Below are 72,089 nucleotides of genomic sequence, written 5' to 3'. Positions count from 1 at the left end.
CTTTTTTGCTCGGTCATTTGCTCGGTCAAAGGTTGTTTGACCGATAAGCTTGGTTCAGTGTACATCATACAATGATAGTGCAAGGTGCATGTGCATCGCATATGGGGTCCACCCTGATGATTGTATTAAATCTACTTTGTCCAATCATCTCGGGGGCTCCACTTGGACATCCTGGCCCATTTTGGGCTAATGATGAGGTCCAGGTGGGCCGTTACACACCTCTTAGGTCTATATTTAGCCCACATGTCATGATACGACGGTCAGATGGGTCTGATGTTTCTTTTCAATGGTTAAATATGGATTTAAGATGCAGTGGTACTCCGTTGGCTACTCGTTGACCTACATGGATCGGGTCTTAGAATGCTGTTATAACTAGTTGACTTAGAAACTGATCTGGCTTAAGATGTTTGATTGATGTTACCTTCTTAACTGTTGTGAAGTGAAAATCGAGTTTCTAGGGGCCGTGGTGGATGGTCTCAACATTGACGGGAAGTTCCATCCTGCACATGTTGAGTTTAAGTTATCTAGCTATTTGAAACCTGGTTTCCGTTGATGTAGGTTTAAGAGGTTACACCCATGTTCATATCTCTCATCCTAAGCCTCTAAACCAATGAGTTTCAAGTCATGTTCTTTGAGATTAACACTAATAAGGATTCCAACCCCCAACTTGAATATATGCTTGAATTCCACCATTATTTAGAGATTAGATCCAAAATTATTGGTATATCATTTGTCTAAATTCTTTAGAAGGCCCATCTAGGTGAATCTCCTATGATTATAACCTTCTATTAGTTGTAGGATATTTCATCATCATCCCATCACTTTGGTCACCTCAATAGAGCATTACATGCAATATGTTTGATCTTGAAGTTGAAGCATTAACCAACATCGACATCAATAATCAATGGAGAACAAGGGGAGCTGATTGAAGCACGAGAGAGCATTGATAAGTAATTCGAGAAGACACTATAAAAGGGGCTCAATCTGACAAGTAAGTTGTCAATTATAAGAGTTCACACACTCCTTTTTTGTGTAGAATTAAGTGTAGAGTTTGTAACCCAAATTTGAATAATTCTCGTGTAGGACTGTATTGCCATCGACACAAGTAAGTATGTAAGTCCTTGTGTAGGCCACCGATACAGGTGTGTATGCGAGTAAATCCTCATATACGCCACTAACACGGGTGTGTATGTAGGTAAATCCTTATATAGGCCACTGACACAGGTGTGTATGTAGCAAGTCTTTGCGTAGGTTACCAATACGCGCAAGTATGTGGGTAAGTCCTTGTGTAGGCCTTCCGTGGGAGTGTACACTTATATAGATTAGAGGTTAACCCGATTTAAAACTTGTAGTAGTGAATACCAATATGCTTAGGGAAAGTGCGTTCGCTGAGAGTGGAGTAGGGAAACCAAACCACTATATCATCCATTCAACCAATTCACAAGGTACATATACCTGAATAACGGTAAAACAAAAAAAATCAGCTTATCAAGAACTTCTGGCTCCAGGTAGTTTTTTAATTAGGAGTGTTTAAAGGCATGTTTCGAACATGAGATTAGATGGGATGGAATTGCATCTGGTCTCCTTAAATTCTATCGAGAATGATTGAATTAATCTATGTATCATATCATCCGGTCCCAATAGTAGATATCGTGGGATTTGTGGTGATTTTGAAATTTAATACATATGTGGACCTAATGGTGATTCACATGTTTTGTCCATCCATGCGCGCTCTTGCCACGAGACATTTAAGTTGCATACGTGTACAAGTGATTGCCATTAGTTGTGAAATTTGGTTTGTTGATTGCAATTATATTGTCCACCAAACGCAAGATTCATTTAATATCGTGTGTTTTTTCAAATGAAAAATTTAACCATAAACATGGGATTGGATGGTCAAAATACTAGTATTTTCGAACATGTATTCATTGTGAAATAATAATGTTAATTCCATCATATGCAGTTCCATACCATTTAATCTCTCATTCCAAATAGCCCCTAAATGCCATTGTGTGGTCCACCTAAGCCTTGGATATGCCTAATTTTTGGTCTTATATCCTAAAATGATGTGGAAAAATGGATGGATCATGTTGATAAACTCATACATCACAATGGGTCCCTCGGAGCTATTCTGAGCTCGAGAGAGGTGGGAGTGCAACTTGGTTGCAACCCAAAACCAATGGTGTGAGTGAGACCCTAACCGTAGGAGCCTACCATACATGGTATATCCACACTGTTTATATTTTTCTAAAGCTCATTTTACCCCACGGTCCCAAAACTAAACTAGGTTCAAATTTCAGCTGGACTACAGCACAGTAAACAATGGTTATTGATCATTAGAAACCTTTTATGGGCCAACTAAGTTTTAGATCAAGATGGTGTGAACTGTGAACTTATCAACAGGTCGGATGTTCAATAACCATTGTGGTGGATGCTCGGAAAATTTTAATGGTGAGCATTCAATGAGTGCTGTTTCTGGTGGTGTGGTCCACTTCTTATATGCTTCATTTTTAGATTGTATGCTGAAATAAGCTTTAAAAATAGATGGAAGGTGTGGATATACGATGAACTATTTTTTAAAATGACAAAACTACCCTCCTTCAATTACCACTTTTTTCCTATGATGTGTTCCACAAGCAACTTTGATCTCCCTTATTTTTAGATGATCTTGAAACATGAATGTACCTTGTGGATAAAAGTATAGATCATGGAGGAGCACACAGAGCACCACCCCACTAGCAAAGTGTCAGAAGCGGATTGGCTAATGTACCTCACACAGCTATATAGCTGCTGTACTGATGTTAGCAAGTTTTGTGGGTCCGATTATAAGTTTTGTGTTATATCCAAACCGTCCATCCATTTGACGAGCTTGTATTAAAGCTTGAGATTGAAAATAAGACAGATCTAACTATCAAGTAGACCACACTGCAAAAAGCAGTGGGGGATCGAACATCTACCATTGAAACCCTTTTTGGTGTCACAAAAGTTTTGGATCAATATGAAATTTGTTTTTCCACTTCATTTAGGTTGTTGTGACCTTATGTGTAGATTGGATAGAAAGTAAACATTACGGTGGGCCTTATGAATTTTTTAATGGTGAAAATCATTATCTCGGCTCCTATTCGTGGTGTTGTCCAAATGATCTTTGGATATGATTAGTTTTTTTAGATAATGCCCTACAATGATCTCTAAAAATAGATGAACAGTGTAGATATAATAAATACATAACTGTGGGCAATGTAACTTTGATCTCCTTTGAACCGTTGTACAACTCGGAGCCCGAGGAGCGTCAGTGATCATATGACGACGACACGTACCTACAGCCAGGCTGATGTGTGGTACACTAGCCAATCCGCTCCCCAAAGTGTCAACTTGAGGAAGCAGATTACGTGGTGTAATGCACACCTCCGTGGTGTGTTGACGTCACAAAGATATGTGGGCCGACCGTGATGAAAATGCTATATTTACATTGTCTATTCATTTTGTGAGATCATTTTAAAACACCCCTAAAATTGAGGCTGATACAAACCCCAAGTGGACCGCACTACAAAAAGTAGTGGGAGAACTATGCCTACCCTTAAAACCTTCCTAAGGGCCATCATGATGTTTATTTCCCATCCAACTTGAATATATGGAAAAAAAAAAAAATGCTTGATGAATGGAAAAATAAATATCAGTTTGTTCCATGACTTCCGTGGCAACTAGCAAGTTTTCAAGGGTAGGTATTCTCTCCCCACTGCTTTTTATGATGCGGTCCAAGTTTGGATCTACCTCGTTTTTGGTCTCATTCACTGAAATAAGCCCGTAGAGTAGAAAGAATTTTAATATAGCACATAGGCACCTATGCATGTGTGTACTTTTGTACACGTGTCATGCATGTTTAATTTAAATAGCTCATGTGATGCGCAGTCCTGTAAAATCCTAGGGGACAAATTTTCTCCTTCATCTAATATTTCGGCCGAAGTGGCATGCTGCTAAGCATTCGGATATATATACACACACACACACACACACGGAAACGCTCACCTGCGAACCAGTTCGTACGTACTGCGTACGAACTTTTTTGAGAACCCATCATACGTGATGTGGATCCAAAATCTGAACCGTTCATGTGAAGCACCAGCTCCGGAAACCTCCCAGGCCCAAGTTTTACTTTGATCTAAAATTTTGATGGGCCATGAAAAATGAAAACAATTTCCTCCCTTGATTTGCATTTCTCTTTTCTATGGCCCACTAGAATATTAGATCCTGGTGAAAATTTGTAACATGGGGTTTTATGGGATTCCGCATCACATGGACCGTTCAGATTAGACACCCATGGCACGTGTGCAAAGGTGCGGACGTGCGTAGGTGAGCAGGGGAGCATGACTCTCTCTCTCTCTCTCTCTCTCTCTCTCTCTCTCTCTATATATATATATATATATATATATATATATGGTACTACCACGTTCGATTTCTCATGGGGTTGAGTTGTGTGGGCCCAACTGTGATGTGTATAAAACATTTATCCCATCAGTTAGATGCACCATTTCATGGTGGGCCATGGGCTTAAAAATCAAGTCAATCCATGTTTTGAGTGAGCCACACGGTTGAGAGGGGTTACCTTCCCATTAAAAATTCATAATCATTTATTGAGCTCACCAAGATGTGTTTGACAAATCCAGCCCAGCCGGTGTCATACTTAGATGAGGGGTTAGACTAAGTTTAAGCCACATCCAAAACTTAGGTGGGCCCCACTAAGTAATTTGAATTGTTTTGGACATATTTTCACATGATTTTAGATGATATGGCCCACCTTAGTTCCGTATAAGGCTGATTTTTTGATATCCCATAAATTATAAGAGACCTACATCAAATCCACGGTGCTGATTTTCAACACATTTCACAGTGGGGCCGCACAATTGGACCTTCCCACACACACATATATAGTCCAGCTGTGTGGGTCCATCATGATGCGTGTCAAACATCTACCCCATTGGTCAGATGCACCATTCCATGGTGGGCCTCGGGCTTAAAAATCAAGTCAATCCGTGACTTGTGTGGGCCACACCACATACAAAGGTTGAGAGGGGTTACCCTCCATTAAAACATTCATAATCATTTTTTGGGCCAACTGAGGTATCGTTCACAAATCCAACACATCCATTATGTGTGTCCCAATTGGATGAAGGGTCAGACCAATTTTCAGACGCATCCAAATTTCAGGTGTGCCCCACCAAGTGCTTTTATATGTTTTTAGCATGTCTTCACATGATTTTAGATGGTGTGGCCCACCTGAGTTCCGCATACGGCTGAGTTTTGAGACATACAATAATTTAAAGGGGACTCATCAAATACACGGTGTTGATGTTCGACACACGTCATGGTGGGGCCCACATAGCTCAGGTCGACCGCATGGAACCATTTCCTATATATATATATGAACCCGTGTTTAGGGCTTCATTCTCTCCTCTCATATAAGAGAGAGGTTTAGGGTTTCAGGGTTTCATTTCTCGGCCTCACAGGAGAACAGAAGAGAGAGGGGAGAGGAGGTGAGAGAGATGAAGACTATCTTAGCGTCACAGACGATGGATGTTCCAGATGGAGTGAAGATCAAGGTAAAAGCGAAGATGATCGAGGTGGAGGGTCCCCGCGGCAAACTCACGAGGAACTTTAAACATCTGAATCTGGATTTCCAGCTGATCGAAGGTGGTAAGAAAATGAAGGTCGAAGCGTGGTTTGGATCGAGGAAGACGATGGCCGCCATCCGTACCGCTATCAGCCACGTACAGAATCTCATCACCGGCGTCACCAAAGGCTACCGTTACAAGATGAGATTCGTCTACGCTCACTTCCCCATCAACGCCAGCATCACCAACGGCAACAAGAGTATTGAGATCCGCAACTTTCTCGGCGAGAAGAAGGTATCTCAATCCCTCCTCCTTATCCTCCTTTATCGACTTCCCTATTTCGATGCCGATCTGATCCATTGATTCCGTCGGACTCGCCATGGATCCGCCATATGCGGAAAACCGCACTGGATCGACAATTCTAACCATTCATGTGGAGTTTTTCTTTTTCTTGTTCTTTTTTTTTTTTTCAATTGCATTCCTGAACAAATAATGTTCCTAGTGAATGATTGGGATTGTCTGATTCTTGTGATCTCGGGTGATCGGCTTTGATGCTGTGCTCTAAATGCAGGTTTTACAAAATCCAGCTACCGATATATATTAGATTTGTGTTTTTAAGACTATAATCTGCCTTTGATTGAGCTCCATCCTCTGCACCTAAATCATAGATGCGGGACAATGGTTTGTGATCTGGAAGGTTGTATGTTGGTCCCACCTTGGATGAAACTAAAGTCTTTGAATTTGGATGATCAATGGGATTTTTATGTTGCATCTGGTCCATGATCCATGGTTGGATGGACCCAATTAACGTCCTGGTTCATGTACATTGAGCCGCATTTCCAATTTAAGTGCAGCATGCCAGGGCTAGGGTCACAGCCTGAATTGCTGTGAGTGTTGTGGCCTTTTATGGATCTCTGTCATTTATGTGGCAACGACATTTCTGTGTTGATTTGATTTGGTTTCTGGTCATCTTTATCTGTATATTTTTCAGATGTCTACCAGTATGTGTGATAAATCTCATGTACGATTGGGTTCTTCATTGTTTATTTATTTATGTTGATCCATGTTATACACTTTAATTGTAAAATGATATAAAAATTTTGTTTGGATATTTTGTATTATGGTTTTTATCTAGGTGTATCTGGAAGATGTATTTGCAGTGAGCAGAATGGCTGTTTTTCACAATTCAGCAAATTGTGGTATAAGCTTGTTTTTTTCTCTCTACTCTGCTCCATGCAGAATGGGGTTTCCACACATTTCAAACAGAAACCTATTTCAAAGCACCCTTTCCAAACTTGGCCTAATTGAATGAGTATGATGGGAAAAACTGTCTAGCAGACAGCGATTGCTTCATGAGTTTTCTTTGCTGTCAATTTTTGTGGTTCTGTTATTTTTTATGCAGTCATTTTTTGGTTTCATTGAGCATTTCAGTCCCACAGTCCTGTGTTATTCATGGCTTTTACAGTCTAGAGCATTTATATATGTACTTGGTTTCATGAACCTTTAAAAAAAATAAAAATGTAGGATGGATAGGATGTTGATTAAGGATGGGAGTCTAATGACATGGTTAAATTCCTTTTATTTATTTATTTATTTTTAAAGATTCCAGATCACAATGGGTATTTTCTTTTTTTGGATCTTATTGAAAAATAATGAAAGTGATATAACTCTGCCGAGGGAGCCAATTTCTCACCTTAATAGGGCGTTTTCCATCATGTTCTTAGCTTGCTTTGGCGGTACACACTAAGAGCAACTGGGATTGTCTCTTTGTCCTTGTGCTCATCCCTCATTGGCTTGAGAGTAATGCACTTACCCTTATATGTGAACATATGGGTGCTTTTAGGGTCGGAATGCCTGATCATTGTGTCCTGTTGCCATATTTATCCCAAACAAGACATGGACTTTCATGGCGATGATGTCACACCATAGGGATTCCTTGTATGGGCACAATTAGAATTGCAGCAAGCATCGCTTTATCGCTAGGATGGAGGTAATTTCTTGCCACATGACTTTGTAAGGTTTGGGTGCTTCTCATTCTTGAGTTTAAGTTTGTTGATTGTCCTCCACGAGGCTTCATACATGCTGCAACCTCTATCTACTATGATCTTCTTTTGCGTGGCTTGCTGGAAGAAACCAGATTCTTACAGTCGATAACCTTAGAAAAGGGGGCATGGTTCTCCCTAACGTGTCTTCTATGCCTCTGTGATGAAGAAACTGTTGATCATCTCTTTGTTCACTGTCCCTTCGTGACGGAGATCTGGAGTTGTCTTTTAGATGGCCTCGGTATCCTGGGTGATGCTGGCTAGTATTGAGGACTGATATGGCTCTCTGGGCAGGAGAAAATGGCATATTCTGTTCTTAGCAGCTCTCTGGGGTATTTGGTTGGAGAGAGAATCGCTGCTTCTGCAGCATGTCTACATCTTCTGGTGGGGTTTTTAACCAGGTCTTGGGTTTATTCAGGGATTGGGCCCCGTAGTTCCCTTGGGCCTTTTCCAGTTGGGGGACTGATTCGTTGTATTCTTTTATTGTTTTTCTTTCTTGGTTTGTTTTCTGTTTGTCTGTCTGCTTTTCCTGCTGATTGAAGAAAATATTCACCTTAAAAAAACTATGATGATCTTCATACCTTGTCCACTACAGCTCACATGTGGAATATATCGGTGCATTAGCAATCTTCAGAATCTTTCCATTTCTCACAGATTTGAAAATTTTTGTCGGACTCATGACACAAATGGCCTCAGCCTCCACAGTTGATGCACATATTGTTGTCTCCTCCTTTATTTGAGACCTTTGTCTTACCTTTAACCTCGGAATTCCACTGTGGCAGTGGTGGTCATTGGCTGTGGCAGTGGTAGTTATTGGTTGCTATTTTTTTTTTTCTTCCTGTAGACATGTTCACAGGATGAGTGTAGCTGAAATGAAGATGTTAAGATGACAAGACGAGGAAGGATAGGATTAGAAATGATCGCATTCAAGGGAACTTAGGAGTAGTACTAATAGGTAATAGGATGAGGGAAGTAGGCTACATGGTTTGGTCATGTGTAATGGAGACCAAGAATCGTGCCTGTTATGCTTGAGTTGGTACAAGTTGAAGGCTCTAAAAGGGCAAGGGGAAGGTCTAAAAGGTCATGGATGTAGTAAGAAAAGACATGAGGACCTATAGTCTAACTGAAGGGTGGCCCTTGATAGAGCGCAACAGTGGAACAGGATTCATGCAGCTGACTCCAATTAATTTGGATGAGGCTTAGATTATGATGATGATGATGACTATGGCAAACTCTTGGATGTGATGCTGAGGTTTGTGAAACAAATGTGCTCATCATAGCATGATATGAGGACTGGCCCTCTGCTTAAAAGTCTAGTGATTCATACTTAAAAAAAGAGTCTAGTGATTCTCTTAAGATTTTCCGGACTGGGCTCCACCGTTTCTTGCTGAATATCCATGCTAAAACTCGTGTGATCTGAGGTACCTCTGTTTCAATCAGATCATATCCCATGCCCTAGTCAGATCATAGCACTTCTAGAGTGTACGCTCCTTGACGGATATATTTTCATGCTGCAGGCCAAGAAATTCTCGGAACACATTAGCTGTGTGTCCTATCTTTGCTCTTATTTCTTCCCTAGTTGAGATGGGTGGAAGGCCATCCTCAAAAACCCTTAATTGATGTATCAATTGCTGTATAGATGTCAACACATAGCTTTTTCCTCACTTGCTATCATAGGACTATAGGAAGTCCTGCTCCTAATGGGTGTAAAAAAATTCCTATTTTTAAGAATACAACGGGGAAAGTTGGGTTGGAGAGTTGTTGGTCTGGGTGAAGTTGTTTTAGGAAATGGGGCTGATTTATAACATGCCAGGGGCTTTGAAAAGGGGCTGATTCCAGGATTTACTTTAGGGGGTTGAGTGTTGACAAAACGTGAACCTAATTTGGGACTGTTAGGGGCTGAATTGGAAGGTGCTGATGGGTTCAAGATCAAGGGACTTGAGATCAGGGTTGGAATATTTGGGTATGACCTGATCTGAGATTTCAAAGCGAAAATATGAACATTCTAGCAAGGATGTGAAGCAGACCACAGACCACTCAATCAGCGGCACCAGGGTGATTGGTTGCTGCCACAGATCAAAGGTTCAACACCATGGCCTTCTTTGAAAGGAAATAATCAGCAGTCAATCATGGTCGTAGATAGTTGGCCCAACATGTTGATCACCCTCAGAGGTATGTTTGATGAAACATGGTCTAAAAATGGAACTTTAAGGGCCTGATTTGTGTTTTGGAACATCTAATGGAGGCTTTGGGATGATATGGTTTAAGGGTCGAAAATGTAATGGGTGGGTTTAGTTGTCGGAATGTAGATCAAGGGATTAAGGTTTGTAGTACTGAGATGCAAGGGGTTGGTTGATTTGAAATTGGGAATGTAGATTAGGGTGTTGAGCTTGTATGATTGGGATGGAAGGGTCTGTTTTGGTTTTGGGGAGTTAATCAAGGGGTTTAGGTTTGTACGTTTGGGTTGTAAGGGGTTAATTTCAGTTCAGGAATAGATCCAAGGTCTGAAGGTTGTGTGATTGTGATTAGGTGGGGTGTATCAACAGAATTTATTATTTTGGAATATATATTAAGGCCTAAAGGTTGTATAATTGTGTTTCGGTGTATGAATTTGGATTTTCTGTGAGGAGAGAGTGGCAGCCCCTAAGGCTTAGGGTGGGAAGAGAGGGTGTTGAATTGCAGCGTGAAATTTGATGTTTGAATATGGAAGTAAGTTTACGGTGAATCTGTGATATGGATGTATTTCAAATGATTATTCATACGAAAATGATGCTGATATAATCAATTTATCATTGGACAAGCTCTAAGATTGGAACGTGATCCATTTTTTCCCCTGAAGATGAACACGGAATTTGCCCAAAGATTACAAGTGAAAGAAAAAAGAAAACGAAAAAGAAATTACATTCTTACATAGGCGCCTTCAAAAAGACCACCTCCACCTTGAAAGCTTCACTGCAAAAGCATCACCCATTTCTTTCTCCCCATATAGCCCATAGGGAGGCTAGAAGAGCCAATCTCCACAATACTAGGGTGATTCTTCATAGCCCCACCCTATGCCGTCACGAACAAGTGCCCCATTTTGACATAACCCAAGACATTTAAAAAATTCTGAAGAAGCTACTCCATATCTGCCATGCACACATCATGCATACATTAGGTAACACCATTGAGCATCTTTGGAGATTGTCAATGATGAAAACTCTTCATCTTCCAGCTAGCCCTCGGAATGTTTCCTAATGTACTTGATCAATTTTTGTTATTTGATATGTCTTAAATTGGTAAATACAATCTTATCCATTTCTGTTGTGAGATTCAATAGCCGGAAAGATAATTAGAAACCCAGCTGACTTTTAATGGGCCACCGAAGCTTCACTGAATCTTTGGGAATCAAATCGACATATTTTCTAGTGTTCTAAGATTGTCTTTAGCTACTGCCTGCACGCATGTTCAACCAATCTACAGGTGTGTTTAATGTGCTAGATTTGTGCATGGCTGGAATATGACATGAGAAAGGTGATCTCAGAGACTTAGGCTTACATCTCTCTAGCAGTATCTTGTGCTCCTTAGTTTTTACAAATGGAGACAGCTTTTGCTTGTGCATGATGATTTGTCCCATGTGTATTTTCTAGATGATAAAATGTTTATCATATATAATTTGTGGGCATACCCTTTTTGAAGTAATTTGTGGCCGCTTTTTATAATTTTATACACTGAGAAGTCATCTTGACAATTAACAAGATGTGAAGTAGGATGGGGTATAGATTGGGAAACCAGAAAATTTTCTTCTAAAGGTGGAATAACTATTTGATGGACAGAGTTGTGAGATGGGAAAATCTAAAGGCCTGTTTGGGTGCCTCTTAAAAATGAGTTCATCCCATTTTAGTTAGAAGTTATTTTATGTATTAGAGATTTTTAGGGATTAAAGTAATCTTGATAACCAAATATTTATATAAACTATTGTTTCTAATCCACGGGTACTGTTATTAAAATGAGAGGAACTCATTTCTAACTTGCACCCAAACAAGCCCTATACTGTTTTTTTTTTTCTACGCACTCACACCCCACACACACTCGTGCACTCACACTACAGTGGGATTTCACCACAGTGGGTACTCGAACACATGACCTTGTGAGTCTACCAACAGGCATGAGTAAGGACCCAAAAACAGGCCCTAAACTTTAAACCATATTTTCATTAAAAAAGGTTGGTTATCATTTTGTTGACATGGTTTTCTATGCGTTCTTAGTGAAAATTGAAGGCCAACCCTAGCCCTTTGATTTACCTGGAAAAGACTACTTACCAAGAAATACCATAAAATCCATAATGGAAGAAGGGAACAAATATATTTGATGGCGAGGATCCTCCAATCAGAAAGATTATTTGGGCACGGTCCACCCAAACACCACAATGGGCCATCACATCTGCAGATTGCTTTATCACCGTCATTATTGTTATTATTCATGTCTTGGAACATCTTCCTTTGCATCAGGTGCGGAAGGTTGATATGCTTGATGGCGTATCTATTCTCCGGTCTGAGAAGGTCAAGGACGAACTTGTTTTAGATGGGAATGATGTTGAGCTTGTTTCGCGCTCAGCAGCCCTGATAAACCAGGTAGAACTTTTCTTGCTTTTCTAGTGTTGTCTTATCCAGCATCGTTCAATCAATCCTCATATAAAACTTAGCCTAAAACTGATTTCTTGCATGCAGAAATGCCATGTGAAAAACAAGGACATAAGGAAGTTTCTTGACGGTATTTATGTCAGTGAAAGGGCAACCATTACTGAAGAGGATAACTGAAGTAGGTAGGTATCGTTGGTAGATGCTGTGGAGAGATTTTGTTTTGGTAGTAGGCTGGCATTTTTCCAGACTGTTTGGAGATATATATGATAGTGGTTGAAAACATTGTGGTTCATGTATTTTGAGTATGGGATCTCTTTGGAGATTAAAGATTTTTTCTTGGTTTTTTTATCTTTATTTGATCCATTAATAATGCATGCTTTGATTTATGAAGGAAATATCGACAATGGTTGACCCGATTATATGCACCATGTTCAAGTGCAGCCTTCGGGTTCAGTTTTCCTGATCGATGGTACAGATGATCGGTGGGTCATGCCCCAAACTCAAAAATCTATTTTTAAATTTACCTTCCACATGATTCGTTTTGGCTCTACTAATTATAAAACTTATAAATTTGAAAACATTTATCAGAAGTCGTAGCTGTGTTTTAACTCTTTTGTCATCTGCAAACAACACGCCATGAAACATTCTTAGCTTTTGTAGAAATGTGTTACCCAAATTCGTGTTGCTCAATTTGATAATAGGGCTGTCATTGGGTCCTCTGGAATTTCGGACCCAAGGTGGTCTGGATCTTTTTTTTTTTTTTTTTTTGAAGACATGGAACTGGTTTTGATCAGGTTCAGGTGGCCTTATTCAGTATCCATTGTGTCTTAAGACCTTGGTTTTTGAGTTGGGTCCACCTCACATGAGAGGCCATTCAGTGCCCCATTTGGCGATTGAAGTGGAGGCACCCCTTTGGACCACTTGAACGCACTTTGCTGTGATTCCCTTTGGGAAAAACACACTTTTGAGCCCCCAGATGGTTTGTCCATTATCAATGGATGGATTAGATCACACGTTTGTCATTTTGACACTTCTGTGGCGCGAATTGGCTATATCGTACTTGTCTATGGCTTAACAGGAAGCGGATTGGCTGGCCACAGGTGTACCACACACGATCGACGTGGCTGTTGTGTGAACTTGTCGTGCTGACGCGCCTCGAGCTCGAGTTGTACGAACGGTTCAAAGGAGATCAAAGATATATGGGCCCCATAATCATGTATTTATTATATTCACACCGTTCATCCATTTGGCCAGATGGTTTGAGACGATGAGCCAAAAAATGAGTCTTATCAAAAAGATCAGATGAGCCATACCACTAATAGGGGTGTACACGAACCGAGCTAGCTCAGTTAGCTCGCTCGGGTTTCGAAAAAGCTCCATTCGGCTACGTTCGAACTGAGTCGAGCTGATTTTTTGAGCTTGAAAATGAGTTCGAGCCGAGTTTGAGCAGGGCCCAGCTCGACTCGGATCAAATCCAGCTCGAATCCAACTCGGATTTTGAAGATCCCTATAAATAGCACTGGCTGCATTTTGATCTAGTCTTCTTGAACAAGTTCTGATCCCATTTCAACACCTCCGACCAAAAGAAAAGAGAAGCAAAGAGATGGAATGGCAGAACAGTAGACGGAAGAGCAGATCTCTGAAATCAAGGAAGCTTTCAGTCTCTTCGACAAAGACGGAGATGGTAGATCCTGGCCAAACATTAAACAAATACTTTTTTTTTTTTTTAATGTTACTTAGGAGGTGTTTGATAAAACACCTGTAAAACCATTGTCTCGGTTTGTAAAACAGTGGGATTTTGAAGTTGCAGTTCAAGTGTTGGTGGAAATGTCTCAATGGCGAACCCGGCCCGAGCTGCTGACCGAGCCGTGCTGGCCAGTCAGGCTCGAGGACTGAGCCGAGTTCAAGCTGAGGTCAGCCAGTATTCGAGCCGAGTCGAGCTGGCCTCAGCTCAACTCAGTTCGACTCGATGTACATCCCTAACCACAAATAACAGTGGGGACAATGATTATCATGTTAAAACATTTGTTAGGCTCATAACGTTTATTTTCCATCCAATCTGTTCATAAGGTCACATAGACCCGATGAAGAGAATAAACAAATATCATATTGATCGAAAACTTTTGTGAGCCCAAAATTGTTTCAATGGTAGACGTTTAATCCTAGTCTTTTTTGTAGACGTTCGATTCCCGTGATATTTTTCGTACACTTTGAAAATGGCGGCGGCTCACCCTCCTCATATACCACTCATGTGCAGCTATCCAGACCATTCAAATTGTGGGGGCACATTGGATAGAGCCAATCTCTAAAATTAAACCGATCAAACAATCCAAACCATCCAATCTATGTCTACCAAATGGTAACCATCCCATCAATGTCTATCAAATGGATGATTAAAAGCAAAAGGGTGAGCGGTCCACATTATCAGATCTTTCCAGGATTTGGATTATGCTCCGTCACCTGATCAGATGGTTTGATGGTCGAGATTGTTGTACAACTATCCCAAGCATACGGTTGAACAGCCACTGCTGTCATTAAAACAGTGGTCCACTATCATAAAATTCCTAAAATTAAAAATTAGAAAAAGGGATATTTAGGATTCATGAAAAATAAAGGTTCTCTAAGAAAGAAGATGATACAGTACGACCATAAACAATGACAGTTGTGTCATGAAAATATTTTATTTTAAAAATGTATATGTTGAATAAATTAATATATATCTAATATCTGCTAAATATAATAAACTGATATTGTAAGAGATTTGACAAGACATTAAATGAAATGAAACTTAAAAAATTTGACGGATTAGCCACTGATAGGTTGAATATCAGCTTGATCGAAATCTTTTGTGGCCCTGGGAAGTTTTTAATGGTGGGCATCATTCTCCCCGCTGGTTTTTCTGTGGTGGGGTCCACTGGAGAAATGATATCTCCAAATGAATGGACAATGTGGATACAAAACATACATTATGGTGGGGGCTGGCATAACTTGGTGATGTCTTGCTACTCAACCTGTGAGTAGCTAGCTAATCCGCGTCCGCTTCTTCCCAGCTATGTTTTGCGCACGTGGCATCCTTTTTCCTCACTTTTCCTCTCAACATGCCACTTCACTTGGTCTTGGTATCGATCCCTAGTGGGGGGTGGCTAACATGGAGTGTGTGTACTGACAAGGGTGTGTACTAGCAAGCTAACCCAAAAATAAAAAATAAGAAAAATAAAAAAATGCCACTTCACTTGGTATATAGAATATTAACTAATAAGATTTAACTTTGCCCCACCTGATCTTAACTAGGTCCAAAGATGGTAGGCCCAACCCAGACTTTGTAACCACGTCTAAGAATGGCAGATCCCAGCCTTATCCGGTTTCTAATCCTATCCAAGGACTTTGTTAAAATCGAGTGGGGCTTGTATTGGCTGGTCTCTTTCTCATAGAGTAGTTGATCCTCTTTGGTTGTTAAATGTCATCACCACCTCTTTGGTTCTTTAGTAACCTAGGCGAAAAGGTGGACATTTTGCCTTTGTTCCTTAGTAACTGAGGCGAAAATGCTAAACTGATCATAACCTTCACTTCTATATATAGAACATTCGAGCCATGCAAATGGTTGATCCCACCATAAAGATAACCCAATACAAGCGTTAGGTGAGTTGGCATGTCAGGTGGGCTACATCATCGAAATAATTGGATGGACGACGTCTGACTCAATGTCTAAGTGTAGTCACCTTGGTTTCCTAAGGTAGATTTTTAACCTCAATTTTTTTACCAACTGAGGCGAAGAAGTACAGGTTCGTTGGTTCTCCCAACGAACACATGGAAATGGTGTAGAACCGACTTCAACCATCTTCAATGTAATACAGTGAGGAGACGAGACCAGACTCTGAATAGCCGTCCGCATTTACTCTACAATCGATGACGTAAAGTGGTTCGACGCCGTATTCGCGCGCGTGGAATGCGTCGGACGGTCGTTTGTTTCCAAACGAGGGACATGTCCCATCAACCCCACTAATACGATACTATACACTCCAAACCGTGAATCCAAACACGCCCCTAACAACTTGACCCCAAGCGCGCAGATATGCGAATACGATCGTATGTGATTGAGATAGTAGAATATAGGTCCCCTGTTCAACCACTGACAAGATAGTTGTTCATCGTGACCATATGTACACATATCCATGGCGCACTTGAAGATTTGAATTTTTTAAAATCAGTGAGAACTTATCAAAGTGTGCCCACGTAATTGTTTAGAGAATCATGGATGGAAGAATAATTTTTAAGTAGCAATTACAAGACATAGCAAAAGAAGAAACAGAGGGAGGATGACATATGGTAAAAGAAGAAACAGAGGGAGTCAAGTAGCGCTGAATTGTTACACCAATAATTAGAACATAGAGAAGATACAAATGACTGAATCAAAGCTATAAATAGAAGAAGAATGCAAGAGAAAAATTTTATCTTATACCAACTCAATCAAATCAAACATTATCTTTCAATTATCCTTTCAATTACTAGTCAATTTATATTCCATAGCGTAATCCTTTACCTTTCCTGTCAAGCAAATTACATTTCTTAATGTAATATTTTGCTTTCAGCCTACTGTTTATATTCCGTAGTGGTAATCAAGTAGCTGGTAATTTTAGATATAATTTGAGTCTACGCTCGCACGCTGAGTTCAGGTTTTCACTCGGAAAGGTGTTTTGTAGCTGTTATCCGCCACCGATTGTAAGAATCCGTTTTCTCATTTTACTTTATCCGTATTGAAAAGTCCTTCGTACGGAAGGCAAATGTGCAACCATCATCAGAGGACAAACCCCACCCTTTGAATATCGCCTGATCCTATTTACACATTGAGCGAGTGACTGAATAGGCGACCGATCTTATTAGATCTCAATTGTATACTATGTGTCTGCCTATCTTGGCGCTTGGGGTCATAGTTGTTCGATTTGAATTAAGCCACAATTTCAATTCTGGCATGCCTGAGCACATACAACTAAAAACCCACCCCAATAGTTTTTGGCACGCCTGATGGGACCTTGTCTCTAATTTACTAGCATAATATTGCCAATTATGAATAAAAGTACTCATATTGTTGGGATCGATCTCTTTACGCCAACCGTGCCACCTCTAGTCGAGAACGTACCGGTTCAAGTGACACCTGATGCGTTAAATCTAAACAATAGTTCAACGCCTGGTACTGGAGATCAGGAAGGAGCATCGACCTCTTAGAATGTTCCTCCCGACGAGATAGCATTCGTAATTAGAGATGTACAACTGAGTATTCAGCATGTATAAGAATTTGAAAGGGCCCAAGTAGAGCAATTCCGTATTCAAACTGAAAACGCTAACTGGTATATGGCCATGCAGACTGAGGCCATGCATCGATTAATGGCTATGATGGCCGAGCGGATGCCATCGGTAATGTAATATAATGCCGATGGAAGTTTTATCGACAATGTAGCCCCCTTGTCATCCATGCTGCCTTCGCAATGGAATCCACCACCAGTCCCAGTTCAGGAGATGCGAAATGTTTTGCCTCCTGTGGAACTTAGGTGATCAGAGCGAGAAGCTAAAAACTTTATACTTGAAAATCGGAAGCAGGGATTGACAAGAGGATTTAACCCTCAACAATTCCCCAAAAATCCTTTATTTCAAGACAATTTGAACCAATTCGGCCTTGACCCAATGTTGGTCTTTGAACCTTAGCGGATGGATCATGACTAGATTGTCCAGATTGTCCAAATTCTTCAAGAAGTTGTTGGTCTAAGTACTTGGCCGCAACACTATCCCAGTGTATCATAAATCATACCCTGAATGTATATATCAGCAACACCCATTACCAAGGAACTATCGACCAGATTTTTGCTTATTTTCATGCGAGCCCGGTCAGTCGACTATCGAACATGTCGGCCAATTTTTTATGCAATGCAGAGAATTGGCAAATAATGACTATCATAAATTGCAATTGTTTGGTCATTCACTAATAACAACAACCTTCATGTGGTATTCAAACCTGTTGTCATATTTGGTACACACTTGGCAAGAGATGGAGAAAAAGTTTCATGCTCAGTTCTTCTGTAAGAACAGAGAGATAACTATATATAGCTGATCTCGCCCGCTTTTGACAATTACTTGGAGAAACATGCGAGAGTTATATCAATCGGTTCCAAAGGGCGAAGAGCCACTGCAAGATCGTCATAACTGAAACTGAATTTGTGTAACTTCACAAGATGGCCTTAAATACAAACTCGATCCGTAAGAAGTTCATAAGCACGGAGTTCATAGATTTATATGACCTAACCAAGAAGGTCTCTAGGTATGAAGAACTCCTGCAACAAGGAACCACGTAAAAGAACTCATCATTAGGGATGTATTACCACGATCCAAATTACGAAGTTGCAATTGCTGAAGTGGTGGCTAAGAATTCACTGGTATGTTCGAAATTGGTTAAAGCGGAATCAACCGCATCGACTGCACAAAAAGCTCAAAAGATTTATACCTTTAACATCACAAGAGCTTATGAAATATTGATATTCTGTTGGCCGGAAAGTTTATTAAAATTTCTATGAATCATAAGATCCCTTGGTCGATGAGTTGTAAAAGACTGAATATTGCAAATGGCATGAAACTCGGTTTCATTTGACTAATAAATGTGTTGTATTCAGGAACGTCGTCCAAGATCACGTCGACTACAGATTGCTGAAGTTTCTTTAAAAATGTGAAGAAGTCATGCTGATCGATATAGATCCATTTCCATCTAACCTTGAGGTCAATATGGTCATGGTTAATTTGAGAAATCAGCCACAATTAAGGGTCGATCTCATCCCGAACAATCGAGGAGAGGTATCACAACGACTAGTACGGGGGCGACATTGGCCATTCAATTCGAGCGACAATCGGTCGAACACCGTTTGTCAAGGTGGTCAAAGCTCGTGACTATGTGACCGATGTGCTCGAAGGACTATTCCTGGATGGGTAAATCCTCCTGAGTTTAGGTGGTAGGATCATTACAAGGCCCCTAGGCCAGTCAAAGGGAATGGCCAACATCGATGACAACAGATGGTTCTCGACTACCACTAGCAAGCTGAACTACCAAGCCAAAGAATGGTTAAACCTCCAGCAACCTGTGAAGGAATATGGAAGTGGGTTACGCATTCAAAATTTTCAGCGGCACCAGAGGCATTGACCTGAACTCAAAAGTGTCGATCAAAAAGGCGTCGGGCTGTAACAAGAAGAGAATAAGAAGAAGCCGCAAGGCTGCCTCGACCAGAGGTAACTCGAACTAGACCTTTCTGGAGGGTCCCAGTGTCCGAAGGACAGGTGGCTATAAACACGGTAGGGGCAGTATTGTTTCTTGTGTTACAAAACCAGGATTTTGATGTCTCAACTGACCTAATCAGTCGGCAAGTCCTAAGGAGGAGGACAGTTGCGGTAACTAATTATCAGATTACCTTAGTGATGAGTGCTTCCCAATGGATAAATGGTTGGCTAATGAACTAATGTCGACCGCTGAAGCACTGAAAATTGTCTCCCTAGCAAACGCTTCAGCCAGCCTTGCGATTGATGAAAGTGTTGATTAGATAAAAGATCTCGTAATGAAAGCAGACCCAGGGACACTAGGGGAAGACATTGGCACTAGGCGTTTTCCATTGCAACATGATGGGATCACTCACCAATATTTTGGTGATGTAGATTCCGACACCTTATCCCAAAATCAATCAAGTGACAACCACCTAAATACATAACATCAAATATATTTATGTTTTCAGTAATTTATATAATCTGTCTCAGTTGGTTGATCATCTAATTTAGGACACACATGAGGAATCTAACCATTGATTTGAATCATTTTAACTTCAATTCTTAACATGTGATGATGGAAGGTCATTCTTCACTGTGGGGCCCACTTGATTAACTTAAGGTGATATAACCACACTAACGTTTTAAGATGATCGAGGGTTATCATTACTTTATAATTTACAAATCAAATAAAATGTTCTAACGGATTATCGATCGATCGAACCGTACCATCAATTGATCGAACTGACCTGTTGATCAGTCGATTTCATTTTGATTTTCAAAATTTGGTCATTGAACATAATTTACTGTATTCGATCAATCGAACCGTCCTGTTAATCGATCGAACTGACCTGTTGATCAGTCGATTTCATTTTGATTTTCAAAATTTGGTCATTGAACATAATTTACCGTATTCGATCAATCGAACCGTCCTGTTAATCGATCGACAAGTGCTACAAAAACTAAGTTTATGATGATCCGATTTATAACTTTGAGTGTTTTTCTTTATTTTTCCTACTTTTAATATTTATTGGTCATATGGTCAGATCTGAACTATTCATCAGCTCCCACATGATTGATTAAGGGGACAACTGATGAATTTCTAAATCTAAACCATCTAAGATCCAGATTTCTTTTAATAACAATCATTCTTACAATTAGTGTGGCCCATCGGACAATTAAACCCATCTAAAATTCCAAATGAGGTTTTAGATTTATTCTATAATTCACATAGATGACATAAATTAGATCTGATACATCCAATGATCCATTGTAAGATTAAATATGCAATCGAATGACCATGATTAGATCCTATGATTATAGCCCCTTAAATGGTCAGATCCATCCATATTCTCCGGATAACAATTTAGATCTATTCAAGAATGAGCATACATAGTGGGGATCCGATATGATCTGTCTGATCACAATTTTAGAATTTAAGGTATAATTGATTCTTATGGTTAAATCTAATAAAAATGTCCCATCCACTGATCGAATTGATATGAAATTTAAGGCATTGATATCTTTTGGCACTTATGATCAAATGACCCGTTTATATCTATCTTAACACAGTTGGATGCAAGCAATTAAATCTTTTCTTAAAATAATATTGCCAGATATGAAATTATAAATCATGTCTTTGTCAAAATTTCTCTATGCACCTAGGGCTGTACATGAACCGGGCTAGCCCAGTTTACTCGCTCGACTCGGCCCGACCCGGAACTGAGTTCGGTCCGGGACGGGCTATTTTCTTCGGCACGAAACTGGGTTCGGGCCGAGTTCGAACAGGTCCCAGTTCGACCCGATTCGGTCCAAAACCCGACTCGACCTGGCTTGACTCAGCCCGACCCGGCTCGACTCGGCCATTTACATACATACATACATACATACATACATACATACATACATATATATATATATATATATATATATATATATATATATATATATATATATATATATATATATATATATATATGGGAAAAGGTACTATGCGCTCAACCTCACGATAAGCTCTCGTGAGGTCGAGCTGTGTGGGCTCCACCGTGATGCGTGTCGACCATCAACACCGTGCATTTGATGGGTCCCCTCTAAATTATGGGATATCCCAAAAATCAGCCGTATACAGAACTAGGTGGGCCATACCATCTAAAATCATGTGAAGACACCGTTAAAACATATAAAAGCACTTGTTGGGGCCCACCTGAGTTTTTAATGCTGCTGAAACTTGGTCTGAACCCTCATCCAAGTGGGACACACATAATGGATGGGCTAGATTAGCGAACCACATCTCGGTGGGCCCAAAAAACTGATTATGAATGTTTTAATGGTGCACGGCCCCTCCCCACAAAAGTCATGGATTGACTTGATTTTTGAGACCTAGGCCCACGATGGAATGGTGCATCTGACTGATGGGGTAAATGTTTGAAACGCATCACGGTGAGGACCACATAGCTCGACCTCATGGGACAGACTCATGAGGTCGAGCGCATAGTACCTTTTCCCTACACACACACACACACACACACACACACACACACACACACACACACACACACACACACACACACACACACACACACTGATGGGGTAGATGTTCGAAACGCATCAAGGTGGGGCCCACACAACTCGACCTCATGGGACGGACTCGTGAGGTCGAGCGCATAGTACCTTTTCCCATATATATATATATATATTCCTAAATCCTTACCCTAACCATTTGAGACAGAGAAGTGAGAACGTCGCCCGACCCATGAACTTTCTGTAAGGTCTGAACTTGGCCCAAACTTGCCTGATTACTGACCAGGCTGAGTTCGGGCTGGACATGTTAGCCTGGTGACCGGGCCGGGCCGGGTTCGGGCTGGGTTTGGCTGGTGACTGGGCCAGGCTGAGTTGAGATTATCCACACCATCCATTGCATAGATTGAGAAGAAATTAACAAAATAACAAAAAATAAAAATAAAAAGATCCAAATGCTAAAATTTACCTGTTCAAGCCCTCCTAGAATCTCCATCCTCCCTTATAAAATAAAATAAAATAAAATAAAAAGAGATCAAAGTACTGAAATTTACCTACTTAAGCCCCTCTTAGAAGGAGTGGCAAGAGTTTTTCCCTCAACCTCTCTTAACTAATAATGTCTTTACCAACTCAACTATTAACTTATTTTTATTTTTAATTAAAAATAAAAATATTTAACTATTTATTTTAGTTTTAAGTGCACTAAAATTTAGGGTCGTTATATTTTATCCCCTTGAAATAAAATCTCGTTCTCGAGATTTGAAAACTAGCATCTCAAAAGTTTTCTGGTTCTAATGCCGCTGGTCGTGCTGATGTTATGGATAACTCCAGAAACTAGATTAGTCTTTTAGTTCTTCTGGTAATGAATTTATAAGTATGTAAATTTTTTATCAAAAACTAGGGTTTATAGAAGATTAAAAAATTCGGACAGTGAGGATTGTTTAGAAACTAACGATTTTTTTTCGGTAAAAAAAAACTAAATTCGGTATTAAAAATTTATGAATTTCTATTTTTTAAATTATTTTTATTTTAAACTCGATTTATCAATATACGATGTGGCCTTTGAATCACCTCAGTTGAACCGGTTACTTAATCAGTTATGAGTTTTTGAAATTAGGTGATTTCCATTATAAAACAAAACGTGGGGGGCAAAAATTCTTAAAAGTATTATGGGTCAAGATTCGCGTATCTAATAAGTCCAAATTGTATTTTAACAAAATTACAAAGGAAAACCAGTAAAAAAAATTTCACTAACTATGGGCTTATGATCCTATAAGAAAGAAATTTAGTAGAGATTACGGTGTTTTTTTTAAAACTTTACACATAAGGTTTTTTTTTTCTTTTAATAAAGTACTTTAAATAAAAATATTAATTTAACTAAAGGGAATTATCAAAATGAAAAATTCCATTAGTTAAACCAACAAGACACCAGTTTAGGCAAATTGATTATCGATTTGATGATTGTTGTTTCTATCACATTTTCTTGTACTTTGAGAATTCAAATTATGTTCAAATTTTTTTAGAGATCCTATTTTAAGTTCACTGTGTTTCTGTAAAATTTTATCTCAATATTCCAACTACAAAAACTTTTAAAATTCCAGCAGTTAAGCTACCTGTATAGAATTTGATAAATTTTGACCAGCCTATATTTTCTTCTTCCTCTTTACCATCAAACCTGTGTATAGTACATTTGGTGGATGGTGAGCGTCATTCTTAGTTATTACTAGAGGATACACAGCTGTCTTTTAACCTCTCTTATCTAAAATAGCTGAAGAAAGACATCTTCCATTAGAAGATCTCACCTCTCTTATCTAAAATAGCTCAAGAAAGACTTCTTTCATTAGAAGATCCACAAATTTTTTTAAATTTTATTTAATTTTTTTTTCCATAGAAATCACAAGTTATTGCCACGGATTCCTGGGCATTGGATTTATGCATAACGGTTTTTTAAAATCTTCCTTTCCATTGAAGTTACATAGAATCAATCCAACAGGCTTTCCATGTCCCTATTTTGGATTCTCCCCATAAAAAGAAGTTATTCTCAACACTCCTGTCCAAGGCCCTTTATTTGTTAAAGATGCAGGATTCATCCTGCCGTGCTTCTCCATCTTTTAAGTACAGTCTCTTGTTACGGTTTTCCAGTAAAATATGAAATTAATACCAACAACATGAAAAACCCAAATTAGTCCAAACAAGGAAAGAAACATGCCGAAACACAAGCTTTCTTGAAGAAATTACAAACAAAAATACACAATTCTGTGGACTTTTGGCAGTGGACAAAATTTCATGCCCATGTATAAATCTGTTCCATATATCTACATGCTACATGAAGGGAAGAAACCTCTCTCTACATATATCTAATCTCTTCTAAAATCTACCTCTCATTTGCAAGGATACGAAGATATGAAGTGATGAGGAATACAAGGGGAGTTCTTCCAAGCCCTTGAATGCAAAATCAGTATCTCTTTCGCCTTATCCTTGGCCTTCACAGTAGAATCTCCCTGAACTACGAGACACAGCTTGTAAACCACCCCAACTTGCAGCATCTCTTGAAGAACATTCGGAGTTGCAGAGAATCTAGCAATAGAAGACAATATCCTCAGACCCTTTTCGCTTGCGAAGTTTGAAACCCTAAGTATCTTCTTTGATACAATGGCGATTCCAGCAGAGTGGTTCAGTAGCTCGGCCCGTCCTTCTGCACATGCACACAGATTATCTAAAACTGCCAACGCCATCTCGCAAGCCCTCCTCTCTGAATTCTCGATGATGTGCTCGACTAATGCTGGAACTGCACCTGCTTCGGAAGCTTTGACACGGTTCCTCCCCCACGGGCACAACTCAACGAGAATTTGCAAAGCGGCCTTAGTAGCTTGGTAAGAGATCTGATCTTGAAGAACCTGCACGATTTCTTTGAATATATCTCCTTTCAAACTAATCAAATGGACTGGATCGACCACCTCAAATATAGATTTCAAAAGCAACGTTGCATATGCCCGCGACTGATAATTCCCTTTTTGTAAGACTCGTGTCAGCGAGCCGATGAAATCGCTGTTTCTCGTTATTAGGTGTTGGAGAGCTTCATCAGATATTTGAAGATGATGGAGAATGGTTAGTGCTTCGTCGCTCGCTCTTGCAGAATCGATGAAATCATCAAATGATTCTTCTATTAATGGAGAACTGTTGTTTATGATGGCAGCCAAGACAGTAGCTGCGCCGGCGGATTCGATACATCGCTTGTTTCTCTCACTTTCGGAAATAAGAGATTTGAGCTTTTGAAGAGAATTCAGCTGCGATTGTGGAATCTGGACCTCGTTGAGCAGTTTGGCGATTTGGGTCTTGTCGACGGGTGGTTTCGGTGTCGGAATCCGCTCGATACCGTTCGCAGCGTTGATGGTGCACCAAGCTTGAATTAGTCGCCGTAATGTGTGGTTGGGAGTTACTTCGGTATCTGGCAAAGGTTGTTTTGTAACTGGGCATGTCATGTTCTTGCTGGAGAATATCCACCGTTCGATGCTTTCTCGATCGTATGTTATTCCAGTGCAGAGCGTGACTGGATCTCTCATAATTTCAAGAGAAATGGGGCAGAGAAAGTAACGAGGAATGTCGATGTCTTCCATGGAAAGTGAAGAAGATCTTGATCAGAATACTTGAAGATGGAAAAAACCCAGATGGTGGAATCAAAATTTAAGGAAAATAGAGAAAGTTGATGGAATCTGACAGGAGAGAGGATGAATTTTGGGTAAGAATCTGACCCAGATGAGGAGAAGAGACGAGAGGGGAAAGAGAAGGTGTTTTAGATTGGTTTGGAGATGAAAGGAAGGAGAGGACCTAGAACTCTTATATGGAGATTCAAAAAGCGAAAAAGTCAGTGTAGACTTTTTTCTTAAGTTCTATATGGTTTGCGAAATCCTCAAAGCTGACAGCCACATTTAATAGGGAAAACCGAGTCCTTTCCGTGGGCCGTGGCTGGCTCGTTGATGGCAAGCGAAATAGTTTAGCCATAGTTTCTTAACTACTGAGATTAAAAAATGAAACTTTTAACCTTGGTTTCTTACTATGGCAAAATAGTAAACTTTTAACCTCATTTTCTCCCTAACTGAGGCAAATTGGTAGACCTTTAGCCTTGACTTTCACCAACCGAGATGAAATGAGTAGAATTTTAGTCTCGATTTCTCACCAACTGAGGTAAAATAATAGACCTTTAGTCTCAATTACTTAGCAACCGAGGTAAAATATTAGACTTTTAGCTTTGATTTCTTACCAACCGAGGTAAGATGGTAAATTTTTAGCCTCAATTTCTCACCAACTGAAACAAAAGAATGAACTTTTAGCCTCGATTTTTCACCAAATGGTGTGAAACGATAAACTTTTGGCCTCATTTTCTCCGATGTAAAAATTAGACTTTTGGCCTTGATTTCTTACTAAATGAGACCAAATAATAGGCTTTTAACATCAATTTCTTACCAATTAAAGAGAAGTAATAGACTTTTAGCATCAATTTTTCACTAACTAATGTGAAATAGCAAACTTTTAGCTCCGATTTTTCACTAACTAATGTGAAATTACAAACTTTTAGCTCCGATTTCTTTACAACTAAGGCAAGGTTAAAAAAAAAAAAAAACTTCTAGCCTTATTTCCTTTACGACCAAGGCTAAAAAGCATATTTAGCCTTCGTCTTTTCACCCTATGTTAAAAATTTATGGCTAACTGCTCGTTTTTTGCAGTCAGGTTGGACGCGCATGACTTGAACCAAAACTCAGACCGGTCAACTCATCCATTGAGTCATATTTGTTCACCAGAAATGAACAAAAAATAATAATAAATAAATGGTCCGTATGCAACATACCGTTGCGGCCTCTGTAACCTAGTGGGGGCAGAATTTGTTGCAAAAAAGATAACGTTGGTTTTACATGCCTGATGGACGGCCCATGTCTCACACACGTATACAATGTTAGCATATGTAACGTTAAGGCTCCCGTCCATTTCATTAGAGTGAATAAACTCAACTTTACTCGGCCCATCCACACCAAACAAAACGCAAACAATTAGAGTGCTCTTAAGTCATAGTGCTTCATGTTGTATAGTAACACTTTGATAGTCCAACCCACCCATGATGACCGTCCAACAGAACAGATCCAGACCATACGTCGTAGTTCTCCCTGTTAAAATTCTCACAGCCTAAAAAATTGATGGTCAAGATCATTCATGAAAAATATAGGCCTAATCAACAACTTGTGCCATCTATCTGATGGGACCCATTATAAATCCCTTATGCTTTTAAACAATCACTTTTATCAGATAATGCAAACGATCCCATCCATGGGTTGGAATACATAATGGCTATACAAAAGAAGTGCAACATATGGATGGATCAGATCATCCGATCCTCGAATGAATTTCACCTCGTGGTTAAAAAACTATTCTAAACCTAGTAGACGGTCTGGATAGATTGAATAGACTTTTCAACAGTCCGGATTCAACCAGAAGCACTACAACTTTACAGTGCTCTTGAAACACTGAATAATATCTCCAAACAAAAACCTTTCAAATCCTAAAACGTTAGTAGTAATTAGCCGTCCATTGCCAAATAATTATCGGGTTTTATAACGGACGCGGATTAGCTACAGTAGCGAGTCGGCTACTGAAGTGACGTCACCATATTTTTTGGGCCCCACCATGATGTATGTGTTGTATCCACACCATCCATCCATTTGGAGAGATCATTTTAGGGCATTATACAAAGAATGAGACAGATCCAAACTTCAAGTGGATCCCACCACAGAAAACAGTGGGGACAGTGACGCCCACCATTGAAACCTTTCTATGGCCCACCATGATGTTTATTTGAGATCCAACCTGTTTATAAGTTAAAAAAAATACATGTAATAAGGGGAAAAACAAATACCATCTTGATCGAAAACTTCTGTGGCCCAAAGAAAATTTTAATGGTAGGTGTTCAATCCCCAGTTTTTTCTGTGGTGGGGTTCACTTGAGTTTTGGATCTGCCTCATTCTTTGGATTATGTCCTAAAATGATCTGTCCAAATGTATGGACGGTGTAGATACAAGACATACTTCATGGTGGAGCCCACAGAACGTGGTGACGTCACTTCAGCAGCGAGACTCGCTACTGTCAAGTTCAAGGGCTAATCCGTGCCAGCCACTAGCCCGGTGGCTCGTGGTCGGTGCTCTGTGGGACCCACCATGATGTATGTATTTTATCCATTCTTTTCATCCATTTTTTACATATCATTTTAGGGGCTTGAACCCAAAAATGAGAGGGATATAAATCTCAGGTGGACCACACAACAGGAAAACAATAGTGATTGAATATCCACCATTAAAATCCTCCTAAGGCCCACTGTACTGTTTATTTGACATCAAATCTGTTGATTAGGTCATACAGACATAGATAGAGGGAAAAAACAAAGATCTTCTTGATCCAAAACTTTTATGGCCCCAAAAAGTTTTTAATGGTCGACGTTCATTCAACACTGTTTCCTGTAATGTGGTCCATTTGAGATTGAGATATACCTGATTTTTTGATTTGTTCCTAAAATGATCTTAAAAAATTGATGGACGGTATGGATGAAACACATACATCATGGTGGGTCCCACAGAGCACCTGCCATGAGCCATTGGCCGGCGGCAGGGGGAGTAGCCGATCCGTTTCCCTAATCCGCGTCCTTTCACAACCCCCAGCTCTCCCGAATCTCTATATAATACAACTACATCCTCCTACAGCTACTCATCTCTCTCTCTCTCTCTCAGTAGTCCAATGGCTCTTCAGAGGCTCGCTCTCCTCGTCGCAGTCTCATTTCTTATGGCGCAGGCACAGGCGCGCCATACTCCCTTTGAAACCCGCAACGACCTCCTGACTCGGCTCGAAAGCGGCACTGGAAGCTTGTTCGATTGCTGGAATGCACTTCTGGAGCTGCGATCCTGCACTAACGAGATCGTCCTCTTCTTCCTCAATGGCGAATCCTACCTGGGCCCCAATTGCTGTCAGGCCATTCATGTGATTACGCGTCAGTGCTGGCCTGCCATGCTCGCTTCTATAGGTTTCACAACAGAGGAAGGTGATATACTCAGAGGCTACTGCGATGCATCGACCACTGTGCCGCCTCCATCGCCCGTGAGCTTAGGTCCAGTTGCGGTTGGGCCGGTTGCTTCTGGGGTTGTTGGTTTGGAGGATTAGATGAAGTAGAAATGGATGGTATGAACTGAAATAGTAGATATGTTTTTGTGGTGTTTTTACGTTTGCATGGTTTAGTGGATAATCTCTATATATAAATGGTATGACATACGCATGATCTCTCTCTCTCTCTCTCTCTCTCTCTCTCTCTCTCTCTCTCTATATATATATATATATATATATATGATGGGAATACTATCTTCATCTCTGCTGCGAATAGCCTTAATTAGGACTCTGCGGCTGAGATGGTCCGATGATTTGAACGGGTCCGTATTCTCTTTCCTAAAGCGATGGTACTGAAATCATGTGAGGCTGATCTGGAGTTGGATATGGGGCTATTTCATTTTAATGTTATTAAATCATCTATACAATTATTTATGGTTAAGATCATTCAGCCTCACTAGCTTAGGTTGGACACTAGAGCATGGAATCCAGATCATTGGCCCTTCTAATCAGTGGACCATCTCTGGCACATCCTGCGAAAGCCTCTCGCAGGAAGTTCCTGCTATGAGACACTAGGTGGGCTAAACCGAGATGTTTGTGAGAAATCAAAGTTTTTCATGTTTTCACTTCATCCCAATAGAAATGACCTCGTAAACGGTTTGGATGGCATATAAACATCAAGGTGGAGCTTAGGAAGGTTTCAATGATAGTAAACTCTTTTTCAATTTTCACCCTCCTATGTTCTACTTGAGTTTTGGATCTGTCTCATTTTTAATCAAATGTCCTAAAATGAGATCACAAAAAGGATAAACGGAGTGAATTTCTCAGAAAGATTACAGTGGGCCCCACATATCATCCGGATTTCCTAAGAAAGGAAGTTCCTGCGCAAGGATTCTAAGTGGGGCAACTGCCATGTTTTTGAGAAATCCAACCCGTGCATCCATTTTCGAGTACACTCGTGGACACGCCATCAAAAATAAGTTGGATCCAAAACCCAAATTGGCCACACTAGAGGAAACAGTGGGGATTTACTAACCGCAGTTGATATATTTATATGGCCACAAAAGTTTTGTATTGGTCTAATTTTTTGGTTTTTTCACTTCATCCCATTGAAAAATGACCTTATAAACGGATTGGATGGCATATAACCATCAAGGTGGAGCCTAGGAAGTTTGCAAACGGTAGGAATTCCTATCTTACCTGTTTCATCTCGCATGGTACACTTGCGTTTTGGATCGGAAACGGATTGGCTACTCTCCCTGACACCGGCCAACGGCTCGATGTCTGTGCTCTGTGGGCTCCACAATGATGTATGTGTTTCATCCATGCTGTCCATCTATTTTTACAGATCATTTTACACTATGAGACTAAAAATGAGATATATCCCAATCTCAAGTGGACCACATTACAGGAAACAGTGTTGAATGAGCGTCGACCATTAAAAACATATTGGGGCCATAAAAGTTTTGGATTAAGTTGATTTTTGTTTTTTCCCTTCATCTGGGCCTGTATGACCTAATCAACATATTGGATGTCAAATAAACAATATAGTGGGCCTTAGGAGGATTTTGATGGTCGATATCCAATTACTATTGTTTTCATATGGTGTGGTACACCTGAGATTCTTATCCCTCTCATTTTTTGAATCAAGCCATAAAATGATCCGTAAAAATGGATGAACAGAATGGATGAAACACATACATCATGGTGGGGCCCACAGAGCACCGACCACCAGCCACGGGGCTGATAGCAGGGGGAGTGGCCGATCCGTTTCCTATTGGATCCTCCTCATTTTTAGTTGCGTGTCTTAAAATGAGCTCGAAAAGTCAATGGACGGATTACATTTCCCATCAACATCACGGTGGACCCCACCTTACTTACGAGTGCAGAAACTTTCTACGAAAGGCTTTAGCAGGAAACCCGCGTCCGACAGACAGTCACAGTACCTGTACCCGTCATTTTTTTAAATTAAATGGAGTCCGGGTGTGGAATGGACTCCTGTTATTCCACAACCTTTGTAAAGAGTAAAGAGGCTGTATGTGGGCCCAGCATGAAATGAGACCCACGTCCAATCATGGCATGCCGTGTCCCAAAATCAGCCTCATTAAAAAAATAAAAAGGTGGATCACACCGCAAGGAACCTTCACCAAAACCTTCCAATTAGACATTGGGCCCACCGTGTTTTGCATACGCCATCCAATCTATTCAGAAATCCAAGTCTGTAGTCTGTTAATAGTGGGGCGGTTACCATCCGGACATGGATAGCCCATGACGTGTGGAACGGATACGATACTCTCCCCCTGCCACCTGGCTGGTGGTCGGTGCTCTGTCGGCCCTACCATGACATATGTGCTTCATCCATTCCGTCAATCCATTTTTAAATATCCTTTTATGGCTTTATATCAAAAATTAAAGGGATATAAATCTCAGGTGGACCGCACCACAGGAAAATAATAGTGATCGGACATCCACTATTAAAATCCTCCTAAGGTCCACTGTATTGTTTATTTGACATCCAAACTGTTGATTAGGTCATACAGACCTAGATGAAGGGAAAAAACAAAGATCAGCTTGATCCAAAAAGTTTTTAATGGTCGACGTTCATTTAACACTGTTTTCTATAATGTGGTTCACTTGAGATTGGTATACACGTCATTTTTGGTCTTGTACCATAAAATGATCTAAAAAAATAGATAGACGGCATGGATGAAACACATACATCATGGTGGGGCCCACAGAGCACCGACCATAGCCATTGGCCGGTGGCAGGGGGAGTAGCCAATCCGTTTCCCATGATGTGGGTGCAAGAGAGCATCATCTGGCCTTACAATAAATAGGATTCCCTCAGATTATGTGGCCAATATGATATTCACGTGCACCCCACGTGCCCCTTCTGTTTTTTGTGGCCAATATGATATTCCGAAAAGCAAAACCCTCCTAAAACGATACGATACAATACAACGTTACAAGAAACGAATCAAAAGCTTCCACAGATGAAAAATTGAAAACAAACCAGGCCGTACATTTTACTTCATCAGAAATGATCATCGATAGGGCCTTCCTGGCGCTGACGTGGCCTGCCACGTTGGATGCCCACGTGTCTCAGACCCTGGCCACCTTCACGTCTCTCGCCACAGTCCATCTCAGCATCCAACCTTACCTCATTGTCCCGTTGTAGAGACATCACCGTCGCCCGCGTCGGAATCTCAGCTCCGTACGCCGGACATCCCTCTCGTTGCAGGGTCCAGTTCGTCATATCCCAGCCGTCGAATCCAGCCGGCTCCAGAACGTCGTCATTAAACCCGTCGCCGGAATCCATCACCCCTAATTCCGGCCACATCAGAGAGGTTGGTGAAGGAATCTCCGACGGATGGCCGGTCTGACTGAGACTCTGAAGTTCCGGCGGCATGGCCGCAGACGAAGGAGTACAGGTTCGTTGGTTCTCCCAACGAACACATGGAAATGGTGTAGAACCGACTTCAACCATCTTCAATGCAATACAGTGAGGAGACGAGACCAGACTCTGAATAGCCGTCCGCATTTACTCTACAATCGATGACGTAAAGTGGTTCGACGCCGTATTCGCGCACATGGAATGTGTAGGACGGTCGTTTGTTTCCAAACGAGGGACATGTCCCATCAACCCCACTAATACGATACTATACACTCCAAACCGTGAATCCAAACACGCCCCTAACAGCTTGACCCCAAGCGCAGATATGCGAATACGATCGTATGTGATTGAGATAGTAGAATATCTGTCCCCTGTTCAACCACTGACAAGATAGTTGTTCATCGTGACCATATGTACACATATCCATGGCGCACTTGAAGATTTGAATTTTTTAAAATCAGTGAGAACTTATCAAAGAGTGCCCACGTAATTGTTTAGAGAATCACGGATGGAAGAATAATTTTTAAGTAGCAATTACAAGACATATAGCAAAAGAAGAAACAGAGGGAGGATGACATATGGTAAAAGAAGAAATAGAGGGAGTCAAGTAGCGCTGAATTGTTACACCAATAATTAGAACATAGAGAAGATACAAATGACTGAATCAAAGCTATAAATAGAAGAAGAATGCAAGAGAAAAATTTTATCTTATACCAACTCAATCAAATCAAACATTATCTTTCAATTATCCTTTCAATTACTAGTCAATTTATATTCCATAGCGTAATCCTTTACCTTTTCTGTCAAGCAAATTACATTTCTTAATGTAATATTTTGCTTTCAGCCTACTGTTTATATTCCGTAGTGGTAATCAAGTAGCTGGTAATTTTAGATATAATTTGAGTCTACGCTCGCACGCTGAGTTCAGGTTTTCACTCGAAAAGGTGTTTTGTAGCTGTTATCTGCCACCGATTGTAAGAATCTGTTTTCTCATTTTACTTTATCCGTATTGAAAAGTCCTTCGTACGGAAGGCAAATGTGCAACCATCATCAGAGGACAAACCCCACCCTTTGAATATCGCCTGATCCTATTTACACATTGAGCGAGTGACTGAATAGGCGACCGATCTCATTAGATCTCGATCATATACTACGTGTCTGCCTATCTTGGCGCTTGGGGTTATAGTTGTTCGGTTTGAATTGAGCCACAATTTCAATTCTGGCATGCCTGAGCACATACAACTAAAAACCCACCCCAATAGTTTTTGGCACGCCTGATGGGACCTTGTCTCTAATTTACTAGCGTAATATTGCCAATTATGAATAAAAGTACTCATATTGTTGGGATCGATCTCTTTGCGCCAACCGTGCCACCTCTAGTCAAGAATGTACCGGTTCAAGTGACACCTAATGCGTTAAATCTAAACAATAGTTCAACGCCTGGTACTGGAGATCAGGAAGGAGCATCGACCTCTTAGAATGTTCCTCCAGACGAGATAGCGTTCGTAATTAGAGATGTACAATTGAGTATTCAGCATGTATAAGAATTTGAAAGGGCCCAAGTAGAGCAATTCCGTATTCAAACTGAAAACGCTAATTGTTATATGGCCATGCAGACTGAGGCCATGCATCGATTAATGGCTATGATGGCCGAGCGGATGCCATCGGTAATGTAATATAATGCCGATGGAAGTTTTATCGACAATGTAGCCCCCTTGTCATCCATGCTGCCTTCGCAATGGAATCCACCACCGGTCTCAGTTCAGGAGATGCGAAATGTTTTGCCTCCTGTGGAACTTAGGTGATCAGAGCGAGAAGCTAAAAACTTTATACTTGAAAATCGGAAGCAGGGATTGACAAGAGGATTTAACCCTCAACAATTTCCCAAAAATCCTTTATTTCAAGACAATTTGAACCAATTCAGCCCTGACCCAACGTTGGTCTTTGAACCTTAGCGGATGGATCATGACTAGATTGTCCAGATTGTCCAAATTCTTCAAGAAGTTGTTGGTCTAAGTACTTGGCCGCAACACTATCCCAGTGTATCATAAATCATACCCTGAATGTATATATTAGCAACACCCATTACCAAGGAACTATCGACCAGATTTTTGCTTATTTTCATGCGAGCCCGGTCAGTCGACTATCGAACATGTCGGCCAATTTTTTATGCAATGCAGAGAATTGGCAAATAATGACTATCATAAATTGCAATTGTTTGGTCATTCACTAATAACAACGACCTTCATGTGGTATTCAAACCTGTTGTCATATTTGGTACACACTTGGCAAGAGATGGAGAAAAAGTTTCATGCTCAGTTCTTCTGTAAGAACAGAGAGATAACTATATATAGCTGATCTCGCCCGCTTTTGACAATTACTTGGAGAAACATGCGAGAGTTATATCAATCGGTTCCAAAGGGCGAAGAGCCACTGCAAGATCGTCATAACTGAAACTGAATTTGTGTAACTTCACAAGATGGCCTTAAATACAAACTCGATCCGTAAGAAGTTCATAAGCACGGAGTTCATAGATTTATATGACCTAACCAAGAAGGTCTCTAGGTATGAAGAACTCCTGCAACAAGGAACCACGTAAAAGAACTCATCATTAGGGATGTATTACCACGATCCAAATTACGAAGTTGCAATTGTTGAAGTGGTGGCTAAGAATTCACTGGTATGTTCGAAATTGGTTAAAGCGGAATCAACCGCATCAACTGCACAAAAAGCTCAAAAGATTTATACCTTTAACATCACAAGAGCTTATGAAATATTGATATTCTGTTGGCCGGGAAGTTTATTAAAATTTATATGAATCATAAGATCCCTTGGTCGATGAGTTGTAAAAGACTGAATATTGCAAATGGCATGAAACTCGGTTTCATTTGACTAATAAATGTGTTGTATTCAGGAACGTCGTCCAAGATCACGTCGACTACAGATTGCTGAAGTTTCTTTAAAAATGTGAAGAAGTCATGCTGATCGATATAGATCCATTTCCATCTAACCTTGAGGTCAATATGGTCATGGTTAATTTGAGAAATCAGCCACAATTAAGGGTCGATCTCATCCCGAACAATCGAGGAGAGGTATCACAACGACTAGTACGGGGGCGACATTGGCCATTCAATTCGAGCGACAATCGGTCGAACACCGTTTGTCAAGGTGGTCAAAGCTCGTGACTATGTGACCGATGTGCTCGAAGGACTATTCCTGGATGGGTAAATCCTCCTGAGTTTAGGTGGTAGGATCATTACAAGGCCCCTAGGCCAGTCAAAGGGAATGGCCAACATCGATGACAACAGATGGTTCTCGACTACCACTAGCAAGCTGAACTACCAAGCCAAAGAATGGTTAAACCTCCAGCAACCTGTGAAGGAATATGGAAGTGGGTTACGCATTCAAAATTTTCAGCGGCACCAGAGGCATTGACCTGAACTCAAAAGTGTCGATCAAAAAGGCGTCGGGCTGTAACAAGAAGAGAATAAGAAGAAGCCGCAAGGCTGCCTCGACCAGAGGTAACTCGAACTAGACCTTTCTGGAGGGTCCCAGTGTCCGAAGGACAGGTGGCTATAAACACGGTAGGGGCAGTATTGTTTCTTGTGTTACAAAACCAGGATTTTGATGTCTCAACTGACCTAATCAGTCGGCAAGTCCTAAGGAGGAGGACAGTTGCGGTAACTAATTATCAGATTACCTTAGTGATGAGTGCTTCCCAATGGATAAATGGTTGGCTAATGAACTAATGTCGACCGCTGAAGCACTGAAAATTGTCTCCCTAGCAAACGCTTCAGCCAGCCTTGCGATTGATGAAAGTGTTGATTAGATAAAAGATCTCGTAATGAAAGCAGACCCAGGGACACTAGGGGAAGACATTGGCACTAGGCGTTTTCCATTGCAACATGATGGGATCACTCACCAATATTTTGGTGATGTAGATTCCGACACCTTATCCCAAAATCAATCAAGTGACAACCACCTAAATACATAACATCAAATATATTTATGTTTTCAGTAATTTATATAATCTGTCTCAGTTGGTTGATCATCTAATTTAGGACACACATGAGGAATCTAACCATTGATTTGAATCATTTTAACTTCAATTCTTAACATGTGATGATGGAAGGTCATTCTTCACTGTGGGGCCCACTTGATTAACTTAAGGTGATATAACCACACTAACGTTTTAAGATGATCGAGGGTTATCATTACTTTATAATTTACAAATCAAATAAAATGTTCTAACGGATTATCGATCGATCGAACCGTACCATCAATTGATCGAACTGACCTGTTGATCAGTCGATTTCATTTTGATTTTCAAAATTTGGTCATTGAACATAATTTACTGTATTCGATCAATCGAACCGTCCTGTTAATCGATCGAACTGACCTGTTGATCAGTCGATTTCATTTTGATTTTCAAAATTTGGTCATTGAACATAATTTACCGTATTCGATCAATCGAACCGTCCTGTTAATCGATCGACAAGTGCTACAAAAACTAAGTTTATGATGATCCGATTTATAACTTTGAGTGTTTTTCTTTATTTTTCCTACTTTTAATATTTATTGGTCATATGGTCAGATCTGAACTATTCATCAGCTCCCACATGATTGATTAAGGGGACAACTGATGAATTTCTAAATCTAAACCATCTAAGATCCAGATTTCTTTTAATAACAATCATTCTTACAATTAGTGTGGCCCATCAGACAATTAAACCCATCTAAAATTCCAAATGAGGTTTTAGACATATTCTATAATTCACATAGATGACATAAATTAGATCTGATACATCCGATGATCCATTATAAGATTAAATATGCAATTGAATGACCATGATTAGATCCTATGATTATGGCCCCTTAAATGGTCAGATCCACCCATATTTTTCGGATAACAATTTAGATCTATTCAAGAATGAGCATACATAGTGGGGTTCCGATATGATCTGTCTGATCACAATTTTAGAATTTAAGGTATAATTGATTCTTATGGTTAAATCTAATAAAAATGTCTCATCCACTGATCGAATTGATATGAAATTTAAGGCATTGATATCTTTTGGCACTTATGATCAAATGACCTATTCATATCTATCTTAACACAATCAGATGCAAGCAATTAAATCTTTTCTTAAAATAATATTGCCCATATATGAAATTATAAATCATGTCCTTATTAAAATTTCTCTACGCACCTAGGGCTGTACATGAACCGGGCTAGCCCAGTTTACTTGCTCGACTCGGCCCGACCCGGAACTGAGTTCGGTTCGGGATGGGCCATTTTCTTCAGCACGAAACTAGGTTCGGGCTGAGTTCGAACAGGTCCCAGTTCAACCCGACTCGGTCCAAAACCCGACTCGACCTGGCTCGACTCGGCCCGACCCGGCTCGACTCGGCCATTTACATACATACATACATACATACATACATATATATATATATATACACATATATATATGTATGTATGTATATATATATATATATATATATATATATATATATATATATATATGGGAAAAGGTACTATGCGCTCAACCTCACGATAAGCTCTCGTGAGGTCGAGCTGTGTGGGCTCCACCGTGATGCGTGTCGACCATCAACACCGTGCATTTGATGGGTCCCCTCTAAATTATGGGATATCCCAAAAATCAGCCGTATACAGAACTAGGTGGGCCATACCATCTAAAATCATGTGAAGACACCGTTAAAACATATAAAAGCACTTGTTGGGGCCCACTTGAGTTTTTTATGCTGCTGAAACTTGGTCTGAACCCTCATCCAAGTGGGACACACATAATGGATGGGCTAGATTAGCGAACCACATCTCGGTGGGCCCAAAAAACTGATTATGAATGTTTTAATGGTGCACGGCCCCTCCCCACAAAAGTCATGGATTGACTTGATTTTTGAGACCTAGGCCCACGATGGAATGGTGCATCTGACTGATGGGGTAGATGTTTGAAACGCATCACGGTGAGGACCACATAGCTCGACCTCATGGGACGGACTTATGAGGTCGAGCGCATAGTACCTTTTCCCTACACACACACACACACACACACACACACACACACACACACACACACACACACACACACACACACACACACACACACTGATTAGAAAAATGGACGAAATGCATCACAGTGGGGCCCACACAACTCGACCTCATGGGACGGACTCGTGAGGTCGAGCGCATAGTACCTTTTCCCATATATATATATATATATTCCTAAATCCTTACCCTAACCATTTGAGACAGAGAAGTGAGAACGTCGCCCGACCCATGAACTTTCTGTAAGGTCTGAACTTGGCCCAAACTTGCCTGATTACTGACCAGGCTGAGTTCGGGCTGGACATGTTAGCCTGGTGACCGGGCCGGGCCGGGTTCGGGCTGGGTTTGGCTGGTGACTGGGCCAGGCTGAGTTGAGATTATCCACACCATCCATTGCATAGATTGAGAAGAAATTAACAAAATAACAAAAAATAAAAATAAAAAGATCCAAATGCTAAAATTTACCTGTTCAAGCCCTCCTAGAATCTCCATCCTCCCTTATAAAATAAAATAAAATAAAATAAAAAGAGATCAAAGTACTGAAATTTACCTACTTAAGCCCCTCTTAGAAGGAGTGGCAAGAGTTTTTCCCTCAACCTCTCTTAACTAATAATGTCTTTACCAACTCAACTATTAACTTATTTTTATTTTTAATTAAAAATAAAAATATTTAACTATTTATTTTAGTTTTAAGTGCACTAAAATTTAGGGTCGTTATATTTTATCCCCTTGAAATAAAATCTCGTTCTCGAGATTTGAAAACTAGCATCTCAAAAGTTTTCTGGTTCTAATGCCGCTGGTCGTGCTGATGTTATGGATAACTCCAGAAACTAGATTAGTCTTTTAGTTCTTCTGGTAATGAATTTATAAGTATGTAAATTTTTTATCAAAAACTAGGGTTTATAGAAGATTAAAAAATTCGGACAGTGAGGATTGTTTAGAAACTAACGATTTTTTTTCGGTAAAAAAAAACTAAATTCGGTATTAAAAATTTATGAATTTCTATTTTTTAAATTATTTTTATTTTAAACTCGATTTATCAATATACGATGTGGCCTTTGAATCACCTCAGTTGAACCGGTTACTTAATCAGTTATGAGTTTTTGAAATTAGGTGATTTCCATTATAAAACAAAACGTGGGGGGCAAAAATTCTTAAAAGTATTATGGGTCAAGATTCGCGTATCTAATAAGTCCAAATTGTATTTTAACAAAATTACAAAGGAAAACCAGTAAAAAGAATTTCACTAACTATGGGCTTATGATCCTATAAGAAAGAAATTTAGTAGAGATTACGGTGTTTTTTTTTAAACTTTACACATAAGGTTTTTTTTTTCTTTTAATAAAGTACTTTAAATAAAAATATTAATTTAACTAAAGGGAATTATCAAAATGAAAAATTCCATTAGTTAAACCAACAAGACACCAGTTTAGGCAAATTGATTATCGATTTGATGATTGTTGTTTCTATCACATTTTCTTGTACTTTGAGAATTCAAATTATGTTCAAATTTTTTTAGAGATCCTATTTTAAGTTCACTGTGTTTCTGTAAAATTTTATCTCAATATTCCAACTACAAAAACTTTTAAAATTCCAGCAGTTAAGCTACCTGTATAGAATTTGATAAATTTTGACCAGCCTATATTTTCTTCTTCCTCTTTACCATCAAACCTGTGTATAGTACATTTGGTGGATGGTGAGCGTCATTCTTAGTTATTACTAGAGGATACACAGCTGTCTTTTAACCTCTCTTATCTAAAATAGCTGAAGAAAGACATCTTCCATTAGAAGATCTCACCTCTCTTATCTAAAATAGCTCAAGAAAGACTTCTTTCATTAGAAGATCCACAAATTTTTTTAAATTTTATTTAATTTTTTTTTCCATAGAAATCACAAGTTATTGCCACGGATTCCTGGGCATTGGATTTATGCATAACGGTTTTTTAAAATCTTCCTTTCCATTGAAGTTACATAGAATCAATCCAACAGGCTTTCCATGTCCCTATTTTGGATTCTCCCCATAAAAAGAAGTTATTCTCAACACTCCTGTCCAAGGCCCTTTATTTGTTAAAGATGCAGGATTCATCCTGCCGTGCTTCTCCATCTTTTAAGTACAGTCTCTTGTTACGGTTTTCCAGTAAAATATGAAATTAATACCAACAACATGAAAAACCCAAATTAGTCCAAACAAGGAAAGAAACATGCCGAAACACAAGCTTTCTTGAAGAAATTACAAACAAAAATACACAATTCTGTGGACTTTTGGCAGTGGACAAAATTTCATGCCCATGTATAAATCTGTTCCATATATCTACATGCTACATGAAGGGAAGAAACCTCTCTCTACATATATCTAATCTCTTCTAAAATCTACCTCTCATTTGCAAGGATATGAAGATATGAAGTGATGAGGAATACAAGGGGAGTTCTTCCAAGCCCTTGAATGCAAAATCAGTATCTCTTTCGCCTTATCCTTGGCCTTCACAGTAGAATCTCCCTGAACTACGAGACACAGCTTGTAAACCACCCCAACTTGCAGCATCTCTTGAAGAACATTCGGAGTTGCAGAGAATCTAGCAATAGAAGACAATATCCTCAGACCCTTTTCGCTTGCAAAGTTTGAAACCCTAAGTATCTTCTTTGATACAATGGCGATTCCAGCAGAGTGGTTCAGTAGCTCGGCCCGTCCTTCTGCACATGCACACAGTTTATCTAAAACTGCCAACGCCATCTCGCAAGCCCTCCTCTCTGAATTCTCGATGATGTGCTCGACTAATGCTGGAACTGCACCTGCTTCGGAAGCTTTGACACGGTTCCTCCCCCACGGGCACAACTGAACGAGAATTTGCAAAGAGGCCTTAGTAGCTTGGTAAGAGATCTGATCTTGAAGAACCTGCACGATTTCTTTGAATATATCTCCTTTCAAACTAATCAAATGGACTGGATCGACCACCTCAAATATAGATTTCAAAAGCAACGTTGCATATGCCCGCGACTGATAATTCCCTTTTTGTAAGACTCGTGTCAGCGAGCCGATGAAATCGCTGTTTCTCGTTATTAGGTGTTGGAGAGCTTCATCAGATATTTGAAGATGATGGAGAATGGTTAGTGCTTCGTCACTCGCTCTTGCAGAATCGATGAAATCATCAAATGATTCTTCTATTAATGGAGAACTGTTGTTTATGATGGCAGCCAAGACAGTAGCTGCGCCGGCGGATTCGATACATCGCTTGTTTCTCTCACTTTCGGAAATAAGAGATTTGAGCTTTTGAAGAGAATTCAGCTGCGATTGTGGAATCTGGACCTCGTTGAGCAGTTTGGCGATTTGGGTCTTGTCGACGGGTGGTTTCGGTGTCGGAATCCGCTCGATACCGTTCGCAGCGTTGATGGTGCACCAAGCTTGAATTAGTCGCCGTAATGTGTGGTTGGGAGTTACTTCGGTATCTGGCAAAGGTTGTTTTGTAACTGGGCATGTCATGTTCTTGCTGGAGAATATCCACCGTTCGATGCTTTCTCGATCGTATGTTATTCCAGTGCAGAGCGTGACTGGATCTCTCATAATTTCAAGAGAAATGGGGCAGAGAAAGTAACGAGGAATGTCGATGTCTTCCATGGAAAGTGAAGAAGATCTTGATCAGAATACTTGAAGATGGAAAAAACCCAGATGGTGGAATCAAAATTTAAGGAAAATAGAGAAAGTTGATGGAATCTGACAGGAGAGAGGATGAATTTTGGGTAAGAATCTGACCCAGATGAGGAGAAGAGACGAGAGGGGAAAGAGAAGGTGTTTTAGATTGGTTTGGAGATGAAAGGAAGGAGAGGACCTAGAACTCTTATATGGAGATTCAAAAAGCGAAAAAGTCAGTGTAGACTTTTTTCTTAAGTTCTATATGGTTTGCGAAATCCTCAAAGCTGACAGCCACATTTAATAGGGAGAACCGAGTCCTTTCCGTGGGCCGTGGCTGGCTCGTTGATGGCAAGCGAAATAGTTTAGCCTCAGTTTCTTAACTAGTGAGATTAAAAAGTGGAACTTTTAACCTTGGTTTCTTACTAAGGCAAAATAGTGAACTTTTAGCCTCATTTTCTCCCTAACTGAGCAAAATGGTAGACCTTTAGCCTTGACTTTTACCAACTGAGACGAAATGGGTAGAATTTTAGCCTCGATTTCTCACCAACCGAGGTAAAATAATAAACCTTTAGCCTCGATTACTTAGCAACCGAGGTAAAATATTAGACTTTTAACTTTGATTTCTTACCAACCGAGGCAAAATGGTAAACTTTTAGTCTTAGTTTCTCACCAATCGAGACAAAAGAGTGGACTTTTAGCCTCGATTTCTCACCAAACGAGGTGAAACGACAAACCTTTGGCCTCGTTTTCTCCGATGTAAAAATTAGACTTTTATCCTCGATTTCTTACTAAATGAGACCAAATAATAGACTTTTAGCATCAATTTCTTGCCAATTAAGGAGAAGTAATAGACTTTTAGCATCAATTTTTCACTAACTAATGTGAAATAGCAAACTTTTAGCTCTGATTTTTCACTAACTAATGTGAAATTACAAACTTTTAGCTCCTATTTCTTTACAACTAAGTCAAGGAAAAAAAAAAAAAAAACTTCCAACCTTAGTTACTTTACGACCGAGGCTAAAAAGCATATTTAGCCTTCGTTTTTTCACCCTATGTTAAAAATTTATGGCTAACTGTTCGTTTTTTGCAGTCAGGTTGGACGCGCATGACTTGAACCAAAACTCAGACCGGTCAACTCATCTACTGAGTCATATTTGTTCACCAGAAATGAACAAAAAATAATAATAAATAAATGGTCCGTATGCAACATACCATTGCGGCCTCTGTAACTTAGTGGGGGCAGAATTTATTGCAAAAAAGATAACGTTGGTTCTACATGCCTGATGGACGGCCCATGTCTCACACACGTATACAATGTTGGCATACGTAACGTTAAGGCTCCCGTCCATTTCATTAGAGTGAATAAACTCAACTTTACTCAGCCCATCCACACCAAACAAAATGCAAACAATTAGAGTGCTCTTAAGTCATAGTGCTTCATGTTGTATAGTAACACTTTGATTGTCCAACCCACCATGATGACCGTCCAACAGAACAGATCCAGACCATACGTCGTGGTTCTCCCTGTTAAAATTCTCACAGCCTAAAAAATTGATGGTCAAGATCATTCATGAAAAATATAGGCCTAATCAACAACCTGTGCCATCTATCTGATGGGACCCATTATAAATCCCTTATGCTTTTAAACAATCACTTTTATCAGATAATACTAACGATCCCATCCATAGGTTGGAATACATAATGGCTATACAAAAGAAGTGCAACATATGGATGGATCAGATCATCCGATCCTCGAATGAATTTCACCTCGTGGTTAAAAAACTATTCTAAACCTAGTAGACGGTCTGGATAGATTGAATAGACTTTTCAACAGTCCGGATTCAACCAGAAGCACTACAACTTTACAGTGCTCTTGAAACACTGAATAATATCTCCAAACAAAAACCTTTCAAATCCTAAAACGTTAGTAGTAATTAGCCGTCCATTGCCAAATAATTATCGGGTTTTATAACGGACGCGGATTAGCTGCTGTAGCGAGTCGGCTACTGAAGTGACGTCACCATATTTTTTGGGCCCCACCATGATGTATGCGTTGTATCCACACCATCCATCCATTTGGAGAGATCATTTTAGGGCATTATGAAAAGAATTAGAAAGATCCAAACTTCAAGTGGACACCACCACAGAAAACAGTGGGGACAGTGACGCCCACCGTTGAAACCTTTCTATGGCCCACCATGATGTTTATTTGAGATCCAACCTGTTTATAAGTTAAAAACATACATGTAATAAGTGAAAAAACAAATACCAGCTTGATCGAAAACTTCTGTGGCCCAAAGAAAATTTCAATGGTAGGTGTTCAATCCCCAATTTTTTCTGGGGTGGGGCCCACTTGAGCTTCAGATCTGCCTCATTCTTTGGATTATGCCCTAAAATGATCTGTCCAAATGTATGGACGGTGTAGATACAACACATACTTCATGGTGGAGCCCACAGAACGTGGTGACGTCACTTCAGCAGCGAGACTCGCTACTGTCAAGTTCAAGGGCTAATCCGTGCCAGCCACTAGCCCGGTGGCTCGTGGTCGGTGCTCTGTGGGACCCACCATGATGTATGTATTTTATCCATTCTTTTCATCCATTTTTTACATATCATTTTAGGGGCTTGAACCCAAAAAATGAGAGGGATATAAATCTCAGGTGGACCACACAACAGGAAAACAATAGTGATTGGAAATCCACCATTAAAATCCTCTTAATGCCCACTGTACTGTTTATTTGACATCAAATCTGTTGATTAGGTCATATAGACATAGATAAAGGGAAGAAACAAAGATCGTCTTGATCCAAAACTTTTATGGCCCCAAAAAGTTTTTAATGGTCAACATTCAATAAACAATGTTTCCTGTAATGTGGTGCACTTGAGATTGAGATATACCTGATTTTTGGTTTATATTCTAAAATGATCTTAAAAAATTGATGGACGGTATGGATGAAACACATACATCATGGTGGGGCTCACAGAGCACCTGCCATCAGCCATTGGCCGGCGGCGGGAGTAGCCGATCCGTTTCCCTAATCCGCGTCCTTTCACAACCCCCAGCTCTCCCGAATCTCTATATAATACAACTTCATCCTCCTACAGCTCCTCATCTCTCTCTCTCTCTCTCTCTCTCTCAGTAGTCCAATGGCTCTTCAGAGGCTCGCTCTCCTCGTCGCAGTCTCATTTCTTATGGCGCAGGCACAGGCGCGCCATACTCCCTTTGAAACCCGCAACGACCTCCTGACTCGGCTCGAAAGCGGCACCGGAAGCTTGTTCGATTGCTGGAATGCACTTCTGGAGCTGCGATCCTGCACTAACGAGATCGTCCTCTTCTTCCTCAATGGCGAATCCTACCTGGGCCCCAATTGCTGTCAGGCCATTCATGTGATTACGCGTCAGTGCTGGCCTGCCATGCTCGCTTCTATAGGTTTCACAACAGAGGAAGGTGATATACTCAGAGGCTACTGCGATGCATCGACCACTGTGCCGCCTCCATCGCCCGTGAGCTTAGGTCCAGTTGCGGTTGGGCCGGTTGCTTCTGGGGTTGTTGGTTTGGAGGATTAGATGAAGTAGAAATGGATGGTATGAACTGAAATAGTAGATATGTTTTTGTGGTGTTTTTACGTTTGCATGGTTTAGTGGATAATCTCTATATATAAATGGTATGACATACGCATGATCTCTCTCTCTCTCTCTCTCTCTCTCTCTCTCTCTCTCTCTCTCTCTATATATATATATATATGCCTTGTTGGTGCTTGTGATGGGAATACTATCTTCGTCTTTGCTGCAAATAGCCTTAGGACTCTGCGGCTGAGATGGCCCGATGATTTGAACGGGTCCGTATTCTCTTTCCGGAAGCTATGGTACTGAAATCATGTGAGGCTGATCTGGAGTTGGATATGGGGCTATTTCATTTTAATGTTATTAAATCATCTATACAATTATTTATGGTTAAGATCATTCAGCCTCACTAGCTTAGGTTGGACACTAGAGCATGGAATCCAGATCATTGGCCCTTCTAATCAGTGGACCATCTCTGGCACATCCTGCGAAAGCCTCTCGCAGGAAGTTTCTGTTATGAGACACTAGGTGGGCCCAACCAAGATGTTTGTGAGAAATCAAAGTTTTTCATATTTTCACTTCATCCCAATAGAAATAACCTTGTAAACGGTTTGGATGGCATATAAACATCAAGGTGGATCTCAGGAAGGTTTCAATGATAGTAAATTCTTTTTCAATTTTCACCCTCCTATGTCCTACTTGAGTTTTGGATCTGTCTCATTTTTAATCAAATGTCCTAAAATGAGATCACAAAAAGGATAAACGGAGTGGATTTCTCAGAAAGATTACAGTGGGCCCCACATATCATTCGAATTTCCTAAGAAAGGAAGTTCCTGTGCAAGGATTCTAAGTGGGGTAACTGCCATGTTTTTGAGAAATCCAACCCGTCCATCCATTTTCGAGTACACTCTTGGACACGCCATCAAAAATAAGTTGGATCCAAAACCCAAATTGTCCACACTAGAGGAAACAGTGGGGATTTATTAACCGCGGTTGATATATTTATATGGCCACAAAAGTTTTGTATTGGTCTAAGTTTTTGATTTTTTCACTTCATCCCATTGAAAAATGACCTTATAAACGGATTGGATGGCATATAACCATCAAGGTGGAGCCTAGGAAGTTTGCAAACGGTAGGAATTCCTATCTTACCTGTTTCATCTCGCATGGCACACTTGCGTTTTGGATCGGAAACGGATTGGCTACTCTCCCTGACACCAGCCAACGGCTCGTTGTCTGTGCTCTGTGGGTCCCACAGTGATGTATGTGTTTCATCCATGCTGTCCATATATTTTTACAGATCATTTTACACTATGAGACTAAAAATGAGATATATCCCAATCTCAAGTGGACCACATTACAGGAAACAGTGTTGAATGAGCGTCGACCATTAAAAACGTATTGGGGCCATAAAAGTTTTGGATTAAGTTGATTTTTCTTTTTTCCCTTCATCTGGGCCTGTATGACCTAATCAATATATTGGATGTCAAATAAACAGTACAGTGAGCCTTAGGAGGATTTTGATGGTCGATATCCGATCACTATTGTTTTCATATGGTGTGGTACACCTGAGATTTATATCCCTCTCATTTTTTGGATCAAACCATGAAATGATCTGTAAAAAGGGTTGAAGGGAATGGATGAAACACCTACATCATTGTGGGGCCCACAGAGCACCAACCACCAGCCACGGGGCTGGTGGCGAGGGGGAGTAGCCAATCCGTTTCCTATTGGATCCTCCTCATTTTTAGTTGCGTGTCCTAAAATGAGCTCAAAAGGTCGATGGACGGAATACATTTCCCATAAACATCACGGTGGACCCCACCTTACATACGGGTGCAGAAACTTTCTAAGGAAAGGCTTTAGCAGGAAACCCGCGTCCGACAGACAGTCACAGTACCTGTACCCGTCATTTTTTTAAATTAAATGGAGTCCGGGTGTGGAATGGACTCCTGTTATTCCACAACCTTTGTAAAGAGTAAAGAGGCTGTATGTGGGCCCACCATGAAAGGAGAGTCACGTCCAATCATGGCATGCCGTGTCCCAAAATCAGCCTCATTAAAAAAATAAAAGGTTGATCACACCGCAAGGAACCTTCACCGAAACCTTTCAATGGGCCCACCGTGTTTTGCATACGCCATCCAATCCATTAAGAAATCCAAGTCTGTAGTCTGTTAATAGTGGGGCGGTTAGCGTCCGGACACGGATAGCCCATGACGCGTGGAACGGATAGGATACTCTCCCCCTGCCACCTGGCTGGTGGTCGGTGCTCTGTCGGCCCCACCATGACATATATGCTTCAGCCATTCCGTCAATCCATTTTTAAATATCCTTTTATGGCTTTATCTCATAAATTAAAGGGATATAAATCTCAAGTGGACCGCACCACAGGAAAATATTAGTGATCGGATATCTACCATTAAAATCCTCCTAAGGTCCACTGTATTGTTTATCTGACATCCAAACTGTTGATTAGGTCATACAGACGTAGATGAAGGGAAAAAACAAAGATGATCTAAAAAAATTTTAATGGTCGACATTCATTTAACATTTTGTCATATAATGTGGTCCACCTGAGATTGGTATATACGTCATTTTTGGTCTTGTACCATAAAATGATCTAGAAAAATAGATAGACGGCATGGATGAAACACATACATCATGGTGAGGCCCACAGAGCACCGCCCATTAGTCATTGGCTGGTGGCAGGGGGAGTAGCCAATCCGATTCCCATGTGGGTGCAAGAGAGCATCATCTGGCCTTACAATAAATGGGACTCCCTCAGATTATGTGGCCAATATGATATTCACGTGCGCCCCACGTGCCCCTTCTGTTTTTTTGTGGCCAATATGATATTCCGAAAAGCAAAACCCTCCTAAAACGATACGATACAATACAACGATACAAGAAACGAATCAAAAGCTTCCACATATGAAAAATTGAAAACAAACAAGGCCGTACATTTTACTTCATCAGAAATGATCATCGATAGAGCCATCCTGGCGCTGACGTGGCCTGCCACGTTGGATGCCCACGTGTCTCAGACCCTGGCCACCTTCACGCCTCTCGCCACACTCCGTCTCAGCATCCAACCTTACCTCATTGTCCCCTTGTAGAGGCATCACCGTCGCCCGCGTCGGAATCTCAGCTCCGTACGCCGGACATCCCTCTCTTTGCAGGGTCCAGTTCGTCATATCCCAGCCGTCGAATCCAGCCGGCTCCAGAACGTCGTCATTATACCCGTTGCCGGAATCCTTCACCCCTAATTCCGGCCACATCAGAGAGGTTGGTGAAGGAATCTCCGACGGATGGCCGGTCTGACTGAGACTCTGAAGTTCCGGCGGCATGGCCGCAGAGGAAACGCTCTCTTGTAATCCAGATCCACGCGATGACAACGGATCATGAGATTCTGGCGTGATCCCGACCGAAGGATACTGAATCTCAGGCGATGCCGCGATCCCGACGTGTTTACGGAACTGATCTTGCATTCTTGGCCGGGATCTTTGATTGGCCGGCACCGGCGAGTGGCGAATCCCGACCGGCAGACGGGTGGTGAGTATCCCGTCCAACCCGTGGACAGCAATGTTGCGGCCGTAGAAGAGGCCTGGGAAAATGATGTCGACGCCGTTGACGGTGAGGATGTCAGATCCCGGGGAGAGGCTGGGACGACGGGAGATGAAGACAGTGCGACGGGGATGGAGTGTGGGAAGGAAGGAGAGGCAGGGGGAGAGGGAGGCGAGGGATGACGTGGGTAAGCGGCGGAGTGTGACGTGGCAGCGGAGGGTCTGGATGTAGTGGGAGGCGGAGGACCTCATGTCGAGGGCGAAGAGGGCGGAGTCTGTGGGTACGAAGAAGGTGAAGGAGTGGCCTGAGAGGATGTCGTACTGGAGTTCGGAAGTCATGACGGCGTTTCCGAAGAGATTGTAGGCTTTGGATTGGAGGGCGGAGATCATGTCCTCGAGCTCTTCGTTGCGGATTCCATTAACGGTGGCGTTAGGGAGGGTTAGGAAGAGGAGGAGGGAGACAGAGAGGAGACGGAGAAGTTTCTCCATCTTGATTCTTGATGGAGAGAGAGAGAGAGAGAAAGAGAGAGAGAGAGAGATGAGTGAAAGAAGAATTCGAGAGAGATGAGTTAAAGAAGCATTCGGTTTCATTTGGCGGGTGTTTTATTCGAGTTCGTTTTGCGTCTGAGTGACCATCGTTTCTAACAGTTTGCTTCGGTTTGTTTTGTTATCACGTGTGGTGTGTGGGGCCGTGTCAAAACCTGCGGCTCAATACAAACCTAGGGCGTGTTTGGATTCACGTTTTGGGTGCATTGCATTGTATGCAGGTATTGTTCATGTATACGATGGGTGATATTCACAATGCATCCATTAGCTACGTGCCACTAACCAATGTTTGGATAGGACGTATTGTCCTAGCATGTATACAATTTCTAGTACAAATGCATGGTTGGATACTAACGTATAGGGGCCAAATAGTGGTAGTCTATGTACTATGAAGCGTATTTGTACATGTTCAGACAATCTATCTCAAACGGGCCCCTCTTTTGTTGTTCCCTACGGTCCATCACTTTCTGGAACATGAATGATGACCGCTCTACCAGTGTCCTCACTTGGATTTACTTGTTCAACAGTATGGATGTCATAAAAATGTCTGTCTCCTAAAAATCTAACACACGGTACACATCAAAGGGATCTAGATTCCAAACCTTACATGAATGCTGGGGAAACATCTTTTAGGTTACATTGACCTGGGTCCACGGCAAACATTTGGAAGGATCCTGACCGTTCATCCATTATCACCTTGTTTGATTGACGTCTTTCACAGCATAGATGTCATATCCAATGGCACAAATTCACGCACAGTTGATTATCTTCATCATTAACGACTTCTCCATGGTGAAGATCAAGTATCAGTGAATACTTTTCACTACTTGGAAATCTCGAAAAAAATAAATAAATCAGATATTACAGTTCAAAAATAGAAAGACGACTTATCCAACCCTCTTTTGACTGTCTCTGGGAAAACAGTCCACGATAAAAGCAGAGGACCCAACCATCATGTTATACCAAAAAATAAGAAAAGAAAAGAAAAAAAAATTTAGGAATGTGTTTTTCAATCTCCTCAGCCATACATATTCTAGAACCGACCAAACAACCTGATACCGGCATAAAAAAAAATCACCAATCCAAGCAGTATATGAACAAACCAAGCCATGCAAGATTCATCTCCAACTTCCGCAATAGGCACCCTCTCAGTAGGTCCATCTTCCCGGACATTACAGGTGCGGATTTGGGTTCGATCTATGAGAGCGTCTAGACAGTTGCCACAGTCCTTCGTTGAGGGACGATGACATGCACTAACAGCCCCACTCCCAGTTGTATGTTAAGCTGTTCGATCTGGCAAAGAAGGCTAAATGATATACAAAACAGTAAAAATGTCACCATCCCGACCTGGATATGATGTAATATTGACTGCTCTGACCTACAAAATTTCCAATAGTATGAAATTTGACAGTATCCTACCAACCTGATACTCATTCTAGGTTTTCATAGCATCTTCAAAAGTCATGAACGACTTGTGTCTGCATCCACTAAATCCGGAAACTTGTGCATTGCATGCCTCCCATGTTTCATAGATCCCGGGATTCCTCCCCACAAACACCACATAATATTTATTCTTTATTCCGCTGCGAGAAGAAATAAATGCCTAAATCGGAAAGTAATCTAAATTGGAAAAAAAAAGAAATAAAAACATTCAACAACGTCCGACATAAATCGTTCACTATAGTAATGACTCATATACAGACAATATGAAATTCAACATGAAAATTAAACATAATATCCCAAACATAATGAAAATATGTGAAAATATTCCCCTTTTGACTAAGCGGATCATTACATAAATCAGGAAATATAAGTACGTTGTTTTGTACGTGGAAGACTGTCATTCCACATTCTCTCAGTAATCTCATCTCTCTTCCTTGTCCACTCATCACGTGCACGATCCGTCACCCGAGCTAACGCTACTCCTTCATTTAAAGAGGTTACATCTACAGGGGATGGCGCAACATCCTCTGTATTGTCCCCACTGTCCTCAACTACCTCAGCCAGTTCATCATCACCACTAATACGAATGAAATTATGAAAGACATAGCAAGCTATAACAATTTTCACTTGTGTTATAAACTTGAACTGAGGAGGAGTACGTAGAATAAGGAAGCGATTTTTTAACAGGCCAAATGAACGCTCTATGACATTTCGCAACTATGCGTGACGATAATTAAAAAGTTTCTTTTTATTGGCAAGCTTTCTTCTAGTATGAAGCTCGTTCAAGTGATATCGCACACCTCGATAGGGTGTCATAAATCCAGGCGAATGTGCATACCCAGCGTCAACAACATAATATTTTCCTACACAATTGCAATATATGTTTCAGGTATCTATCACACATAATTACAGACAAAAAACATTCACCCATTATACGTAATTACCATGTGGAATAAGAAAACAGTTAGGGCGACGGATGAGTGCATTTTGTAGGACACGAGCATCAGATGCGGATCCATCCTAACCAGCAAGCACGTATACAAATTTTATATCAAATGTACATGCAGCCAAAATATTCTGTGATAGAAATCCTTTCCGATTTCTGAAAGTTGATTTTTTTTTCTTTTGGCAAATAAGCCGGGATATGGGTACCATCTAGGGCGCTGATGCAGTCCTACAATCAAAATGGTGGCAATGATTAGTTCATCCATTAACTATCAACTTATAATTTAGGAATTTCTCTAACATATCTTCAACTTTACCTGAAAATATGAACTTCACAACGGATTGTCAAAAATTTTCTCGGGTGTGTGTAAACCAGGAAACCTCACGTACTCGAGATAAAGACTGATTATAGCATCCAGCACCCCACCAAAGTATCTGCTCATAGTCTCACCAAATCGTGTAAAACGATGACCAATCACACGATTATGTACGTTATGTCTGACAGTATGAAGAAACATTACAACCTGCTCCTCCATGCTGTATCTCCTGCTATTGGAAAGTAAATTCCGATCCCTCAACAGCGAACATAATTCAAAAAATTTGTCCCTATCCATCCTCAGCTGCACAAGACACTCAGTATCGCTCTTACGTATAATTCAGCTTATGAACCTATCCCTCTCAATATGGCTTTTATTGGGTTTAGCCTTCATGCAGTAACGACGATAATATTCAGCCACTCCTATTATAGTTACTGCAGCTGCAATGGTGGTTATGGCAACGGCTATTTCATTGTCATGCCAATCACTGCCAAATGATCGATCATCTGAATATTCCGCACTTTCGGAAGCCATGACAGTTTAAAGGGAACTCGACAAATTGATCTGATATAGAGATAAAATAAAATGTAAATTTGATTTGTATATAAGCATGTATACATACTAAATCAAACTTGTACAATTCTAAAAAACTGATTAAACAATTGGTTATTCAATGAATTTATTTTTTCTGTTTTCTTGTTGTAGGCCCAATTCTTTTAATTGAGATAAGAGTGCATTATAACTGATCAAAACATGCTGGTTCTCACTGTCTTCTATATTATCGTCAGTGAAGAGATTGATACATCCCATCTGATAACAGCAAAATTAGAAGATTTACTTGAGGTTAAAAATAACAAAGTAGAAACTTGTTTCTTACCAACAATTAATGTTGCAGGGGACAATTTATTAACTTGCTGCTGAACAGATTCATACGAAGAAAACAGTGTAACTCACTTAGACCAAGATGTACAAAAAGTTACAAAGAATACATCATCAACTTGGTTCATCAAACAGTTAATGTCTATGAATAACATATAATATTTTAACATCCGATAAGTGGAAATTTATAAGATGCACACCACATGTATGAGGCTTATCAGATCTTTTTTTAATCCTCAGAGAATTTATACTGTGTGTTGAACAGTATTCACACATGAAAAGTGTTAACATCAAGTGTTCCATGCACACATGAAACTAGAAGCATGCAAACAGTTTCAAAAGTAGATGTACACAGATCAAAATTTGTTTCTTTCATGTTACAATTTTTACCATCACAATCAGAAGATATGAAAGAAGTTACAGACAGTACAGCAATACCTCTATTTGATATCAACCCAAACTGTACAGATCCTTATGAGATAATGCTGATTCCTCAAAAACGAAAGGTTCAAAGACAAGAAATGTCATTGAGGAATGGTTTTGAAAGCTCATAGAGGGGTTTTATGTAATACAGGGCATATCCACCTGATAGAAAGATTCGTCAGTACAAACACCACCTGTACATGGCCTTCTGCAAACAGATGGGTGTCATCCGTTCATCCTTTCCAGACAAACATTATTCAGTGGAATGGTTTATTAAAACCGATCGATATTAGATTCGTCTTCAGAAGATTGCCCCACCATCGCCCGTATAAGCATCGACATGGGCTATAGGGTGTATATGGTTAGGGTGAATACACCTGACCGTATAGAGAGAGAATACGATCTTGGTAAATGTCATTGGATGAATAGAAACCGATTTCCAGAGGAGGGAGGATGATACCTGGAGGAAGTGGACTACGGCGTTGGAATGAGAAGCACGGACAGCCGGTACCCAAAAACGAAGGTGGCAGCAAGGTACTGTAGCCACTGTAAGATAATGTCTGTCTATGAGAAGGAAGATTCTGAGTTCATCGTCGACATGCAAGGGAAGGGAGATGATATACAGAGACGAAGGAGTACAGGTTCGTTGGTTCTCCCAACGAACACATGGAAATGGTGTAGAACCGACTTCAACCCTCTTCAATGCAATACAGTGAGGAGATGAGACCAGACTCTGAATAGCCATCCGCATTTACTCTACAATTAATGACGTAAAGTGGTTCGACGCCGCATTCGCGCGCGTGGAATGCGTCGGACGGTCGTTTGTTTCCAAACGAGGGACATATCCCATCAACCCCACTAATACGAAACTATACACTCCAAACCGTGAATCCAAACACGCCCCTAGTAACTTGACCCCAAGCGCAGATATGCGAATACGATCATATGTGATTGAGATAGCAGAATATCGGTCCCCTGTTCAACCAATGACAAGATAGTTGTTCATCGTGACCATATGTACACATATCCATGGCGCACTTGAAGATTTGAATTTTTTTAAATCAGTGAGAACTTATCAAAGAGTGCCCACGTAATTGTTTAGAGAATCACGGATGGAAGAATAATTGTTAAGTAGCAATTATAGGACATATAGCAAAAGAAGAAACAGAGGGAGGATGACATATGGTAAAAGAAGAAACAGAGGGAGTCAAGTGACGCAGGGATGAATGTGATGAGGATAACTACTCTAAATCCACGAAGCTTCTCTGGACTCCTCACAGAGACTTCTCGAATCCACGAGAAAAGAAAGCAGAAAATAGGAATAAATTCTAAGAAATTTGAAATTGATTAAATTGATGGTTGATCATTGTCTAATGTGTCTCCTTACACCATTAATATAGAAAAAAATAAACTAAAATTCGTAATTATCAAAAATAGCAAAATTTTAACTCTAATAAAAATCCTAATTCTAATAAAACTCTTCTAAGGCCTAATTTCTAAAAATAAAAATTACAAATAAACTTTCTTTAGAAGAGTCCTAGTATAACTAAAAGTTATTTCTAAAAGGAAAGAAAATCTAAAACTCTAAAAATATTAAAAAAATTAAAATTACTAAAAATAGTAAAATTTTTCTAAAAATTCGTTTTTGAGCTGAAAGCGCACTTTTTCTGACAAAACAGATAGATGCAACCCACTTTGTGGGTCAGTTCACCTCAGATGGCCAGTTTCAGTAAAGATTGATAGGTTGTACGCCCCATAATGATACCCGGATCAAAAGTTATAGTTAATTCACGGTCCATCTTCTTTTGACTCAACCATGCTGGGAATGTATCTATGACACGTTCTACATCAGACCCCTTCACTTGAAAAAAACTCATCCTCGAGTTACACAAGAAACTTGGCACATGAGTCTGAGATAACTTCTGACGCCGATGTTCATTAGCCCTTTTTTGTACTTGGCATTAAGCTCTTGAGCTGACATAATATACGTACTCATGTTTTCTTTGACTTGACTAATATTGATCAGTTCCTTCATATCTATCTCCAAGATCTCATATTTTTTCTGATAATATGGGCAATTAGGCAGACTTGCCCCTGAGACGGGATTAATGTAATTTTGTATATCTCGTATGAGAGGCAATTTATCGGGGGGTTCATCTAGCACAATCTCCTTGAACTCCTGCAAAATTGGCTTTAAATCTTCTGAGATATTCATAGGCTCCATATATTCTTTCTTTTCAACTAATAGATATATATGTTTTGTTTCCTCAGATTGTTTGACAAAAGCCTATTCAGTTGTGAGAGACTGTTCCTCAACTTTAGAAGTCTTAGGTTGGGTCTCCCTTCCCATAGGGCCGAGGATAATCTTTTTACCATCTTTAATAAAGATAAATAGGTTATCCCGATCCCTATGTGTAGCATTAATATTATTTTGTCAGGGTTGACCAAGTAACATGTGGCAAGCTTCCATGTCGACCAAGTCACACATTACTTCATCTTTATAATATTTACCAATGGAAAAAGAAATACGACATCGTTCAGTTACCTCTGTTTTGTTGACCTCCTTGATCCATCCAATCATGTATGGAGATGAGTGTCTTTCTGTTTTCAGTTGTAGCTTTTCCACTATTATTTTCGACATGAAATTCTCATCGCTCCTAACATTGATGATCACATTGCAGACTTTTTTTATATGCAGTGCACCTTGTTCGAAAGATGTTGTCTCGCTGCAATTCTATTTTTACCTTTGGAATGTATAACGGCTTCCTCATAATCGAAGTGGTGGCTTATGATTTACCATCATCTGATGGTGTTTTGTAGAAATTGGGGTTGTGTCGTACAGCAGCCACAGGCGGTTGAGCATCACTTTGAGCTTGGGGTGGAATTAGCGCATCCGCAATACGGTTAAGGGTTGCCTGCAGCCCTTGCATGGTTAACTGACTCTCCCGGTGAAAAACTTCCATTCTTTCCAAAAGAAAACGAATCCCTGGATCACCGTCCATAGGATTTTGATTTATACCTTCATTATTTGTCATCGGCCCGAGGAGAACCTAGCGTTAATACCAATTGAAACAAGGATGAACGTGATAAGGATAACTACTCTGAATCCACGGAGCTTCTCTGGACTCACAGAGACTTTTCAAATCTACGAGGAAAGAAAATAGAAAATAGAAATAAATTCTAAGAAATTCGAAATTGATTAATTGATCCATAAAAACGAGTTCACAACCCTTTAAATAGGGGTACCAAACAATAAGAAAGAAATCAGAAGCAAACTAAAATTAAAACTCTTATAAATTCGTAACTTACTATAAATAGTAAATTTACTTTTTATAGAAAGTTTCATATGTGGCTTAACCACGTTATTCTCTTAATTATTCTAAGCACTTTTCATGTTGGACACAACTCCTAAAGCCCAACGAATGAAGAGTTATAATCAAACTAAAACTTACTATTTATAGTACCGTCAATAGGATGGAATCTCGCAAATTCAGTGTGGGCAACCTGGCATAGCCAGGTTGGTTGGCTAAATTAGCTTGTTCTACCCCAAAATCATATATGGTATGTCAAGTAACTCATTTCGGTTTGTGAGATATGCCTATTTTATGGTTCTGACGGTCTTGATGATTTTTGTCTCTGATTGGGCCTTCTCTGATCCATCTTAGACATGAAAGTATCTGCGGCCCTCTCTACATCAGTCCCCTCCACTTCAAAAGAACTCATCCTCGAGTTCTCGTATTGCTTCGGTTCATAATACTCGGTCTAGTGTGCAATAAAGATACCCGGATCAAAAGTTATGATCAATTTATAGTCTACCTTCCTTTGGTCCAACCATGCTAGGAATGTATCAATGACACGTCCTACATCAGACCCCTTTGTTTGGAAAAAACTCGTCCTCGAGTTACTCAAGGGACTTGGTTCATGATTCTGAGATAACTTTTGATGCTGATGTTTATTAGTCATTTCCTTGTACATGAGATTAGGCTCTTGAGTTGACACAATACATGTACTCATGCTATCCTTGACTTGGCTAGTATGAATCAGTTCCTTCACTTCTGCCTTAAAGATTTCACATTCCTTCTAATAATGTGGGCAATTAGGCAAACTTATCCCTGTGACAAGATCAATGTGGTTTTGTATATCTCGTATGGGAGATAATTTAATAGGAAGTTCATCGAGTACATTCGTCCTGAACTCTTGCAACACTGGTTTCAAATCTTCTGGGATATTCACAGGCTCCATATATTTTTTCTTTTCAACTAATGGATATATATCTCTTTTTTCCTCAGATTGTCTAATAAAAGCCTGTTCAGTAGTGAGAGATTGTCCCTCCACTTTAGAAGTCTCGGGTTGGTTCTCCCTTCCCATAGGGGTGAGGATAATCTTTTTATCATCTTTAATAAAGATAAATAGGTTATCCCGATCCCTATGTGTAGCATTAATATTATTTTTCCAAAGTTGACCAAGTAACATGTGGCAAGCTTCCATGTCGACCACGTCACACATTACTTCATCCTTATAATATTTACCAATGGAAAAGGATATACGACATCGTTCAATTACCTCTGTTTTGTTGACATCCTTAATCCATCCAATCGTGTATGGAGATGGTGTCTTTTTGTTTTCAGTTGTAGCTTTTCCACCATTATTTTTGACATGAAATTCTCATCGCTCCTGACATCAATGATCACATTACAGACTTTTTTTTTATGCAATGCACCTTGTTTGAAAGATATTGTCTCGCTGTAATTCTATTTCTACCTTTGGCATGTATAACGGCTTCCTCATAATCGAAGTGGTGGCCTGTGATTTACTATCATCTGATGGTGCTTTGCAGAAATTGGGGTTGTGTCATACAGCAGCCACGGGCAGTTGAATATCGCTTTGAACTCGGGGTGGAATTAGCGCATCCGCAATACGGTTGAGGATTGCCTGCAGCCCTTGCATAGTCAACTGACTCTCCCGGTGGAAAGCTTCCATTTTTTCCAAAAGATTACGAATCCCTGGATCACCGTCCATAGGATTTTGGTTCATACCTTTGTTATTTACCATCGACCCGAGGGGAATCCTCACTCTGATACCAATTGACGCAGGGATGAACGTGATGAGGATAACTACTCCGAATCCACGGAGCTTCTCTAGACTCCTCACAGTGACTTCTCGAATCCACGAGGAAAGAAAGCAGAAAATAGGAATAAATTCTAAGAAATTCGAAATTGATTAAATTGATGGTTGATCATTGTCTAATGTGTCTCCTTACACCATTAATATAGAAAAAAAAAAAAAACTAAAATTCGTAATTACCAAAAATAGCAAAATTTTAACTCTAATAAAAATCTTAATTCTAATAAAACTCTTCTAAGGCCTAATTTCTAAAAATAAAAATTACAAATAAACTTTCTCTAGAAGAGTCCTAGTATGATTAAAAGTTATTTCTAAAAGGAAAGAAAATCTAAAACTCTAAAAATATTTAAAAAATCAGAATTACTAAAAATAGTAAAATTTTTCTAAAAATTCATTTTTGAGCTGAAAGTGCACGTTTTCTGACGAAACAGATAGATGCGACTCACTTTGTGGGTCGGTTCACCTCGGATGGCCCGTTTCAGTAAAGATTGATAGGTTGTACGCCCCATAACGATACCCGGATCAAAAGTTATGGTCAATTCACGGTCCATGTTCTTTTGGCTCAACCGTGCTGGGAATGTATCCGTGACACGTTCTACATCATCAAGTAGCGCTGAACTTTTACACCAATCATTAGAACATAGAGAAGATACAAATGGCTGAATCAAAGCTATAAATAGAAGAAGAATGTAAGAGAAAAATTTTATCTTATACCAACTCAATCAAATCAAACATTATCTTTCAATTATCCTTTCAATTACTAGTCAATTTATATTCCATAGCGTAATCATTTACCTTTCCTATCAAGCAAATTACATTTCTTAATATAATATTTTGCTTTCAGCCTACTGTTTCTATTCCGTAGTGGTAATCAAGTAGCTGGTAATTTTAGATATAATTTGAGTCTACGCTCGCACGCTGGGTTCAGGTTTTCACTTAGAAAGGTGTTTTGTAGCTGTTATCCACCACCGATTGTAAGAATCCATTTTCTCATTTCACTTTATCTGTATTGAAAAGTCATTCGTACGGAAGGCAAATGTGCAACCATCATCAGAGGACAAACCCCACCCTTTGAATATCGCTTGATCTTATTTACACATTGAGCGAGTGACTGAATAGGCGACCAATCTCATTAGATCACGATCATACACTACGTGTCTGCCTATCTTGGCGCTTGGGGTTATAGTTGTCCGGTTTGAATTGAGCCACAATTTCAATTCTGGCATGCCCGAGCACATACTTGACTGAATATTCATAATTAGCAATATTACGCTAGTAAATTAGAGACAAGGTCCCATCAGACATGCCAAAAACTATTAGACTGTGCCACCTCTAGTCGAGAACGTGCCAGTTCAAGCGACACCTGATGCGTTAAATCTAAACAATAGTCCTACGCCTGGTACTGGAGATCAGGAAGGAGCATCGACCTCTTAGACTGTTCCTCTGAACGAGATAGCGGTCGTAATTTGAGATGTACAGCTGAGTATTCAGCATGTATAAGAATTTAGAAGGGCCCAAGTAGAGCAATTCTGTATTCAAACTAAAAACACTAACCGGTATATGGCCAAGCAGACTGAGGCCATGCATCGATTAATGGCTATGATGGCCGAGCGGATGCCATCGGTAATGTAATATAATGCCGATGGAAGTTTTATCGACAATGTAGCCTCGTTGTCATCCATGCTGCCTCCGCAACAGAATCCACCACCGGTCCCAGTTCAAGAGGTGCGAAATGTTTCGCCTCCTGTGGAACTTAGGTGATCAGAGCGAGAGGCTAAGAACTTTATACTTGAAAATCGGAAGTGGGGATTGACAAGAGGATTTAACCCTCAACAATTCCCCAAAAATCCTTTATTTCAAGACAATTTGAACCAATTCGGCCCTGACCCAACGTCGGTCTTTGAACCTTAGCGGATGGATCATGACTAGATTGTCTAGATTGTCCAAATTCTCCAAGAAGTTGTTGGTCTAAGTTCTTGGCTGCAACATTATCCCAGTGTATCATAAATCATACCCTGAATGTATAGATCAGCAACACCCATTACCAAGGAACTATCGACGAGATTTTTTCTTATTTTCATGCGAGCCCGGTCAGTCGACTATCGAACATGTCGGCCAATTTACTATGCAATGCGGAGAATTGACAAATAATGACTATCATAAATTGCAATTGTTTGGTCATTTACTAATAGCAATGACCTTCACGTGGTATTCAAACCTGCTGTCATATTTGGTACACACTTGGCAAGAGATGGAGAAAAATTTTCATGCTCAGTTCTTCTCTAAGAACAGAGAAATAATTATAGCTGATCTTGCCCGCTTTCGACAATTACTTGGAGAAACATGCAAGAGTTATATCAATCGGTTCCAAAGGGCGAAGAACCATTGCAAGATTGTCATAACTGAAACTGAATTTGTGTAACTTGCACAAGATGGGCTTGAATACAAACTTGATCCGTAAGAAGTTCATAAGCACGGAGTTCATAGATTTATATGACCTAACCAAGAAGGTCTCTAGTTATGAAGAACTCCTGTAACAAGGAACCAGGTAAAAGAACTCATCATTAGGGACGTATTACTACGATCCAAATTACGAAGTTGCAATTGCTGAAGTGGTGGCTAAGAATCCACTAGTATGTTCAAAATTGGTTAAAGCGGAATCAACTGCATCAACTGCACAAAAAGCTCAAAATATTTACACCTTTAACATCACAAGAGTTGATGAAATATTGATATTCTGTTAGCCGGAAAGTTTATTAAAATTTCTATGAATCATAAGATCCCTTGGTCGACGAGTTGTAAAAGATTGAATATTGCAAATGGCATGAAACTCGATTTCATTTGACTAATAAATGTGTTGTATTCAGGAACGTCGTCCAAGATCACAGCAACTGCAGCTTGCTGAAGTTTCTTGAAAAATGTGAAGAAGCCATACTGATCAATATAGATCCATTCTTATCCAACCTTGAGGTCAATATGGTCGTGGCTAATCTGAGAAATCAGCCACAATTAAGGGTCGATCTCATCCCGAATAATCAAGGAGAGGTATCACAACGACTAGTACGAGGGCGACATTGGGCATTCAATTCGAGCGATAATCGGTCGAACACCGTTTGTCAAGGTGGTCAAGGGTCGTGACTATGTGAATGATGTGCTCGAAGGACTATTCCTGGATGGATAGATCCTCTTGAGTTTAGGTGGCAGGATCATTACAAGGCCCCTAGGCCAGTCAAAGGGAATGGCCAACATCGATGACAATAGATGGTTCTCGACTGCCACTAGCGAGCTGAACTACCAAGCCAAAGAATGGTTAAACCTCCAGCAACCTGTGAAGGAATATGGAAGTGGGTTACGCATCCAAAATTTTCAGCAGCACCAGAGGCATTGACCTGAACTCAAAAGTGTCGATGGAAAAGGCGTCGGGCTGTAATAAGAAGAGAATAAGAAGAAGCCGCAAGGCTGCCTCGACCAGAGGCAACTCGAACTAGACCTTTCTGGAGGGTCCCGGTGTCCAAAGGACAGGTGGCTATAAACATAGTAGGGGTAGTATTGTTTCTTGTGTTACAAAACCAGGATTCTGATGTCTCAGCTGACCTAATCAGTCGGCAAGTCCTAAGGAGGAGGACAGTTACGGTAACTAATTATTAGATTACCTCAATGATGAGTGCTTCCCAATGGATGAATGGTTGGCTAATGAACTAATGTCGACCACTAAAGCACCGAAAATTGTCTCCCTAGCAAACACCTCAGCTAGCCTTGCGACTGATGAAAGTGTTGATCAGATAAAAGATCTCGAAATGAAAGCAGACCTAGGGACACTAGGGGAAGACATTGCCACTAGTCGTTTTCCATTGCAACATGTTGGGATCACTCACCAATATCTTGGTTATGTAGATTCTAACACGTTATCCCAAAATCAATCAAGTGACAACCACCTAAATACATAACATCAAATATTATATTTATGTTTTCAGTAGTTTATATAATCTGTCTCAGCTGGTTGATCATCTAATTTAGGACCCACATGAGGAATCTAACCATTGATTTGAATCATTTTAACTTCAATTCTTAACATGTGATTATGGAAGGTCATTCTTCACTGTGGGGCCCACTTGATTAACTTAAGGTGATATAACCACACTAACGTTTTAAGATGATCGAGGGTTATCATTACTTTACATTATAATTTACAAATCAAATAAAATGCACTAGTGGATTATCGATCGATCGAACCATACTGTCAATCGATCGAACTAACCTGTTGATCAGTCGATTTCATTTTGATTTTCAAAATTCGGTCATTGAATATAATTTACCGTATTCGATCAATCAAACCATCCTATCAATCGATCAACAAGTGCTACAAAAACTAAGTTTATGATGATCCGATTTATAACTTTGAGTGGTTTTCTTTATTTTTCCTATTTTTAATATTTATTGGTCATATGGTCAGATCTGAACCATTCATCAGCTCCCACATGATTGATTAAGGGGACAACTGATGAATTTCTAAATCTAAACCATGTAAGATCCAGATTTCTTTTAATAACAATCATTCTTACAATTAGTGTGGCCCATCAGACAATTAAACCCATCTAAAATTCCAAATGAGGTTTTAGACATATTCTATAATTCACATAGATGACATAAATTAGATCTGATACATCCGATGATCCATTATAAGATTAAATATGCAATTGAATGACCATGATTAGATCCTATGATTATGGCCCCTTAAATGGTCAGATCCACCCATACTCTCTGGATAATAATTTAGATCTATTCCAAAATAAGCATATGTAGTAGGGATCTGATCTGATCTGTCTGATCACCATTTTAGAATTTAAGGTATAAATAATTCTTATGGTAAAATCTAATAAAAATGGTCCATCCATTGATTTGAAATTTAAGGCATTGGTATCTTTTTGTCTTATGATCAAATAACCCATTCAAATCTATCTTAACAATGCAAGCAATTAAATCTTTTCCTAAAATATTATTGCCCAAATATTAAATTATAAATCATGTCCTTATTAAAATTTCTCTACGCACCTAGGGCTGAACTCAGCCCGAAAAAGCTCAACTCGGCCCGACACGGAGCTGAGTTCGGTCCCGGATGGGCCATTTTCTTCACCTCGAAACTGAGTTTGGGTCGAGATCGAACTTGCTGTAAGGTCCGAAGCTGGGCCAAACTCGCCCAATTCGGCCCGACCCGGCTCGACTCGGCCATTTACATACATACATACATACATACATACATATATATATATATAGGGAAAAGTTACTATGCGCTTGACCTCACGAGTCCGTCCCATGAGGTCGAGCTATGTGGGCACCACCGTGATGCGTTTCGAACATCTACCCCATCAGTCAGATGCACCATTCCATCGTGGGCCTAGGTCTCAAAAATCAAGTCAATCCGTGACTTGTGTGGGCCACACCACATACAGAAGTGGGGAGGGGCCGTGCACCATTAAAACATTCATAATCATTTTTTGGGCCCACCGAGATGTGGTTTGCAAATCCAGCCCATCCATTATGTGTGTCCCACTTGGACGAGGGTTCAGACCAAGTTTCAACAGCATTCAAAACTTAGGTGGGCCCCACCAAGTGCTTTTATATGTTTTAACGATGTCTTCACATGATTTTAGATGGTATGGCCCACTTGAGTTCCGTATACCGCTGATTTTTAAGATATCCCATATTTAAAGGGGACCCATCAAATGCACGGTGTTGATGGTCAACACTAGCATAGTGCCAGCGCTCGACCTCATGAGAAGGTAATATGCGGTTGAGCACATAGTACCTTTATATATATATATATATATATATATATATATATATATATATATATATATATATATATATATATATATATATATATATATATATATATATATATATATATATATATATATATATATATATATATATATATATTTCTAAATCCTTATCGTAACCATTTGATACAGAGAAGTGAGAACGCCGCCCGACCCATGAACTTGCTGTAAGGTCTGAACTCGGCCTGAACTTACCCGATTGTTGACCAAGTTGAGTTTGGGCTGGACATGTTGGCCCGGTGACCGGGTCGAGCCGGGTTCGGGCTGGGTTTGGCTGGTGACTGGGCCAGGCTGAGTTGAGCCCAGTTTGACTCTGTTCGGCCCGATGTACACCCCTATATGCACCTATACAATGATCGTGTGGATTATCCACACCATCCATTGCATAGATTGAGAAGAAATTAACAAAATAACAAAAAATAAAATTAAAAAGATCCAAATGCTAAAATTTACCTGTTCAAGCCCTCCTAGAATCTCTATCCTCCCTTATAAAATAACAAAAAAAAAAAAAAAAGAGATCAAAGTACTGAAATTTACCTACTTAAGCCCCTCTTAGAAGAAGTGGCAAGAGTTGTTCCCTCAACCTCTCTTAACCAATAATGTCTTTACCAACTCAACTATTAACTTTTTTTAATTAAAAATAAAAATATTTAACTATTTATTTTAGTTTTAAGTGCACTAAAATTTAGGGTCGTTATATTCTATCCCCTTGAAATAAAATCTCGTCCTCGAGATTTGAAAACTAGCATCTCAAAAGTTTTCTGGTTCTAATGTCGCTGGTCGTGCTGATGTTGTGGATAACTCCAAAAACTAGATTAGTGTTTTAGTTCTTCTGGTAATGAATTTATAAATATGTAAAATTTTTATCAAAAATTAAGGTTTATAGAAGATTAAAAAATTCAGACAGTAAGGATTGTCTAGAAACTAACGATTTTTTTTTCAGCAAAAAAAAAAAAAAAAACTAAATTCAGTATTAAAAAATTATGAATTTCTATTTTTTAAATTATTTTTATTTTAAACTCGATTTATCAACATACGATGTGACCTTTGAATCACCTCAGTTGAACCCGTACTTAATCAGTTATAAGTTTTTGAAATTAGGTGATTTCCATTATAAAATAAAACGTGGGGGGGAAATTTCTTAAAAGTATTATGGGTCAAGATTCGCGTATCTAATAAGTCCAAATTGTATTTTAACAAAATTACAAAGGAAAACTAGTAAAAAAAAAATTCACTAACTATGGCCTTATGATCCTATAAGAAAGAAATTTAGTAGAGATTACGGTGTTTTTTTTTAAAACTTTACACATAAGGTTTTTTTTCTTTAACTAAAGTACTTCAAATAAAAATATTAATTTAACTAAAGGCAATTATCAAAATGAAAAATTCTGTTAGTTAAACCAACAAGACACCAATTTAGGCAGATTGATTATTGGTTTGATGATTGTTGTTTCTATCGCATTTTCTTGTACTTTGAGAATTCAAATTATGTTCAAATTTTTCTAGAGATTCTATTATAAGTTCACTGTGTTTCTATAAAATTTTATCTCAATATTCCAACCACAAAAACTTTTAAAATTTCAGCAATTAGCTACCTGTCTAGAATTTGATAAATTTTGACCAACTTATATTTTCTTCTTCCTCTTCACCATCAAACCTGTGTATGGTACATTTGGTGGATGGTGGGCGTCATTCTTAGTTATTACTAGAGGATACACAGCTGTCTTTTCACCTCTCTTATCTAAAATAGCTCAAGAAAGACTTCTTCCATTAGAAGATCTCACCTCTTTTATCTAAAATAGCTCAAGAAAGACTTCTTCCATTAGAAGATCCACAATTTTAAAAAAATAAAAATAAAAAATAAAAAATAAAAAAAATTCCATAGAAATCACGAGTTATTGCCACGGATTCCTGGGCATTGGATTTATGCTTAACGGTTTTTTAAAATCTTCCTTTTCATTGAAGTTACATAGAATCAATCCAACAGGTTTTCCATGTCCCTATTTTGGATTCTCACCATAAAAAGAAGTTATTCTCGACACTCCTGTCCAAGGCCCTTTATTTGTTAAAGATGCAGGATTCATCCTGCCGTGCTTCTCCATCTTTTAAGTACAGTCTCTTGTTACGGTTTTCCAGTAAAATATGAAATTAATACCAACAACATGAAAAACCCAAATTATTCCAAACAAGGAAAGAAACATGCCGAAACACAAGCTTTTTTGAAGAAATTACAAACAAAAATACACAATTCTGTGGACTTTTGGCAGTGGACAAAATTTCATGCCCATGTATAAATCTGTTCCATATATCTACATGCTACATGAAGGGAAGAAACCTCTCTCTACATATATCTAATCTCTTCTAAAATCTACCTCTCATTTGCGAGGATATGAAGATATGAAGTGATGAGGAATACAAGGGGAGTTCTTCCAAGCCCTTGAATGCAAAATCAGTATCTCTTTCGCCTTATCCTTGGCCTTCACACTACAATCTCCCTGAGTTACGAGACACAGCTTGTAAACCACCCCAACTTGCAGCATCTCTTGAAGAACATTCGGAGTTGCAGAGAATCTAGCAATAGAAGACAATATCTTCAGACCCTTTTCGCTTGCGAAGTTCGAAACCCTAAGTATCTTCTTCGATACAATGGCGAGTCCAGCAGAGTGGCTCAGTAGCTCGGCCCGCCCTTCTGCACATGCACACAGATTATCTAAAACTGCCAACGCCATCTCGCAAGCCCTCCTCTCTGAATTCTCGATGATGTGCTCGACTAATGCTGGAACTGCACCTGCTTCGGCAGCTTTGACACGGTTCCTCCCCCACGGGCACAACTCAACGAGAATTTTCAAAGCGGCCTTAGTTGCTTGGTAAGAGATCTGATCTTGAAGAACCTGCACGATTTCTTTGAATATATCTCCTTTCAAACTAATCAAATGGACTGGATCAACCACCTCAAATATAGATTTCAAAAGCAACGTTGCATATGCCCGCGACTGATAATTCCCTTTTTGTAAGACTCGTGTCAGCGAGCCGATGAAATCGCTGTTTCTCGTTATTAGGTGTTGGAGAGCTTCATCAGATATTTGAAGATGATGGAGAATGGTTAGTGCTTCGTCGCTGGCTCTTACGGAATCGATGAAATCATCAACTGATTCTTCTATTAATGGAGAACTGTTGTTTATGATGGCAGCCAAGACAGTAGCTGCGCCGGCGGCTTCGATACATCGCTTGTTTCTCTCACTTTCGGAAATAAGAGATTTGAGCTTTTGAAGAGAATTCAGCCGCGATTGTGGGATCTGGACCTCGTCGAGCAGTTTGACGATTTGGGTCCTGTCGACGGGTGGTTTGGGTGTCGGAATCCGCTCGATACCGTTCGCAGCGTTGATGGTGCACCAAGCTTGAATTAATCGCCGTAGTGTGTGGTTGGGAGTTAATTCGGTATCTGGCAAAGGTTGTTTTGTAACTGGGCATGTCATGTTCTTGCTGGAGAATATCCACCGTTCGATGCTTTCTCGATCGTATGTTATTCCAGTGCAGAGCGTGACTGGATCTCTCATAATTTCAAGAGAAATGGGGCAGAGAAAGTAACGAGGAATGTCGATGTCTTCCATGGAAAGTGAAGAAGATCTTGATCAGAATACTAGAAGATGGAAAAAACCCAGATGGTGGAATCAAAATTCAAGGAAAATAGAGAAAGTTGATGGAATCTGACAGGAGAGAGGATGAATTTTGGGTAAGAATCTGACCCAGATGAGGAGAAGAGAAGAGAGGGGAAAGAGAAGGTGTTTTAGATTGGTTTGGAGATGAAAGTAGAGGAGAGGACCTAGAACTTTTATATGGAGATTCAAAAAGCGAAAAAGTCAGAGTAGACTTTTTTTTTAAGTTCTAAATGGTGTGCGAAATCCTCAAAGCTGACAGCTATATTTAATCGGGGAAACCGAGTCCTTTCCGTGGGCAGTGGCTGGCTCGTCTTTGGCAAGCGACGGTTCGCAGCGTTGATGGTGCACCAAGCTTGAATTAATCGCCGTAGTGTGTGGTTGGGAGTTAATTCGGTATCTGGCAAAGGTTGTTTTGTAACTGGGCATGTCATGTTCTTGCTGGAGAATATCCACCGTTCGATGCTTTCTCGATCGTATGTTATTCCAGTGCAGAGCGTGACTGGATCTCTCATAATTTCAAGAGAAATGGGGCAGAGAAAGTAACGAGGAATGTCGATGTCTTCCATGGAAAGTGAAGAAGATCTTGATCAGAATACCTGAAGATGGAAAAAAACCCAGATGGTGGAATCAAAATTCAAGGAAAATAGAGAAAGTTGATGGAATCTGACAGGAGAGAGGATGAACTTTGGGTAAGAATCTGACCCAGATGAGGAGAAGAGGAGAGAGGGGAAAGAGAAGGTGTTTTAGATTGGTTTGGAGATGAAAGGAGAGGAGAGGACCTAGAACTTTTATACGGAGATTCAAAAAGCGAAATAGTCAGAGTAGACTTTTTTTTTTAAGTTTTAAGTGGTGTGCGAAATCCTCAAGGCTGACAGCTATATTTAATCGGGAAAACCGAGTCCTTTCCGTGGGCAGTGGCTGGCTCGTCTTTGGCAAGCGACGGTGATGGCCTTTTGACCACGTGCCTTCGCTTGTGGGGCCCACCCTACCGCCACCGATTTCTGTTTGACGGAAGCGGGGTGGCTGCTGTACCACACACACTAGATGTATAGCTGGTGTAGATACGTGTCGTGCGTAGACGATCACTGACGATCCTCGAGGTCCTAGCTGTACGAACGGTTCAAAGATGATTAAAATTATATGGGCCACATAACGATGTATTTATTATATCCATGCCGTTCATACATTTGGATAAATCATTTTAGATTATGATCCCAAAAATTAGTTATATCCAAAACTCGAATAGACCACACTACAAATAATACTGGGGAGAATAATTCTCACCGCCATTATAACGTTTATTTTCCATCCAATCTATTCACAAGGTCACACAGATGTGGATGAAGAGGAACAAAGAATATCATATTGATCCAAAACTTCCGTGACTCCTGAAAGGCTTTCAATGGTAGCCGTTCAATCCCCCAAGGGTTTTTCAGCGTGGCCTTCTTGATCTTTGTACCTGTCTTATTTTTTGGCTCAAGCCTTACAACGAGCTCGCCGAATGGACGGACGGTTTGGATATAACACATACCTAATGGTGGGATCCACAGAACTTGGTGACGTCAACACACCAGCCAGTTCGGTGGTGTGTGGTACACCAGCTAATCCGCTTCCAGCTGGATGGTAGACGTATCAGAGATCCAGGCCATTTATTAGGTAGTCTGCACTGTTAAATGCCTAGCCACAAAATAATAATTGTCTATGGAACAGCAAGATAAGACATGTACGAGGGAAATGAATGGACGGTTAGAAATAGTTTGAAGATCCAGATTCAATGTACAATGTTTGGCTGAGTTATGACTTATGAGTGCAGTAAACTGACTTTTTGGTACATGGCGTTTCATACTTGATGTGCGCGCACCAGGAATGAATGGGCAAGATCGACCTGGGGTATGCCATCTGACCGTGGAAACAAGGTCTGACATGTTAGCTACCTGACCTCCAGCCACAGGGCAAACCTGCCATCTCTACGGGACACGATAACCATGTATCAAGTGGGACCCAGTACAATATAGATAATCTTCGTCAGAAGCTCTGGCTGTTCTATCATATCACGTAACACGTGAATGGACAGCTTGTACAGTTGTTATTATTATTATTATTATTATTATTATTAGACCGACCATTGTTTTGTCCTGTATAACTGGAGCCGGCATCTAGTTGAGTTGGACCGAGTTAGGGTTAACCTAACTCGAGCCAGTTTTGAAATATACTTGAAATTCATTACTGAGTCTAGCATGCCTCAACTGATCGAAATCCATCTGGGTCTGACCTAAACTGATTTGGACTGAGTCTGACCCGGTTACAAGTACCGAGTCAGTCGAAACAGGTCATATGCAACGGATATCCACGGGCTAAAATCACAACTAAAAACCTAGGTGCACTGGCCAAAATTGTGTCTCTCCATCGGCTAGTCTCTCCATTGGCTACACGACAACTTAGATATGAAACGTCAAATCTAAGTTTTTTTTAATGTATGAGTTGAGTTTTGAATCGAGTTGGATTTCCAGTTGAGTTACTGGGTGAGCCAAACTTGACTTGAATTGAGTTCGGATTCGATGAAAAGTCTACTCGATTCGTATCAAGTCAGGTTTGAATGAGTCAGACGAGTTGAGTTTTTCAAGTCATGTCGTCCCATGCCCAGCCCTATGTTTGGCTAACCTTTTTCGCTGATACATGGTTGGTTCTGCCTGATCAACAGCTGGATTCTCTAACCTACAGCTTTCTAGTTTGGCACTTTGGGTGAGTGGTGCTAGCAGGCCTTTAAAAGAAGAAACGCTCGCCAACATGCTAATTGTGCAGGAATTAGTACCAAGAAAAATGGTAGCTCCACATCTCAAAAATTAGGCTAGTCAAATAAGTTGGTGGGCCACATGTGTGTTGACTCAAATGGTTCTTTGTTCATTGATTCCAACATCTGCGCACTACCCGATGAGAGAATGGCCTGAATTTTTTCCCAGTTGATCTTCCTGTTCAGGCCTACAGCTTTGGTGGCACTGATCTCCCAAACAAGTGCCATGTTAGTATGGAACCTGGCACATGGCACACAAGTTGCGGTGCCTTACCTTGCCTCTACCTGGTCAGCTCCAGCATTACTTTCAACTAGAGCTGCATGCAAATCAACTTAGCTTAATTAACTCCCTCGACTTGACTTGAAAAAGCTCAACTTAACTCGGCTTGACATAAAGTTTAAGTTGAGTCTGTTAAATGTTATCACCACCTTTTTTGAATATTTTGGAGTTTTGCGGAAACTTCCGAATATTTTCAAAAAATTTTAGAATTTTTTAAAATCTTTCGGAAACTTCTAAATTTTGATAGAGTCTTCTTAACTCTTCTTAAATGCTCCAGACTATGATAGAACCTTTTGAATTCTTTTAGAATGTTCCGGAATATGATGAAACTTTATACGATGTTTGGAAGCTTATAAAATTCTTTAGAATTGTATTGATTATAGAATCTTCCATGGTCCTGTAT

General features: G+C 40.0%; 7 protein-coding genes across 7 annotated transcripts; 3 read left to right on the top strand and 4 right to left on the bottom strand.

Moving 5' to 3' along the window:
* Positions 1 to 5,445: 5,445 nt before the first annotated feature.
* LOC131234454 (large ribosomal subunit protein uL6) lies at positions 5,446 to 12,619 on the top strand. Its single transcript, XM_058231345.1, has 3 exons — positions 5,446 to 5,903; positions 12,142 to 12,264; positions 12,361 to 12,619. The coding sequence occupies exons 1-3, from the start codon at positions 5,541 to 5,543 to the stop codon at positions 12,448 to 12,450; spliced, it is 576 nt and encodes a 191-aa protein (XP_058087328.1). The 5' UTR covers positions 5,446 to 5,540; the 3' UTR covers positions 12,451 to 12,619.
* An 11,685-nt stretch (positions 12,620 to 24,304) lies between these two features.
* On the bottom strand, positions 24,305 to 25,765 carry LOC131235438 (E3 ubiquitin-protein ligase PUB23-like). The gene has a single exon (XM_058232628.1). It carries the CDS (start codon positions 25,698 to 25,700, stop codon positions 24,465 to 24,467), a length of 1,236 nt encoding a protein of 411 aa, XP_058088611.1. The 5' UTR covers positions 25,701 to 25,765; the 3' UTR covers positions 24,305 to 24,464.
* A 3,081-nt stretch (positions 25,766 to 28,846) lies between these two features.
* On the top strand, positions 28,847 to 29,388 carry LOC131235439 (egg cell-secreted protein 1.4-like). The gene has a single exon (XM_058232629.1). The coding sequence runs from the start codon at positions 28,861 to 28,863 to the stop codon at positions 29,278 to 29,280; it is 420 nt and encodes a 139-aa protein (XP_058088612.1). The 5' UTR covers positions 28,847 to 28,860; the 3' UTR covers positions 29,281 to 29,388.
* An 11,463-nt stretch (positions 29,389 to 40,851) lies between these two features.
* LOC131235397 (E3 ubiquitin-protein ligase PUB23-like) lies at positions 40,852 to 42,402 on the bottom strand. The gene has a single exon (XM_058232571.1). The coding sequence runs from the start codon at positions 42,295 to 42,297 to the stop codon at positions 41,062 to 41,064; it is 1,236 nt and encodes a 411-aa protein (XP_058088554.1). The 5' UTR covers positions 42,298 to 42,402; the 3' UTR covers positions 40,852 to 41,061.
* Positions 42,403 to 45,441: 3,039 nt separating this feature from the next.
* On the top strand, positions 45,442 to 45,987 carry LOC131235400 (egg cell-secreted protein 1.4-like). The gene has a single exon (XM_058232574.1). The coding sequence runs from the start codon at positions 45,460 to 45,462 to the stop codon at positions 45,877 to 45,879; it is 420 nt and encodes a 139-aa protein (XP_058088557.1). The 5' UTR covers positions 45,442 to 45,459; the 3' UTR covers positions 45,880 to 45,987.
* A 2,751-nt stretch (positions 45,988 to 48,738) lies between these two features.
* Positions 48,739 to 49,974, bottom strand: LOC131235399 (uncharacterized). The gene has a single exon (XM_058232573.1). It carries the CDS (start codon positions 49,926 to 49,928, stop codon positions 48,849 to 48,851), a length of 1,080 nt encoding a protein of 359 aa, XP_058088556.1. The 5' UTR covers positions 49,929 to 49,974; the 3' UTR covers positions 48,739 to 48,848.
* A 17,249-nt stretch (positions 49,975 to 67,223) lies between these two features.
* On the bottom strand, positions 67,224 to 68,794 carry LOC131235366 (E3 ubiquitin-protein ligase PUB23-like). Its single transcript, XM_058232529.1, has one exon. The coding sequence runs from the start codon at positions 68,565 to 68,567 to the stop codon at positions 67,332 to 67,334; it is 1,236 nt and encodes a 411-aa protein (XP_058088512.1). The 5' UTR covers positions 68,568 to 68,794; the 3' UTR covers positions 67,224 to 67,331.
* Positions 68,795 to 72,089: the final 3,295 nt, after the last annotated feature.

This window comes from Magnolia sinica, chromosome 19 (assembly GCF_029962835.1).
Source record: "Magnolia sinica isolate HGM2019 chromosome 19, MsV1, whole genome shotgun sequence".
Lineage (NCBI taxonomy): Eukaryota > Viridiplantae > Streptophyta > Magnoliopsida > Magnoliales > Magnoliaceae > Magnolia > Magnolia sinica.
The sequence above is the reverse complement of the archived record's forward strand: the minus strand, read 5'-3'. Positions and strand labels throughout refer to the sequence as shown.

Excerpts from the sequence above, each read along its gene's own strand:
- LOC131234454 (XM_058231345.1), top strand. The coding sequence starts at position 5,541 with ATGAAGACTATCTTAGCGTCACAGACGATGGATGTTCCAGATGGAGTG. Across the intron at positions 5,904-12,141 it reads ACTTTCTCGGCGAGAAGAAG|GTGCGGAAGGTTGATATGCT; the intron begins GTATCTCAATCC and ends CCTTTGCATCAG. Across the intron at positions 12,265-12,360 it reads CAGCAGCCCTGATAAACCAG|AAATGCCATGTGAAAAACAA; the intron begins GTAGAACTTTTC and ends TCTTGCATGCAG.
- LOC131235438 (XM_058232628.1), bottom strand. The coding sequence starts at position 25,700 with ATGGAAGACATCGACATTCCTCGTTACTTTCTCTGCCCCATTTCTCTT.
- LOC131235400 (XM_058232574.1), top strand. The coding sequence starts at position 45,460 with ATGGCTCTTCAGAGGCTCGCTCTCCTCGTCGCAGTCTCATTTCTTATG.
- LOC131235366 (XM_058232529.1), bottom strand. The coding sequence starts at position 68,567 with ATGGAAGACATCGACATTCCTCGTTACTTTCTCTGCCCCATTTCTCTT.
- LOC131235399 (XM_058232573.1), bottom strand. The coding sequence starts at position 49,928 with ATGGAGAAACTTCTCCGTCTCCTCTCTGTCTCCCTCCTCCTCTTCCTA.
- LOC131235439 (XM_058232629.1), top strand. The coding sequence starts at position 28,861 with ATGGCTCTTCAGAGGCTCGCTCTCCTCGTCGCAGTCTCATTTCTTATG.
- LOC131235397 (XM_058232571.1), bottom strand. The coding sequence starts at position 42,297 with ATGGAAGACATCGACATTCCTCGTTACTTTCTCTGCCCCATTTCTCTT.